Here is a 70,981-nt window from a genome sequence, read left to right on the forward strand (position 1 = left end):
CTGCACCTGACCAAGGAAAGAATTTGGCCCACCTTCCACTTTGGTAAGCATCAGTGGGTAGGCAATCAGGTGCAATCTTGTCTCTGCTTCTCCCTAGGAACTGTTTGGGATGTGCATAAAAGATGCAATATTTGGGGGGATGGGGGAAGGTTTGCAGAAGTCCAGAATGAGTTCCCCAAACTTTCAGTACATGCGCATAAACATTTGACATTTACGTTACCGAACTGTGTTAGACGTTAAATGATGAGATGCAAAGGCATATTAGGCCATTTTAGATGTAGCAGAGGTGTATTGGCATGCATTTATGAAATACTGATGGAAGTGGAATCTAAGCGTAATAAATTCAAGATGCAATGGGGAAAGATATTAAAATCAGTTTCTCAGATTGGAAAAAAAAATGGAAATATATTTATAAAGCGGGATTAATGGATACATTGAATGTGGCATTTAAAGAAAGCTTCTGTAAGATAATCTCACAGTGGGTACTGCGAGCCGGCAAAGGTTGAATGAAATGTACAGACACAAATGTAATGTATGTTTGAGATGTAGGAAAAAGATGAAAGAGGCTGATTTTCTCCACCGTATTTCGTGGAGCTGGAAAGTTGCAAAACCATTTGGAATGAGAATTACTGACAAAATGTTACAGAAGATAAATCTGTTTTTTCTCCAAGAGCAATACTTCTGAATTATATATATATATGATGATTGAAAGTATGCTCACAGCTGCAAAGAGGGTTTTGCCCCAAACTGGAAAAAATCTAAGGCTGCTGAGTCCTGACACAGAACGTCAGCATCCAATATCCCATATTATTTTCAGATAATGAACACAGCAGCTGTACACATGCCATCAGATAGAGAAAATGGGTTGAAATGGTGGGGGAAATGTATGGGTTTTAGGAAAGGACCTACAGAACTGTGTGAGACATCAAATATTATACATTTTATGTGAATTTTCTTTCTCTCTCATCTTGAGTTTGATTTAGATAGCTAAAGGATGTTGTAAAGAATCATTTGAAAATGTGGATGTGTTCAGTCTGCATATTTAACTCAAAGGCTTTTGCAATAATTCGCCATATTTTGGTTGACCCTCATAAAAGATATTGCCAATCTATGGGGTTTGGAGCTTCTTATAGACCTGCATGGCTGCCTTTGTATGATATTATATTATAAAGGTAAGGTATTTTAGCTTTTTTACATCTTAAAAAGCAGAGACAGCACCTTGCCGACAAAGATCCGTATAGTTAAAGCTAAGGTTTTCCCAGTAGTGATGTATGGAAGTGAGAGCTGGACCAGAAAGAAGGCTGATCGCCGAAGAATGGATGCTTTTGAATTATGGTGCTGGAGGAGACTCTTGAGAGTCCCATGGACTGCAAGAAGATCAAACCTATCCATTCTGAAGGAAATCAGCCCTGAGTGCTCACTGGAAGGACAGATCCTGAAGCTGAGACTCCAATACTTTGGCCACCTCATGACAAGAGAAGACTCCCTGGAAAAGACCCAGATGTTGGGAAGGATTGAGGGCACAAGGAGAAGGGGACGACAGAGGACAAGATGGTTGGATAGTGTTCTCGAAGCGACTAACATGAGTTTGACCAAACTGCGGGAGGCAGTGGAAGACAGGAGTGCCTGGCATGCTCTGGTCCAGGGGGTCACGAAAAGTCGGACACGACTAAATGACTAAACAACAAAACATTATATGATATATGATAATAATTTAAAACTACCCTTGATGAAATTTCTTCTTCCACAAAATTACTAAAGGAGTTTTGTCTACCTAGGTGTTTGAGAAGCACAACAACCCAATGGTTCCCAACAGGGTGCCAACTTGAATAAAATATTGGGGAGGGGGCAGGTAAGCCCCACTTGGCATAACAGATCACATGACACAGTGCACCCACACCATTTGAATGGCAGTGTCCATCAACTTGGGGGGGGGAGGTTCCAGCCATCTCAAATATTCTTTTGGGGGGCCGAAGGGACCTTGGCCCCTAGGAGTTAGCTCCTAGGGTTCCCAAATTTCCCCATGTGTGGACCACTTGAAAATCGCTGAGGATCGCAGCAGACCATTTTTTTCTGCCTGCTATAGCAATTGTAGATGCTGTCTGTTTTTTAATTGCATTTTTATTGCCTCCTCCATTTCTTCTATTGGATTTTATTGGATTGCAATGTGAGTTCTATGGTAAGTGTTCTTCACAGATTCACCGCAAATCACCGAAACGAAGCTCACAGACCACTGGTGGTCTGTTGAGGACCACAGTTTGGGAACCATGACCAATGCCAGATTTACATATAAGCTAAACAAGCTATAGCTTAGGGTCCCACTTTCTTGGGCCCCCCAAAAAAATTAGAAGGGAAAAAACCTGGATGTACATTTCCAAAATACAGTGGTACCTCGGGTTACATACGCTTCAGGTTACATACGCTTCAGGTTACAGACTCTGCTAACCCAGAAATAGTACCTCGGATTAAGAACTTTGCTTTAGGATGAGAACAGAAATCGTGCGGTGGCAGCAGGAGGCCCCATTAGCTAAAGTGGTGCTTCAGGTTAAGAACAGTTTCAGGTTAAGAACGGACCTCCGGAACGAATTAAGTACTTAACCCGAGGTACCACTGTATAAGATAAAAAACAAATAAAAAAAACCCTACATACAGCAACAGTGTTTTGGGTTGTGTTGGCTCCTTTGATGTAAGTAATGGGCCCCGCCTGCTAGCCTGCTCCCTAAAATATCACTGGTTTGCTTATTTCTATATACAGTGGGACAGAGGGACACGGGCGGCACTGTGGTCTAAACCACTGAGCCTTTTGGGCTTGCCGATCTAAAGGTTGGCGGTTCGGATCCCCGCGACGGGGTGAGCTCCCGTTTCTCGGTCCCAGCTCCTGCCCACCTAGCAGTTCGAAAGCATGCCAAAAATGCAAGTAGATAAATAGGTACAGCTCCGACGGGAAGGTAAACAGTGTCTCCGTGCGCTGCTCTGGTTTCACCAGAAGCAGCTCAGTCATGCTGGCCACATGACCTGGAAAAACTGTGGACAAACGCCGGCTCCCTTGGCCTGTAAAGCGAGATGAGCACTGCAACCCCAGAGTCGTTCACGACTGGACTTAACTGTCAGGGGTCCTTTACCTTTACCTTTATATACAGTGGTACCTTGGTTCTCAAACTTAATCTATTCCGGAAGTCTGTTCCAAAACCAAAGCTTTCCAATTAATAATTATTTCACTATTAATATACTTCTTCTTAATTGTATTTCACTATTAATGTACTTCTTCTTAATTATATTTCAGTTCAAGAATTACTATGATAAAATACATATTTTGTTATGTGCAAATGCCTTTAGATACCTATTAGATACCATAAATTACCATATGGCATATATTCAACACAAAAAACAGCGACAATTTGTTGTTGACAAAGGACAGCTGGACATAGAAAGGGCCCCATTACCTTCAGCAGCTTAGGGCCTCATCAAACCTAAATCCGGCCCTGACTGTGACATAGGCAATCTGCAAAAGAGGACCAGACAGTTACTTTCGACATCTTTCATTGTCTCAAGTAGGAACCAAGAGGTGGGGAGATTCAAGAAAAGAACCTTGAATTGTTTACAGAATGACAGGTGGAGCAGGAATCACTTTTGCTCTGCTTACTTGACCTCCTTTACGAAGAGGAAATAGAACAGAAAATCCCCAACTCATGCAATCACGGGCACATGTGTTCGATAGGGTTGAACTATTTTATTTAAGGAGGGAGGGAGCAGGAAATGATGTACTTGCTCTTCTTATTGACTAGCGTTTATTTGTAAAGAAAAGAAACACAATTGTTTCTAGCTCACCCAACTTTTTAAAGCTGTACAAATACCATTGAAAGTAACAACGGCTGTGTACGGACCATTCATTTAAAGGACATGACAGCCCCCAAAGGACATTGGAAGCCACAGTTTGTTAGGAGTACTGGGGATTGCAGCTCTAAACTACAGTCTCCAAGATCCTTTGGGAAAGTGGGAAATGTGGTTTGTCAAGGGTTCTGGCAATTGTCACTCTGTGAGGTCTAAACTACAGTTTCCGGGATCTGAGTGGTTCAAGTGCTTTAAATGGTGTGTACCAACGACACGTCCCGAAACTGTTCCGTGTCTGCAAGCCCATTCCTATGCAAAGCTAGGCATGTCAAAATGCATTGAAAACAATGGAGAGAGGAGGTGGCCCTATTTTCCAGCGACAGTACCGTATTTACAGAAGCCATCCTGGTTTCTGATTTGATCCCAGGATGTCCCACTTTCCCTTAGGACGTCCCTGTTTTCATCGGAGAAATATTGGAGGGTATGGAGTTATGTAACCCCTAAAACAAGGAGATAAGTAACTAGACATTAGAAGACATCTGAAGGCAGCACTGTATAGGGAAGTTTTTAAAAAAATGTTTAATGCTTTATTGTGCTTTTATATATGTTGGAAACCGCCCTGAGTAAATGGGGCAACCCAGTGAGTTGTGTGGGGTATAAATAATACAATTATTATTATTATTATTATTATTATTATTATTATTGAATAGGACGTCCCTATTTTCATCAGAGAAATCTTGGAGGGAAGCCGCTCAGAGTGGCTGGGGCAACCCAGTCAGACAGGTGGGGTATTATTATTATTATTATTATTATTATTATTATTATTATTATTTTATTATTATTTTATTATTATTATTAACAATAACAATAATAATAGAATAGGACATCTCTATTTTTGTTGGAGGGTATGTGATACATGGCTGCAAACTTATGGCGTGCTTATTTAGTTAGGACACTATTCAATGCACTCTAATTCTGGAGCTGTTGTTTTAAGAACAATTACCTTTAGATTACAGGTTATTAGACAATCCTATTCAGAGGCGGGTTCTGCAAGTTCAGAATTGCCTGACCCAGCCTGTGGGGTGTTCTATCCTTTCTTAATCATGGAAATCTTTTTTACAGTCCCTGTTCCTATGCCTCAAAAAGGCATAGGCATTTGAGAAGCAAAACCTTTACCTGGTATGGAGATGCTTTCAGAAAATGCTATGCCTGTTCAGTGTCTGTGTAAACTGCTAGTGAGGGCAGAGGAAGTAGACCTGATTAGGGAAAACCCAAGCAGTGGCATACAAACACCTCAGGGCAATTTCCTCACACCTAAAAAGAAAGGCCAACAAAGTATTTCATTGTTTCAATGTCTGCTTTGTCATGAAGGTTGTGTAAGGGATTGATCCTTGCCCTAATTTTAGGCAAATGAGCTCTAATTTGCCATGCCCCAAAGACATGATGCAGTGCGACTGCACCAAGGGCTGTGGCGTGCAAAAGGCAGTGCAACTGTGTTGGCGGCTGGAGTGTGCAATTTCCCCATTGACCCCAGTCACGTCTGTGGATCTGCTTCACCGTCTTTGATTGGGGAGAAGGCAAAGGCAAGTGAGAGGCAAAGAATTAAGTCTTAAGAGAACTAAAACCTAGGCAAAAAGTGTGGCAGTCACATGTACACATGGTTGGGGGGGTTGTTATAAGAATTTGAAGGACTTATATATATAAAATAGATGTTCCTAAATGTACCAAGCAAACACATACAAATATGCAAACCACATGTCTGAAACCCACAGCAAAGTCCTGAAACCATTTTCTCTCTCCCAAAATGACCTCAAATATTTATCTGCAAGGTCAAAGGAAATGGGAAATCTCCCCATTGTCTCTTTCACAAATCCTGTCTTAAGGGCACATTTAAGATATGAATAGGGTGTGAGCCTATGACATGGATTCAGGAACTGAGTAACAAAACAGTGGCCAGGATGCCCAGGTAATCCAATCAAGCAACCTAGCAGACAAGAGAAAAAAACAACACACTCAGATCTCTGTTGTAGACAGCCTTTTCTGTGATGTATGTATTATGTTTCTGGGGGGTGGCCTTGGGCTACACCCCTTCTGTTCTTAGTAGCTCAGAGAAGGTATGGGAACCTTCAAGCTTCAAAGAGGTTCAGAAGTTAACCTCTAAAGAGAAAACATTAACCTCTAAAGAAGTTAACCTCTAAAGAGAAAACATTTGCTCAGTTTAGGAATCAAAATGGTTCCAGGTTGGTCTTTCTGTGCTGATCTATGTACGGGCTTGGTTGGTACGCTTATGAACATTACCATATATCTAAGACCTCAAAATTCCTATCACACCTGACCATTAGGTCCAGTCGCGAACCAGAGGTTAACTTCTGAACCATTCCCACCACCCTTCTGAGTAATACCCCTCCCCACCTTCTCACTATATAGAAGGGTCTGGCAACTTCTGTTTCAGTGTATCTGAAGAAGTGTGCTTGCACACGAAAGCTCATACCAAGAACTAACTTAGTTGGTCTTTAAGGTGCTACTGGAAGGAATTTTTTTGTTTTTCCTCTAAAGATGCTGAGCCTTGGCTTAATGCCATGAAGGCTGAAGTTGATTCAGCCCCAAGGGCCATGATGGCTTTTGTCTCCCTGGCAGTATCCCAACAACAGGTTATGGGCGCAGCAGAAGCGTCCTGGGCCCATAACCTGTTGTTGGGATACTGCCAGGGTGGCAGTATCCCAACAGTTTCTGGGGGTGGTCTTGGACTCCAGGGCGGGGAATTTAAAATGTCTATAAAAGGGCTTGCACACCTTTGTTCTGGGTCCTCCTGAAGGAATGGGTTATGCCCTGGGTTATATCTTATGTCCTGACCACAAAGACCACAGACCCAGTCTGGGAACAGCACCAGAGTGTGTTCTCAGAGATGATGACCTCTTGCTCCGAGATAAGAGTAGGAACAGGAAGATCCTTTTATGGTCAGAAGTACAGGAAGGAATACCCTTTTATGGTCAGAAGTATAGGAAGGAATACCCTTTTATGGTTAAGAATACCAGAGCAGGAACATATGTGATGTCAACCTGCATACATAGGCTGACGTGGTTGGATTCCTAGGGAAGGAGGGAGAGGGTGCCTGGAGGATATATATACTGTATGAAATTTCTCATTTCTTTGGACTTGCTGTGAACTGATCACGCAAGTGCCTTCTGCATTCCGGAGAGCAGAATAAACTCTTTCTTTGAACCAAGCTCGGTGTCATTTGACTTCCTTCCTCCCGTCCGGGAGCAACGCAGACCCAATCGGTGAACTCCAATAAGGCTACACTCCTCCTCTCTCCTGTGTGTGGGGGGAGCACCCTGTTGCAACAGCTTTAATAAAGATCAGGCTTATAGCCGCTTTGCTTTTGTACATCCTGGTCTGGTCTCTGTTCATTTCCCGACCAGTTTGAGCCTTAAAAGGCAGGCTCCCTCCGAAGGTCCAGTCTTCCTTAAGAAGCTGAACCCCTTGAAGGGACCCCATTTTTATTCTTATTTCAGGGTGGTTTGTAGTCAGTGGGAACAGGCAGTGATCAATGCACTTCTTAATTGGCCAGTGAAATTATTTTGCTTTTAGGTGACAGTCGCTGCCTGGTCGTAGATGATGATGATTTCTTCCCCCTAAACTCACTTCGCTACGTCTCCCTCCTCCCAGCCCCCCATAAACATGTGTGCAATATTTAGCAGATTGGATTTCATGCACTTGATGCATCGGACTTTCAGCTTTTAAGCCGCTGCGGGAATTTTCATACTAGCCTAGGAGCGCTTCTACAATACTAACGCAACATGCACATGAAAGCAGCTTAATTCCAGCTGTCTGATTGGTTAACTCCATCACTGGGGCTCTCGGTTGATGGATATAAATGAAGTGGCTTGCACTGCCCCCATTCCCATTGGATAGAAAGAGTAGCTCGGCTTCCAATTGGTTAAATGTAGATACTCTCCTTTTCTGTTGGTTTTCTTTTGGGTCCTATGCTTAAAGATATCCAAGAGCCTATACAGAGTCCTTACATAGGTTCCCTATTGGTAGGAGAAGATAACAGAGGCCAACCAGAGAATATTGAGAAGCAAAGCAGCTAGTGAGCCTGATCTTTATTGATCTGTTGCAACAGGGTGCTCCCCTCACCCACATGAGTGGAAGAGGAACCCAGAAAAATGGTGTGCAGGGCCTTATAAAGACTTTTGAAATTGCCACCCTGTAGATCAAGACCACCCCCAGAAACATCATACATCCATCACAGAAGGGGTGTAACCTAAGACCACCCCTCAGATACATCATACCTATATCACAAAAAAGGCGGTCTAAAACAGAAATTTTGAATGTTGTTTTTCTCCTGCCATTGTTTATCTCCTGTCTGGCAGGTTACTTGATTGGATTGCCTGGGGAGCCTGGCCAGTCTTTTGTAATGATAAATACTTAGTTCCTGGGCCAGATCACAGGCTCACACCCTATTCATATCTTAAAAGTGCCCTTAAGACAGGATTTGCGGGGAAAGAGACAATGGGGAGGATTCCCACTTTGACCTTGCAGAGAAAACATTTGCTCAGTTTAGGAATCAAAATGGTTCCAGGTTGGTCTTTCTGTGCTGATCTATGTACGGGCTTGGTTGGTACGCTTATGAACATTACCATATATCTAAGACCTCAAAATTCCTATCACACCTGACCATTAGGTCCAGTCGCGAACCAGAGCAGCGCACGGAAGCGCCATTTACCTTCCCGCTGGAGCAGTACCTATTTATCTACTTGCACTTTGATGTGCTTTCGAACTGCTAAGTGGGCAGGAGCTGGGACCGAACAACGGGCACTCACCCCATCGTGGGGATTTGAACTGCCGACCGTCTGATTGGCAAGGCCTAGGCTCTGTGGTTTAGACCACAGCGCCACCCGCGTCCCATTACATTAGTGTGTACCAAACCTAAATTTCCTGGAGATGGTGAACCTATGCCTGGATTGTACTTCTTACCCATGTTACGGTAAAATCTGGGTGCGGGGCTACTCTGCCACCCAGCTCGTCGGACTAAGTCCGCGGGTCCCTGTGGAAGAAAAATGAGCTCAGCCGGAGACAGGAGCAAAACTGCAGAAGATCCAAGTTTATTGCGCAACAGGTTCAAGGCGAGATTGAACAACGAGAAAGGGGTGACATGAACTTTTGAAATTTTCCTCCATGTCCCAGAATACAGTGCAAAATACATCCCAGTTACATCATGAATACATTAAGAAGAGGTTGGGTTACACAGATTACATCACAAATACATTAGGAAGAGGTTGGGTTACACCGGATTAACATATGGAGGAGGGAGGGGGGAATATGCAGAGCTGGAGATATGCGCAGATAAGCACATCCTGAGAAGACAATGGTCCATGTATGCATAGTCTGTCACCTGGCATCGGCCCGGAGGAAGGGCTTGGCAGAGCTATTTGACAGGATTAGGGCCTTGACACCTTGCTTGAGGGATTATGGAGGACAGGGGAGGTGTCCTGGAGTCCTAGAGAAATTGAGCAAATTGGCACGTTGATTTTCTATGAATTTTATAGATTTTAGTCCCTTTTGACATTGGCAATTGGAAATAAATGGATATATTGTAGCGAAGAAGAAGGTGAAGAAGAAGACATGCCCCCCCCCTTCCGTATCACCCAATAATAATAACTGCTAGGTGGGCAGGAGCTGGGACCGAACAATGGGAGCTCACCCCGTTGCGGGGATTCGAACCACCAACCTTCCGATCGGCGAGGATTCAAACTGCCAACCTTCTGATCGGCAAGCCCTAGGCTCTGTGGTTTAGACCACAGCGCCACCCGCGTGGCACCCTGGTGTGCCTTGAATGATGGTCAGGGGTGCTGTGGGCAACCCTGGGCTCTGTCCCTCTTTCCTTCTCTCCCTCCTCTGATGCTTTCTCACACCTCTGCCTCTCAAAGGCTTGCACCCCTGTTTGTAGCCAGGACAGCTACTGCAGCTATCTCCTCAGGTGAATGGTGCCTCGGGGGGGGGGGGGGGCTGGCCAGGGGGTTCTCTACAGGCCCTGTAGGGCAGAGTGAGGACGCAGCTCTCTTTGGGGCAGAAGGGAGTGGTGCTCAGAGACCAGGGGTGGCATCTGCGGCTACCCAGAAGACTCCCAAGGAGTGGGGAGAGGAGAGGAGGCTGAGGGAACACTCCACAAGGGAGGGTGTTTGCAAAGGGGTGAGGGGCTGCCGGCTCTGCAGGCAAGGGGTGACCCAACTGGGCCCCTGAGCCCCACAGGGGTGCTGCAGAAAGAAGGTTGTTGGTCAAGGGATCCATGGACCCCAAAAGGTTGAAAACCTCTGGGCTTAGGGGATTGCTGCATTCTAATACTGGAAATTATAAAAACTCTTAGTGTTGCAGCATGTGATGAGTCACACCCTGGCCGGCACTTTCTTGATCTCCTGCCCTCGGGCAGAAGATATAGAAGTAGGATTAGTCGAACAACAGGGCAAAGAACAGCTTCTATCCGTGGGCTGTTAGGCTGCTGAATGAAAAGATAACAAGAGGGCAACTGATTTCGGGTTTGGTGGGTGTGCGTCAGTAAACGAGGGGAATTAAGACTAAGAGAGCTGAGTGGGGGGTGCTCGTGTAATCTCACTGTACAGTGGTACCTCAGGTTAAGTACTTAATTCGTTCTGGAGGTCCGTTCTTAACCTGAAACTGTTCTTAACCTGAAGCACCACTTTAGCTAATGGGACCTCCTGCTGCCGCCACTGCACGATTTCTGTTCTCACCCTGAAGCAAAGTTCTTAACCCGAGGTACCATTTCTGGGTTAGCGGAGTCTGTAAGCTGAAGCGTCTGTAACCTGAAGCGTCTGTAACCCAAGGTACCACTGTATACAAATTGTACAAGTGACAATAAAGTATTTCAATTATTGCTGTTATAATTGCAAAAGCATTTATTGCAGACCTTGGAAAGTAGGGTGCAATAGAAGCCTGGTATCTGAATTCTATTCTGTTGGGTTCAAACTCTTTTAATGATAATAATCCTCTCCAAATAGCATTTTCATAACGTCATTTAGTACGGACATCTTTGAAATCAAACCATGTGGAACGACGGAGAACTGAGCTATATCCTGGCAGAATTAACACTGCTTAAACCTTGCTGTTTCATAAGCACCATTAGGTTCTTCGCCTCAGTAACGGCAAGGTAGGCAAACTATAAGTCAGTGGAAATGTCTAAAACGTTTTTAAAACTCCAAAGAAACGTTCTACCTTTTGGCAGAAACCCCCCAGGGCTCTCAGAACGCGCCAAATCTCGAGTTTGAATTTGATTGGCCGATTCAGCCTGCCATTTACCCACCCAATCGGGGATAAGGGGGTGGAGCCTAACTGTTTCAGGCTGAAGTTTCCCCTCCGGTCGGATTCTACACTACATAAACAGAAAGCCAGCGCCGAGCTACTTCACTTCGGGGAGACGTTGGAAAGAGCCAGTCATGTCTGGTCGTGGCAAAGGAGGCAAGGGGCTCGGCAAAGGAGGCGCCAAGCGCCACCGCAAGGTTCTCCGAGATAACATCCAGGGCATCACCAAGCCCGCCATCCGACGTTTGGCTCGCCGAGGCGGAGTCAAGCGCATCTCGGGGCTCATCTATGAAGAAACGCGTGGCGTCCTCAAGGTCTTCCTGGAGAACGTCATCCGCGATGCGGTCACTTACACGGAGCACGCCAAGAGGAAGACAGTCACGGCCATGGATGTGGTCTACGCCCTGAAGCGGCAAGGACGCACGCTGTACGGCTTCGGAGGCTAAGCTCCCTACAGCACATAATAGTTCTCAAAAGGCCCTTTTAAGGGCCACTCAAATCTTTCTTAGAAAGAGCTGTAGACACTGCTTAAGAACTTAACTCAAAGCTTTAAAATCTTTAACCACTCCCGGGATGGACCTTAATCCAGGAAAGTCTTTCAAGTGCGGCAAAAAATAAACTAGTTACCCACCCTTTGGGAAGGTTCTAAATCTCAATGGTTTCTAGAGAGTGTTGCGTAATGACCGTGTCAGATGCAAGACCAAGGCTAAAGTTATTCACGAAGTGACTGGTGCCAACCTAACGTACCTTACTGGGTTGTTAGGGTGGGAAGGGCAGGCTGTAAACTGCCTTAAACTACTTGAAGGAAAGGTGGGGTATAAGTAAATAAATGAGCTGGGTTGAATGAGGTGCCACAGGGGAAGTAGGCATGCTTTTTGTTCCCCATTTGCTTCTTTCAAGTTGTACGCAGTTTGAACCAATGAAATGGTGAAATTATCAAATCAGCCAATCAGTGTGTGTGGCAAATATTACAAAATGCATGAGGCCTCATTAATCACAGAATCATAGAATTGTAGAGTTGGAAGGGACCCTGACAATCATCTAGTGCATGGGTAGGCAAACTAAGGCCTGGGGGCCAGATCCCGCCCAATTGTCTTCTAAATCCGGCCCGCAGACGGTCCGGGAATCAGCGTGTTTTTACATGAGTAGAATGTGTGCTTTTATTGAAAATGCACCTCTGAGTTATTTCTGGGGCATAGGAATTCGTTCATTAATTTTTTTCAAAATATAGTCCAGCCCCCCACAAGGTCTGAGGGACAGTGCACCGGCCTCCTGCTGAAAAAGTTTGCTGACCCCTGATCTAGTGAATCCCCCGCAACGCAGGAATATGCAGCTGTCCCATTTGGGAATCGAACTTGCTAATAAAGCATTATGAAGAAAGCCTTAAGTTGCCTGTTTAGAGGGCACCTAACGCAGCGCCTTGTATATATACATGTAATATTTCTGCTTTCGGATACTTACTTATTCCCCCCCCCCTTTTTTTTTTACTTCTGACAATAGATTCCTTTGCCCTTCCCAAAAGCAGGATAGGAGCACAGTCATAAGGATCCGTGCTGCGTGATGCATAAAAGCAATCAGGTATGTTAGATAACATTTATTTAGGGAATTTACTTAAAGACATTCCCATGGATTAGTTACCTAGTCATGCTTTATGAGCAGGGAGCAGGAACTAGGTGGATTTCATGTTTGCCCCATTCAATGCACGCCTGTGGCTGAAACGAAGGATTGAGGATGAGGAGGATGTGTTATAATGGACACTTAGATTCATAGTATTGTAGAGCTGGAAGGGACCCTAAAGTCATCTAGTCACACCCTCAACGCAGGAATCTCAGCTATGGGCTACTATTAAAATGAGGCTGCATTTTAAATTGTATCTTAACCTGTATTTTAAATTGCCCCCCCCCCCCCAATTATGTTTTTATTGTAATTTTACTGGTGTTAGCCGCCCTGAGGCCGGCTCTGGTCGGGGAGGGCAGGGTATAAATAAAATTTTATTATTATTATTATTATTAAAGCATCCAAGACACATGTGAATATGACCTGATTGCTGATAGTCTATGAAAGGTTCACCAAATAAAGAAAAAAGTTTGCTCGCAGTTGTTTTTCTCTCGGTCGGTCGCAGTAATTTTTTTTTTTTACCCGCGAGTAGCAAATGCCTCGGCATCATCCTCTTACATATGTAAAAGAGAGGATTGTAAAATACACGTTTCCTATTGGAAGCCTGCTTTGGCTGCTCTTTCTATTGATCAAAAACGAGAACCTTGCTTTTCATTGGTTGGTTTAAACCCGATGGTCTCTCCAGCCAATCACGGGCCGCGATTTACAAGTCAATGGAACGCATAAAAAGCTGAAAGTTCCCTTTCCGAATTCTAGCTCGCTGCGAGTAGTACGTCGGATTCGATCTCAGAGAAGAACTCAGCTATGTCTGGACGCGGGAAGCAGGGAGGCAAAGCTCGGGCTAAGGCCAAGTCTCGCTCTTCGCGGGCCGGCCTGCAGTTCCCGGTCGGCCGCGTACACCGCCTGCTTCGGAAAGGCAACTACGCCGAGAGAGTCGGTGCCGGGGCTCCGGTTTACATGGCTGCCGTGCTCGAATACCTGACCGCCGAGATCCTGGAGTTGGCGGGCAACGCGGCCAGAGACAACAAGAAGACTCGCATCATCCCTCGTCACCTGCAGCTCGCCATTCGAAATGACGAGGAGCTGAACAAACTCCTGGGCAAAGTGACCATCGCGCAGGGCGGAGTCTTGCCAAACATCCAGGCTGTGTTGTTGCCCAAGAAGACCGAAAGCCACAAGGCGAAAAACAAGTAAAGGCTCCAAACTTTTCGAGCAGCCTGAAAACCAAACGGCTCTTTTAAGAGCCACCCACGGTGTCAAAAGAGGAGCTGCGATTCTGGTTTGCTAAAATCGAGCAAGTAGAAATAAGATATTTAGTGCGTTTTTATACACAAAAGCAGGAGGCTAGTGAATCTTGATTTGGTTAGACTAAAGCTGTTCAGTTATCTAAGAGGGTCAAGCCAGTATAAAAAGACTGAGAGTAATAGTCTTTAAAGTAGACTAGCAATTCCAAATTGTCGAAAAAGGGCTTCCGGGTTACTTCGGACGCCATTTTCTTGTTTTGTTTCATGAGTTGTATTGCTAGAGCCTCACACGCTAGATCAGAGCTTTCCAAACTCGCGACACGTTAGTGTGCCGGCTGCAGTATGTAGGTGTGTCGCGCAAACTTAAAAACAGTTCGCTAGTAAAACTGAATTGCTGTGTCACCAACATAAAAAGTTTGGAAAGCTCTGCTCTAGATTAAGGTTGAAGCCAAAAGACTTGCGCTTTCTCACTTGGGTCTTCAGTAAGAAATGTATCTGCCCTAGTTCATGAATTCACCCTGCCATTGTAGTCCATCGCTTTTAGCCTCGTATTGCTGACTGCTGAAGCAAAGACTAGTTGTCACAGGCCTGCAGTTTCTAAGCAACATCGGATGCCCCATATTCAACACTTTCCAAAAACTACCAAGGTACACGTCAGCTGGGGGTCCATGATCTATTCTTAATTTAAGGAAACTGCAGACGTGGGGGGGGGGAGTTCGCAGTAGCCCGGTTTTATTCCCCACTGGATACTTTCCCACCCGTTCCGGGGGGGAAAAAGAAAGTATTGCGACCCCTTTCATCACACCAGTTGCTGTAGCAAAGGGCTTCATCGCCTCCCTCTGTTTTCCTGTAATCCACTTAGCAAAGTCGATTGCCGGTTTCTTGAATTCCTATCTCCAAAACAAAAATCCGATCACTTCCGGGGTAGTTTGTAATCAGAATGGTTAAGCAATGTTTCCAAATGGTGGTGAAATTTATGTTCCCGCCACTCGCCCTGTCTGTGGCAATGGGAGCAGATTGCAACAAAACACTAGCTTCTTTAATTTGTCCCTTCAAACGCCTGCCAAACCAATAACTCGACTGAATGTGATTGGAAACGCCTGGCGCTCCATTGACTCGAATTCAGATCCTCGCAAAGCAAGATTTTAATATATCAAATCGGAAGCTGGCGGTGTGTGCGTGACTCTACCCTTTCTGATCTCTTATGCCGGGGGGTTGACGTAACAGGGGAGAATGAAGGAAATACCCAATCGCGAACAAGCCCGGGAATTTCAAATGTTTCCAACGGCTACATGGCTATTTTCAGCCAATCAGAACAAAGCGAGCGAGCTATATAAATGGTCCGCACGCAGGCGGCTTGCTCATTTTGATTCCCGGCGAAGGCGAAGGTAGAGAGATTGGTATTTGCTGCAAGGAGGAATGGCTCGCACCAAGCAGACCGCTCGCAAGTCCACTGGCGGGAAGGCTCCGCGCAAGCAGCTGGCCACCAAGGCAGCTCGGAAGAGCGCTCCGGCCACAGGCGGCGTGAAGAAGCCCCACCGCTACCGCCCGGGCACCGTCGCTCTGCGCGAGATCCGCCGCTACCAGAAGTCCACGGAGCTGCTGATCCGCAAGCTGCCTTTCCAGCGCCTCGTGCGGGAGATCGCCCAAGACTTCAAGACCGACCTTCGCTTCCAGAGTTCGGCAGTGATGGCTCTGCAGGAGGCCAGCGAGGCTTACCTGGTGGGCCTCTTCGAGGACACCAACCTGTGCGCCATCCACGCCAAGAGGGTCACCATCATGCCCAAAGACATCCAGCTGGCGCGCCGCATCCGTGGCGAGAGGGCTTAAAAGGGAGCCGCAGCCAGCCGCTCTCGCTTTCCGCCACCCACCCACCCAAAGGCTCTTTTTAGAGCCGCCACTCTTTCAAGAAAAAAGCTGAAGTCACATTTCTGCCACGATTGTGTGAATCGCTTCGTACTTTCGCAGTATATATGTCGCCTTAGCCGTCCCTATAGCCATGTAAAATTAATCTTACTGGGGTACCTGAGACATACCCGAAGAATTGATAAACTAAAACTGCTTAATTTTTCTTTCCCCCGCTTTTTTAAAAATTTAGATCTCGGAGGTTTACAGCATAAAAATACAAGATAAAACAGAATAAAAACATGCCAGTTACCTCGATTAATGTGAACTTATGTACCAACTAGTGAGATGCATTCCTAGTAGCCAAAAGGCACCTCAGCTAAAGCAAAATTTTAGGCTCCAGGTGTAAGTTACAAACATTTGTTCCTCTCTCGAATCTGTTAGTTTCTTGGTAAACCCACTAAGGTTAAGTGAAGCAGTTTTTCATAGGAATAGTGATTCTGCGGTGCAAACGTGAAAGTCCATGTAGTGTATAACCTCTCCCCCCCACACACACACACCGCCCCAAATCAGCTATTTGCATGGCTGCGTCTGTGGGACTCTGGTGGGATGTATGCAGTGTTCAAAACCACCCCTGAAGCCAGCTTCTAGGTTTATTCAGAAGGAATATTCATTGCCCCCCCTCCCCGCGCTCCCAAGATTTGTAGTTTCCAGTTTAAAGGCACACTAGTTTAAAAAGGCAGCTTCCGCCTTCTAAGTTTGTGGCAAGATTGGGCTTTAGGTACATCATGAAATTGCAGATATGCACATTTGCTTCGAAAGAAGCGATAAAGCTCTTTTGAGAGAGAAAGTGGTTGGCCCTTAAAAGGGCCTTTTGAAAGCGATTGTTTTCAGTACGGAGCTTAACCTCCGAAGCCGTACAGCGTCCGTCCTTGCCGCTTCAGGGCGTAGACAACGTCCATGGCCGTGACAGTCTTCCTCTTGGCGTGCTCCGTGTAAGTGACCGCATCGCGGATGACGTTCTCCAGGAAGACCTTGAGGACGCCACGCGTTTCTTCATAGATGAGCCCCGAGATGCGCTTGACTCCGCCTCGGCGAGCCAAACGTCGGATGGCGGGCTTGGTGATGCCCTGGATGTTGTCTCGGAGAACCTTTCGGTGGCGCTTAGCGCCTCCTTTGCCGAGCCCCTTGCCTCCTTTCCCACGACCAGACATGACTGACTCTTTCCAACGGCTCCCCGAAGTGAAGTGGTTCGGCGTTACGTTTCTGTTTATGTAGTGTAGAATCCGACCGGAGGGAAAACTTCAGCCTGAAACAGTTAGGCTCCACCCCCTTATCCCCGATAAGGGTAAATGGCAGGCTGAATCGGCCAATCAAATTCAAACTCGAGATTTGGCGCGTTCCGAGAGCGCTGAGGGTTTCTACCCAAAGGTTTACTGATCAGAACGTTTCTTTTAAGATTCTCGTAACATTTGTGAGAGTATATTTCCACTATTTACAGAATATATTTTTGCAAAATCGTGTGGTCATTTCTAATCACAAATCGCAAGCCCACTGTTGTTTTACTTCTTTCCTTCTCTTTAAAGAAATCTCTGTGCTTTTCCAATTATTGACGAGAAAAGCTTAAAGAGGACTTATATCGACTGAAACAGTTAGGTTGAAGCGACTTTAATTCTGCCTTTGATTGTGACTCAGTTGGTATCTCCTCCTCTGTAGTTTGGCTTTAAGGATGCCCATCTTAAACCACCATAAGTTATTTGGAGAGGATTATTGTTATTATTACAGCTGAAACAATAGGTTTAAAATCCCACTCTTAAAAGTTTTAACTCTGCACATACTACATGCCAGAGATTAGATTTTTTAAAGTGATTGTTTTCTACATATGCAGAATGCATCCGCTCCATTGCACCCCCACTTAAATAAGTTTGTAAGAGCATGCTAGTAACATTTAGCTTGGAAAGAGGAGCTTTTCAGTTTTGATTTGTTTTTCTCATTGCGGCTGCTTCTCCTTGCCCTGTTCAGAGCAAAGGGTGGAGGAGGAATTGATCAAACTTGGGAAGAGGACAGTCCTTTATTTTACTTCAAGAGGAGAGGAAATTCTGGCAGGAGCAATTTGACATGTAGGGAGCATCTACTGAAAGCCCCCCTTCTGTGCCACTAATAATACTACCAGACTTCTGTCATCTTATGCATTTCATGCCTTGCTGAGATTACACAGGGTATTAAGTAACCCAGGACAGTGTTTGGAAATTTGACCTAACATGCAGAGGTTTTTTTCATGCAGAGGTGTTTTTTTATGCCGCCTCCCATCAGATGTCAAGGAGATAAAGGACTACACAACTTTTAGAAGACATCTGAAGGCAGCCCTGTATCGGGAAGTTTTCAGTGTTTGAAGTTATATTATGTTTTTATGTGTGTTGGAAGCCACCCAGAGTGGCTGGGGCAAACAGTCAGATGGGCGGAGTACAAATAAATCATCATCATCATCATCATCAGAACAATGACCTGGCTCAACATGGCAATTGTTAAAAGGTAAAGGGACCCCTGACCATTAGGTCCAGTCATGACCGACTCTGGGGTTGCGGCGCTCATCTCGCTTCATTGGCCGAGGGAGCCGGCGTAAACTTCCGGGTCATGTGGCCAGCATGACTAAGCCACTTCTGGCGAGCCAGAGCAGCACACGGAAATGCGTTTACCTTCCCGCCAGAGCGGTACCTATTTATCTACTTGCACTTTGAGGTGCTTTCGAACTGCTAGGTTGGCAGGAGCAGGGACTGAGCAACAGGAGCTCACCCCATCGCGGGAATTCGAACCGCCGACCTTCTGATCGGCAAGTCCTAGGCTCTGTGGTTTAACCCACAGCGCCACCTGCGTCCCATGGCAATTGTTACGTTACTGTAAAACAAGCTCACATTTGGGGCCTCTTAAGCAAACATGTTTTATTTTTAATCTACATTCTCCATAATACAAGTTGCAATAAGGCTGGCTTTACTTAAGACCTAACAGTGGGATCTTTCTCCCAGTCTTCCTCGTTATCGTCGTCATCGCCGTAATCTTCCGTCTCACCACCGCGCTTCCCCAGATCATCAAATTGCTGAAATGAGTAGTAGATGGCCCCACGCTTGGGCAAAGGGGAGCGGAAAATCATATCCGGCACAGAGTCCCAGTTGGGCGTCGTGGGGGTGGGACTTTCTTGCTTCAGGATCCAGAAGAAAGAATAGACGGCTAGAGCCACCACGACAAAGGACGTGAGGAATCCCCCGACGACCCCCGTCACCAGTGGAGTGACCCACTGAAAGATACTCCTGTTGTATGGCGGCAGGGGCCTCCTCTCTATAATCAGCTCCAATTTGTCCCAATCCCCCTCTTCCAGCTGGGCCTGAGATCCCTCTCTCCGCAGCCGGCCTCCTACCCCCTCGCTCCCACCCATCTCGTTCTCTTCCAGGAGCAGCGAAGAGGTCAAGCGCTGGACCGTCTTGTGATATCCCTCCACGTTCTTCTTGATCTCCAGACTCTTGTCTTGGTTGAGGTTCTTGCCCAGCTCCAGGGAGACGTCGGGACGCCCGACGGCCTGGAGAGCCCTCGACAGGCGGTCCCAATACATGGCATCTCCTTCCGTCTCCAGCCAGCCGTTGAGGGTGGCTTTGCAGGCCTCGGTGGTGGCGATTTCCCGTCGCCTGCGAATGGGGTTCCTCTCCACTGAGAGGCGTTGGAGCTCTTCGTTCACGTTCTCTTCGGGCCCAATGAGCTTGGCATAGAAGGCCTGGCATTCCTCGGGGGACAGGAGCTCCGAGATGCGTCCCATCATGTGGCTGCCAATGTCGTCGGCCACCGTGTCGTCGGGCAAGGCAGGACGCACCAGGAGGAAAAGGGCTGTTCCGATGAGAATCAGCATTGAGGAAGTCCTGGAGCCAGAGAGAAGAGAGCATAGCTGTCAACCTACCCATATTTGGCGGGAAACTCCCTTATTCCAGCGCCGTTTCCCGCTGCTATCCCAGATAGTTGCTATCCTGTAAATTTCCCGGATTTCAAAGGAAGCAGCTCCTCTCCCTCCCGGCTCCCTGCCGGCCAGGGAAGCTCCTCAACTGCGTTGCTCGGCTGCCCAATAAGGAGTCTGAGAACGACTGGGGAGTGGAGCTTGCATGCCTTGTGCCAATCAAATCGGCCGCGTTGCCTGGGGACTCGCCTTTGCTCGGCGCTTCCCAGTGGAGAGGTGACGGTGGTTTTCCTTGCTGCATCCCCTTTGCCGGGTTCATGTGCTGTGGGAACCACCGCTTGAGGCTTCGTTTGGCTGCTGGCTTGGCTTTCTGCCTTTGGGCCTTTGGCTCGGAGGGGCTGTGTGTGTGTTCTCACCCTGAAGCAAAGTTCTTAACCAGAAGTACTATTTCTGGGTTAGCGGAGTCTGTAACCTGAAGTGTCTGTAACCCGAGGTACCACTGTATCAACTTGCACTTCGTGCTTTCGAACTGCTAGGAGCAGGGACCGTGCAACGGGAGCTCATCCCGTTGCGGGGATTCGAACTGCCAACCTTCTGATCGGCAAGCCCTAGGCTCTGTGGTTTAGACCACAGCGCCACCCGCATCCCAAGGACATCCTATTCTGCTGTTATCATCATCATCATCACCACCTCCTATGCTTTTCTAAACCGCAGGCATACAGATGTTTTTGTTCCTTCAAATGAGGATCAGCTACAATTCTTAGGAAGCAGAGGTCTGTAGATCTTCTAGTTTCTCTGTGTTTCTGCAGTGCTGTAGCACACACAAAACACCCACTGTTTCTCTACTACAAAGGTGTCCTATTTGGGAAGGGGAAATTGGCAGCCGAGTGCCTTTACAACTGTGTTTGTAGAGTGTGTGAATTTTGCAGAATGGCAGGAACTTGGGTGTCCATGGAATAAACAGGACTACAATAATTACTGGCCATCGTGACTGCCTGAAATCTTTCTGGGATATGATGTATTTAAGATGAATTATTATTATTATTATTATTATTAATAGTAATAATAATGCAGTGGTACCTCTGGTTACGAACTTAATTCGTTCCAGAGGTCCGTTCTTAACCTGAAACTCTTCTTAACCTGAGGTACCACTTTAGTTAATGGGGCCTCCCACTGCTGCTGCACGATTTCTGTTCTCATCCTGAAGCAAAGTTCTTAACCCGAGGTACTATTTCTGGGTTAGCGGAGTCTGTAACCTGAAGCGTATGTAACCTGAAGCATCTGTAACCCGAGGTACCACTGTAATAATAATAATATAATGATAATGATGATGATGATGATGATTATTTATACCCCAACCATCTGATTGGGTTGCCCCGGTCACTCTGGGCAGCTTCCAACATATATAAAAACATAATAAAACATTAAGCATTAATTTTCTGCTGCTCCAGAGAAGTGGACATGGAGCAATGGATCCAAACTACAAGAAAGAAGATTCCACCTAAACATTAGGAAGAACTTCCTGACAGTAAGAGCTGTTCGACAGTGGAATTTGCTGCCAAGGAGTGTGGTGGAGTCTCCTTCTTTGGAGGTCTTTAAGCAGAGGCTTGACAACCATATGTCAGGAGTGCTCTGATGGTGTTTCCTGCTTGGCAGGGGGTTGGACTCGATGGCCCTTGTGGTCTCTTCCAACTCTATGATTCTATGATTCTATGGAAAAAAAAACTTCCCTATATAGGACTGTCTTCAGATGTCTTCTCAAGGTTGTCTAGTTACTGAACTCCACACCCTCCAACATTTCTCTGATGAAAAGAGGGATCATGTCCTGAGGAAAAGTGGGACATTCCTGGATCAAATCAGAAACCAGGACAGCTTCTGTAAACCTGGGATTGTCCCAGGAAAATAGGGACACTGGGAGGGTCTGGAATCCACTTATGCTACCTTGAGATCCTTGGAGGAAAAGGTGGGAGAGGTAGAAATGCAGTGAAATGAATAAATAAAACATCATGAGATCTTGTCTTCTTTCTCTACATATAAGATTCGGCTCTGAGGGAAGGCTGGCTGTGAAGCGATTTTAAGTTGGGGACAAAGAGAGAGGGTTACCTGGCTTAACTCCCAGAACAGGGGACGTCTCTCTCGGAATATCACAGAGCAATTGCTGTGGAATTTTAAATCTCCTTGAGTATCTGATGTCATAAACGGAGGCAGAAGTCCACTTCCATTCTGCCTACTGGGAGAGGAGCTTGTGGCTGAGCTCAGCTACAACTCCCACCACCATTGGCCGTGCTAACTGGTGCTGATGGAAATTGTAGTTCAGCAGTTGTTGGAGATTCCTCGGCCCTGAAGGAAACTGCCTCAGATCTTGGGGTAGTTGTTGCCGGTCAGTGCTGACAACACTGAGGTAATTGAACCACTTGATATAAGGCAGTGCCAGATGTTTTGGGACTACAACTCCCATGATCCCTAGCTAGCAGAACCAGTGGTCAGGGATGATGGGAATTGTAGTCTCAAAACAGCTGGAGGGCCGAGGCTGAGGAAGCCTAGCTTAGATGGACTGTTTTCAACCTAGCTGGACCATAAAGAAGGCTGCTCGCCGAAGAATTGATGCTTTTGAATTATGGTGCTGGAGGAGACTCTTGAGAGTCCCATGGACTGCAAGAAGATCAAACCTATCCATTCTGAAGGAAATCAGCCCTGAGTGCTCACTGGAAGGACAGATCGTGAAGTTGAGGCTCCAATACTTTGGCCACCTCATGAGAAGAGAAGACGCCCTGGAAAAGACCCTGATGTTGGGAAAGATGGAGGGCATAAAGAGAAGGGGAGGAAGAGGACGAGGTGGTTGGACAGTGTTCTCGAAGCTACCAGCATGAGTTTGACCAAACTGAGGGAGGCAGTGGAAGACAGAAGTGCCTGGCGTGCTCAAGTCCATGGGGTCACGAAGAGTCAGACACGACTAAACAACTAAACAACACACACACACACACACACACATATAATTTAATCATTTTTTCAATACAAACAACAACCGCAAAAGACACAATGGACTGTTTTCCACCTTGTGATTTTTTTGTCAACCAGCAGGTGGCAGTACTCTGCCGAAGATTTATCCTACCCAGAGAAAAGTTGATAATTTTATTATTTATTGGTTATTTATAAATAATCCTCTCTCCAGTTCAAGACTCTCGAGGAGGGTTGGCTGTTGGTCATGATGCTGTAGCTTCGGGTAAGGTGACCAGGATTGCTGATGACACTAAGTTATTCAGGATCCTATCAAATAAAAATGGATTGGGCGGACCTTCGAAAGGATTGCTCCAAGTTGACTGGATGGGCGTTAGAAAGGCAAAAACTGTTCAATGTAAACAAGTGTAAAGTGGTGATCATCAGGGCAAAAAACATATATATATATATATATATATATATACACACACATAAATATACATAAACACACACACACACACACACACACACACACACAGACATATATATGTGGTTTTTTGAAATAAAGTTTTACAATCACATATCCAACATTTAATGTACAGTGGTACCTCGGGTTAAGTACTTAATTCGTTCCAGAGTTCCGTTCTTAACCTGAAACTGTTCTTAACCTGAAGCACCACTTTAGCTAATGGGGCCTCCTGCTGCCGCCGCGCCACCGGAGCACAATTTCTGTTCTTATCCTGAAGCAAAGTTCTTAACCTGAAGCACTATTTCTGGGTTAGCGGAGTGTGTAACCTGAAGCGTATGTAACCTGAGGTACCACTGTATATCCATACATACACATTCACACACACACACACACACACACACACACACATATGGTTTTTTGAAATAAAGTTTTACAACCACATATCCAACATTTAATGTATTTTTAATCTTTGTTGGAAGCCGCCCAGAGTGGCTGGGGAAACCCAGCCAGATGGGTGGGGTACAAATAATAAATTACAATTACAACATACAACATAAAAACAAGATTCCACAGGATCTCCTGGACTTCCCTCATCCCCTTTGTGGGTCCTATTGTTAGTCCTTTCCTCCTGCATCTTTTATAATAATCCAAATCTTTTACATCTCCATTATATCCAAAATTCGCCATTAAACTACAAGTGGCAAAAAAACCCATATTTTTTTGCAGAGCAAAAAAACCTTAATTTCACATGCAGGTTCATGGCATCTGACAATGAGACCTTTGGGTTGTAGTGGGGAGCTCAATGAAGGTGTTCCCCATGCGCAGCAGCTGTGAAAAAGGTGAATTCCTTGTGAGGGATCATTAGGAAAAGTATCAAACATCACTGAAGTGTGGGCTTGAACCACCAACCTCCTGGTTAACAGCCAGGCACTGTGATCCATTGTACCACTGATCCATTCCTGGCATAGTCTAGAAGAAACTTGAAAATGGTCTTGAACAATCAAGATTTGTTTTGATGTATTTCTGCAAGGTGGTTTATTATTCTTAGGTTATGTATGTGAGACAATCATAACAAAGATTCACAAAGGAAACAGTTGAAAAGAAATCAATTAAAAAGCCGATATCAGGGTGAAGGAAGTCAAAACTTTATGTTATTTATATTTATGTGGTGTAAGTGTTTTAAGTTTCGTTGGTTGTAACTTTTATTGTCATTATCTAATTTTTAATTTATTTTTATTGCTGTATATTTTGGGGGGGGGTGTTTCTGTTTTGTTGTTGGTGTTCTGATGTATCAATAAAATCTATAAAAAAGGGAACAAAGAAAACGGTCTTGAACTAGTTCCTAGGCAACAGAAAATTTCCCCAGCAACAGGTGTCTTTATTGGGACATGTGGTCAACTAAGACTGGGTCACTGTAAATAAACACGTGAATGAGTCAACATTAGGTCTCTGGCCGGATGGCTAAAAGAGAAAAAGATTATGCTGCTTTATTTGGTTTCTTTTATTTATTTATTTTTTCCAAATTTGTTTTATTAGTTTTCCAAATTTATGACACGTAAATCCACAAACATGAAAAGAAAACATTAAAAAACAAACATTTATCCTAACTGTAATAATTCCACTTTTGTTAACATTGTTGGGTGACTTCCTCGCGTCCCCCTGGCTGAGTTTCCATATAAATCATTGTAGCAGTTTCCCAAAACTATTTCCACATAGAATTTACTTGGTTGATTAACATCTTTTCTTTTCATTTTAACAACATAGTATTCTGCAACATCCCATATTTAAATCCTAGGCCTATCTGATACTCGCAAGTAATTCTTTTTATTTTATCTTAATGGTTTCTTTTATTTCTTAAAGACCAGTGTAAAGTTTTGTAAATAATAATGACTCTGAGAAACAGAACCAAATGGTGTTTATTCCTGTAATGGGAATTTCACTAAGAGATAGCTGGAACGCTGCTGCTGCTGCTGTTATAAAGCAGGAAAAGATGCAGGAAAACATTTGTATAAAAGAACTCTGCTGCAGAAAGAAATGAAAACCCCAAAGAAGATGCTCACTCACCAAGATGCACATGAGCTGCTAAAATAATAATAATAATAATAATAATAATTTATTTATTTATTTATACACCGCCCATCGAGGTGAAACTGCAGGTAAAATACTGTGTACATACCTGGTCACCATACCAGGGGCAGAATCACATACCCTCCAACATTTCTCTGATGAAAATAGGGACATCCTATTCCATTTTTATTTTTTTATTTTGCATTATTATTTTTTAAATATTTTATTAAAGTTTCCTTGGTTTACAAAGGTATGCACAATGTCTCTTTTTTCAAGTTACATTTTCCATAGGTCTGTTTCATTTGTTGAGACATTAGGGTTACATTGGGGAGAAAAAAGGGGGGAAGAGGTGGAGGGGGGAAAGACGAGGGGGGGTCAGGAGACGATATTTCTATTTCGCTTAATGTATGTGTGGGTTTTTGTGTCAGGTTCTCTTTGCTATTCGCTTGTGTTCCTTTGGCGGTGAGAGAAATTGTGTTTGGCCTAGGGTGTGGTTGCTTGTTTTTGATTGGCCGTGTTGAACTTTGTTTTCGTGTGTGAGTGGTGTGTGTGTGTGTGTGTGTGTGTGTGTGTGTGTGTGTGTTTGAATCAAGTTAGCCATATTAATTCATATGCTGTTGGTGGATTCTTGTATTCCATTTTTATTTTTATATTACAGTGGAACCTCTACTTACGGACGTACAGTGGTACCTCAGGTTAAGTACTTAATTCGTTCCGGAGATCCGTTCTTAACCTGAAACTGTTCTTAACCTGAAGCACCACTTTAGCTAATGGGGCCTCCTGCTGCCGCCACACCGCCAGAGCCAGATTTCTGTTCTCATCCTGAAGCAAAGTTCTTAACCTGAAGCACTATTTCTGGGTTAGCGGAGTCTGTAACCTGAAGCGTATGTAACCTGAAGCGTATGTAACCTGAGGTACCACTGTAATCAGTTCCGGAGGTCCGTCCATAAGTCGATCCGGGTCACTGGTAGAAGTGCTGTTGTGTGCAGGTGCATTTGGCGGCAGCGCACTTCTGCACATGTGCACATGTGCTTCTGCGCATGCGCAAATCACGTCGGGGTCACCAGATGTTGGGTTGAAATCACGACAGACGAGTGGTAGGTGTCATATGAGAGGCTTCTGCCGGGGCGAGCCCCGGGAACTCTCTTTTATTGAATATTACAAACATTGCCACAGGTGTGCTTGTGGCTGATTGGTTGATACAAACACAAAGCATCTTGTTGCTGATTGGTTAACATAGGTACAAGGCGGGAATTACATATAACCATTTATCACTGATAGATGAAAGGCTGAGAAACGGAGCTGGAACTAGACAGGCATGAAACCTCCTAATTAAATTATAACTAAAGATTAATATTGAAAGAACATAACATGAAAGAATACAACAATCATGTTCCGTAGATGTGGTCAGCAATGCATTAAGAACAGGTCAGGATACACTGTTTCATGAACTCAATGGGAACTGTTCAGACTCATGTGCAGAGGCAAAAACTTCCCAGCATGCAAGAGAAAAGAAGCAATAGTTCTCATAGTAAGACTTCACAGTTATGTGCAGTAAGAGAACTGCAGAAAGAGAACTTCCCTTCAAAACTCGGTATTTACTTCCTGGTTTGCCGCGGTCACAACTTGGATCGGGCCCAAATAAAGGCGGTGGCAAGTAGAGGTTCTGCTGTATTATTATTATTATTATTAATTAATTAATTAATACCCCACCCAACTGACTGGGTATGCCCCAGCCACTCTGGGCAGCTCCCAACATATATAAAAACATAATAAAACATTTTAGAAAAACTTCCCTATGCAGGACTGCCTCCAGAGATCTTCTGAAGGTTGTATAGTTCCTTATCTCCTTGGCTCGGGAGTCACATACCTGCCAACATTTATCCAATGAAAAGAGGGACGTCCTAAGGAAAAGCGGGACATTCCGGGGTCAAATCAGAACCCGGGACAGCTTCTGTAAATCCAGGACTGTCGCTGGAGAACGGGGAGACTTGGAGGGTCTGTGTCTATAGGGTGACGGTCTCAGCACGAAGGGAGAAGAGAATCCAAATTCAAGTGTTGAAAATAGACGGTGCAAGGGGAGGTGTAGTATTTGGCCTCCCAAAATATTGTATTTCTGCATGGGCAGGCACAGTATTCTCCTATGACCACTTTCAGCCACTATTTCGCTGTTGTGATCTTTTTTTAAAAAATGTATTTTTATTAAATATTTTCTTGATTTACAAAAGTATGTGCAATGTCTCTGTCTCTCGTATTTTTTCCCCCATGTAATTTTTTTTTAAAACAAATCTGCTTCATTTGCTGATACATTAGGAAGAAAAGGGGGAAAGAGATGGGGGGAAAGATGAGTGGGGGTGGGGTCGGGTGGGGATGTTTCTATTTTACTTAATATATGTGGGGTTTTGTGTCAGCATTGCTTGTGCAGGTTCTCTGCTGTTCACTTGTGTTCCTTTGGTGGTGAGAGAGGTTGGGGTTGACCTAGGGTGTGGCTGTTCATTTGTGGTTGGCTGTGGTGGTCTTTGTTTTCCTGTGTGAGTGGGGTGGGTGGGTGTTTTGGATCAGGTTAGCCATACTGATTTGTATGCTGTTGGTGGATTTTTGTCATTGTCTTGTTGGGCTGTGTGTGTGATAAAGGGGTGAAGGCGCTGAAAGCTGCTGTCGGTTGCCATTCTGAGTTCCTTGGGTCCCGGAGCTGAAGCCTGGATACACAGTGCGATGAAGCAGGCTGTGGTGCGGCGGTGCTGTGTGTGGCGGTCAGCTCAGCGGGATCCCATACTCATCGCCAGTGAAATATACTCGGAGTCGAGAGTGGATTTCATGCTCTTTATTCAGCTCATAGCGGTGAAGAGGAATGAGTGTTCCCCCAAAATATCTGCTTTATATACATAATTTACACAATGGGCCCCACGTGATTGGCTAATTCCGGGATTCTCCTGTAGGCCAATCAGGTTGCGGAGTCACTTCCACCTGGAGCTGGATTGGGTGGCTCCTGCGGACCAATCAGACTGCTGCATTGTTCTAGGACCAATCAGACTGCTGCATTTTGGATCCTATTCAACTCAGTACATAACAGGCGTCTTCTTCTATTTGTCCCCGTGTCAGTTTCAGTTTATTGGTTGATTTTTCTAGTAGGGCTATTTTCCATACTATTTGGTACCATTGGCCCATGCTTACTCCTGACAGGTCTCTCCAGTGTCTGGTTATGGTGTTTCTGGCAGCTGAAAGTAGGTGGGTTATGAGTTCTTTGTGGTGTAAATGGGCATTATTGCCTTGGAAGATGTTTCCTGTTGTGATCTTTTAAGAAGTTCATGTTTCTCGCATCTTTCTAATTGCACCCTTGGATTTGTGTGTGTGTGTGTGTGTGTGTGTCTGATATATGGAGAACTTCTACTAGCTGTAGGAAAGCGCTTTCCTGTAAATCTGCCAGAGCGTCTCTTAGAAAAGCACAGTGGTTTCATTGTTCCCTGCAAAGAATCTCCCCCACCACCCCACACACACTTAAAAAAAGAAAGAAAAAGAAAGTTACTGCCTTGCTGGGGAATGAAAACAAATAATCCAGGGTTTGTGACTGAGCAAAGAGGCCCACGAAGGGTCCCCTCCTTGAATTTCATTCATAGATTCCAAAGGGCAGAGAAGCGCTTTTGAAACACTTCTCTCTTCAAGCTGGGCTGAAGTTCGAAAAATGCTATTTAATGGAGTCGCAATTAAGGCGATCCCTCTGGGCCTTCCTTTTCCCTGGGAGAAATAGTTCATTGGATGCGATACTTGCAGACGAAATGCCGTGGCCCAGAATTTTGCGCATCGCAGGGGGTTCGATCACACATTCTTCCGCCAGCGAGTTTGTAGCTTGGATGGTGTGGCAGAGAGACAAGAGGCCTCTGTTGAGGCAAAATTGTGGCCTTTGCACATCTGGCATTCATTGGCCGTTGCGTCAGGGGCCAGAAACAGATCTCTCCCCCTAGCTAGCAAAAGGTTTTTTATTTATCGAAAGCTCACAACTGGTCCATTCTCCTGGTTCCCTCGATTCATGTGCGCCGGCTGATATCGAGTCATTTGGAAACCTGTCCTTTAGAGCACTGAAAGGAGGAGTGTTGAAAGAACTGTGTATCTGGATGGCACGAGAATCACAGAATTGTAGAGTTGAAAGGGACCCTGACGATCATCTAGTCCAACCCTCTGCAAAGCAGGAACAGCTGCCCCATATGGGAATCAAACCTGCAACTTTTGCGTTTATCAGCATTATACTCTAACCAACCCAGCAATGGGAAAAGGTATTGGGAAATGACAGCAAGGACACATAATAACTGTTCACCGCCTTACAATGAGTGAGGCAGCAGAGTGCTGGACTTTACCTCTCCGGTAAAGTGGGGTGTCATTTTTTAGTGTTCTTTCACATAAACTGTGGTGTGTAATGGTTAGAGCACTGGACTAGGAGCTGGGAGGTCAGTGTTTGAGGCCCCACTCAGCCATGATGTTCACTGCGTGAACTTGGGCCAGTCGTTCCCTCGCGGCCTAAGCTACCTCACAGGGCTGCTGTGAGGATAAAGTGTATGTAAATTATTAAGAAACAATAATAATCCACTGCCTGCATGTAATAAATTAGCACAGGTAGAGTAATAATAATATTTATTAGGCATTGTTTCACAGGAAAAAAAGTAAACAAGGGTAAAAACAAGAATTAAACAACCTAAAATACAGGTTGGTATGTAAATGTAAGAAATAATGATAATCTACTGGCGGTATGTAATATATTAGCACAGGTAGATTAAGAAAAAAAAAAAATTATTAGGCATTTCCCCCCAGAAAAAAGAAGCAAGGGTAAAAAAGAAACAAGAATAAAACAATCAAGAGATATCACAAACACGCACCCCCCAAATCCAACTCAACCCCTCTTCACTAAAACTAAACAGGAAGATCCAAAAGCCTGGGAGAAAAAAGAATTAGTTTGCCTGCTGCCTAAAAACAGAGCGTGATGGTGTCAGAAGTGCCTCCCTGAAGAGAGCCTTCCATAAATGGGAGCCACCACTGAGAAGGCCTGTTCTCAAGTCACCACTCTCGGCGCTTCCCTCAGAAGGGCGCACGGAGAAAGGATGGTCTGGACTGGTTTGTGTGGGGAGAGGCTGTCCTTGAGGTATTGGGTTCCTGAGCCCCATAAGGCCAGCACTTTAAATGGGGCCTGGACGCCAACTGGTTGCCAGCACCGTCACACCAAGGTTGGTGGAGCACGATGAGGCCACCACACAGACAGTTGTTTGGTCAGGAGATGCGTAGGGAAGCTCAGTGCTCGTGCCATGAGGTTCCCAAGGAGAACAAAGGATCCAATTCAGGTGTCACATGAAATAACTGAAGTAGAGGTGAGAAGAGAGCAGCTCTGGAAGGACCTGGAGCGGAGACATTTTGCAGAATCCGTTTTTCTGAAGAAGGAAGTCCAGCCATTTTTCTTTGCCTTGCTTTCCCTCGGCCCCAGAGAGAAAGGCCACTTTGCAGAGAAATTTCTCTGAATAGTCTCTTGTTTTATTTTTAAGCGCTGTTCCCCAACTCACCCACACACCATGGTACCAGGGCCGGATTTAGGTTTGATGAGGCCCTAGGCTACGGGTGGCGCTGTGGGTTAAACTACAGAGCCTAGGACGTGCCGATCAGAAGTTCGGTGGTTCGAATCCCAGCGACGGGGTGAGCTCCTGTTGCTCAGTCCCTGCTCCTGCCAACCTAGCAGTTTGAAAGCATGTCAGAGTGCAAGTAGATAAATAGGTACCGCTCCGGCGGGAAGGTAAACGGCGTTTCTGTGCGCTGCTCTGGTTCGCCAGAAGCGGCTTAGTCATGCTGGCCACATGACCTGGAAACTGTACGCCGGCTCCCTCGGCCAGTAAAGCGAGATGAGCGCCGCAACCCCAGAGTCGGCCACAACTGGACCTAATGGTCAGGGGTCCCTTTACCTTTTAAGCTACTGAAGGTAATGGGGCCCTTTACGTGTCCAGCTGTCCTTTGTCAACAACCAATTGTCGCTGTTTTTTGTGTTGAATATATGCTATATGGCAATTTATGGACCTAATAGGTATCCTAAGCTATAATGGGATGAAAATAAATTATGTATTCCATGAAATCAACCAGTAGGCATGAGACTCATACCCTTAGTCTATGCTGCCTGGTCATCAGTCTACAAGCACTTTTTAATATTAGATAACAGGTACAACAGCTTGGCCGACATTCAACTGTGCTGCACTGCAGTCTGTAGCTCCATGCTACGTGTTGCCATGCAACCAGTCCATGCAGAATGTAGGCACTCTATATATAAAGGTAAAGGTAAAGGGACCCCTGACTATTAGGTCCAGTCGTGACCGACTCTGGGGTTGTGGCACTCATCTCGCTTTATTGGCCGAGGGAGCCGGTGTACAGCTTCCGGCTCATGTGGCCAGCATGACTAAACATGACTGGCGAACCAGAGCAGCGCACGGAAATACCGTTTACCTTCCCACCAGAGCGGTACCTATTTATCTACTTGCACTTTGAGGTGCTTTCGAACTGCTAGGTTGGCAGGAGCAGGGACCGAGCAACGGTAGCTCACCCCGTCGCAGGGATTCGAACCGTCGACCTTCTGATCGGCAAGTCCTAGGCTCTGTGGTTTAACCCACAGCGCCACCCACATCCCCTTTACCCTATATATAGAAAAGAGCAAAACAGTGATATTTTAGGGAGCAGGTTAGCAGGCGGGGCCCATTACTTACATCATAGGAGCCTACACAACATAAAACACTGTTGCTGTATGTAGATTTTATTTTATTTGTTTTTTATCTTATATTTTAGAAATGTACATCCAGGTATGTTTTTTTCTTTAAATTTTTGTGGGGCTCCCAAGAGAGTGGGGCCCTAAGCTATACCTTGTTTAGTTTATACGTAAATCCGGCACTGCATGGTACGAGGTCTGAGGCTTTGTCCAGAGGACGCAATCAGTTGACAATGCTGCGAACATTTGCAGTGGCAGCAAAACCAAAACTCCTTAGTAGGGACTAGATAGAGAAACTGGGCCTATTTCCACTAGGAGCCACACCCTTTGGAACAACTGTTGTTGTACCAACAGTTGGATGCTGGGTGAAATTGTGTTCTCTTCCTCCAAATTTCAGCGCTCATCAACAAGGTGACAGGATTTGAGAGGCTTGTTTTCACATACAGCGGACGCTCGGGTTGCAAATGTGATCCGTACGGGATGCACGTTCGCAACCCGCAGTGTTCGCAACCCACAGTGGCGCATCTGCGCATGCACGGGTTGCGATTTGGCGCTTCTGCGCATGCGCAAAGTGCTATTTTAGTGCTTCTGCGCATGCGCGACCCCCGGAACCCAGATGTAACCCGTTCTGGTACTTCCAGGTTTTGGCAGGTCCGCAACCCGAAAAAACACAACCTGAAGTGTCTGTAACCCGAGGTATGACTGTACTTTTTGTCTAGGAACTACAGAGGTTGGTATAAGCAAATACCTTTATTGTTTTGATTGGTAGTTGTGCCTCCAGGGGGCAGCAGCATCCCACCATATCGATTCCTGGATCCTGCCCACCCCCCCAAGTTGCAAGCCAGGAGACCCAACTGTAGATCACCGGCTGCACATGAAACCTTCCAGAACCCAAATCCAGATTTTGTATATCTCTTTCTTAACGAAGCTTGGCTTGCTTGTTTGGTTTTGATTCACACAACCACCTAAATGTGGGGAGGGATGTTCAAAGAGGTAAGACAAAAGTATACAACTCTAGCTGTTTGAAAGTCATTGTATACCTTTTGGTAGCTGCGTGTTTATGTTGTCAAATCGCTTCGGGGATTTTGCTAGGAAGCGGTTCGGAAATGAAATGAAGAATACTTAGAATCATAGAATCATAGAGTTGGAAGAGACCACAAGGGCCATCGAGTCCAACCCCCTGCCAAGCAGGAAACACCATCAGAGCACTCCTGACATATGGTTGTCAAGCCTCTGCTTAAAGACCTCCAAAGAAGGAGACTCCACCACACTCCTTGGCAGCAAATTCCACTGTCAAACAGCTCTTACTGTCAGGAAGTTCTTCCTAATGTTTAGGTGGAATCTTCTTTCTTGTAGTTTGGATCCATTGCTCCCTGTCCGCTTCTCTGGAGCAGCAGAAAACAACCTTTCTCCCTCCTCTATGTGACATCCTTTTATATATTTGAACATGGCTATCATATCACCCCTTAACCTCCTCTTCTCCAGGCTAAACATGCCCAGCTCCCTTAGCCGTTCCTCATAAGGCATCGTTTCCAGGCCTTTGACCATTTTGGTTGCCCTCCTCTGGACACGTTCCAGTTTGTCAGTGTCCTTCTTGAACTGTGGTGCCCAGAATTGGACACAGTACTCCAGGTGAGGTCTGACCAGAGCAGAATACAGTGGCACTATTACTTCCCTTGATCTAGATACTATACTCCTATTGATGCAGCCCAGAATTGCATTGGCTTTTTTAGCTGCCGCGTCACACTGTTGGCTCATGTCAAGTTTGTGGTCAACCAAGACTCCTTGATCCTTTTCACATGTACTGCTCTCAAGCCAGGTGTCACCCATCTTGTATTTGTGCCTCTCATTTTTTTTGCCCAAGTGCAATACTTTACATTTCTCCCTGTTAAAATTCATCTTGTTTGTTTTTGCCCAGTTCTCTAATCTGTCAAGGTCGTTTTGAAGTGTGATCCTGTCCTCTGGGGTCTTAGCCACCCCTCCCAGTTTGGTGTCATCAGCAAATTTGATCAGGATGCCCTTGAGTCCATCATCCAAGTCGTTGATAAAGATGTTGAATAAGACCGGGCCCAAGACAGAACCCTGTGGCACCCCACTAGTCACTCTTCTCCAGGATGAAGAGGAACCATTGATGAGCACCCTTTGCGCTTCTCACAAGTCAGGGTGGTGATGAGCTTATGATAAAGAAAGAATTGACGTTGAATTCTTCAGCCACTATGATCCCACCTCCCTCCTAGGTTTGCAGTCTATATGAGCGGGGCCAGATTTAGGTTTGATGAGGCCCTAAGCTACTGAAGGTAATGGGGCCCTTTATATGTCCACCTGTCCTTTGTCAGCAACAAATTGTCACTGTCTTTTGTGCTGAATATATGCTGTATGGTAATTTATGGAACTAATAGGTATCTAAAGCCATTTGCACATAACAAAATATGTATTTTATCAAAGTAATTGTTGAACTGAAATACAATTAAGAAGTATATTAATAGTGAAATTGGGGGGGGGGGGCGCAGAGTGGGGCCATAAGCTATAGTTTGTTTAGCTTATACGTAAATCCGGCACTGTATATGAGGGATGTAAAGGACCCCTGGACAATTAAGTCCAGTTAAAGACGAATATGGGGTTGCGGCGCTCATCTCGCTTTTAGGCCGAGGGAGTCAGCGTTTGTCCACCGACAGCTTTCCGGGTCATGTGGCCAGCAGGACTAAACCACTTCTGGCGCAACGGGACACCGTGACAGAAACCAGAGCAGCGCACAGAAACGCCGTTTACCTTCCTGCCGCAGGAGTACCTATTTATCTACTTGCACTGGCATGCTTTCGAACTGCTAGGTTGGCAGAAGCTGGGACAGAGCAACAGGAGATCACTCCGTCATGGGGATTCGAACCGCCGACCTTCTGATCGGCAAGCCCTAGGCTCAGTGGTTTAGACCACAGCGCCACCCATGTCCCTCATGAGGGATGTACATACCAGCAGATCAATCATTTGCTCCTCCTCCCATATGCCTCAGGCAGACATCCCTTTATAATAACTTTTAAAAAGACCACTTTATGCATTTAAAATGTTCCTCATTTGCTCGTTTGCTTGTCTTTAAATGCAAAACTGCTCTGGAGAGGGAAGTGTGTTTATGACCCATAGGTGTCCTAAAGGTAAAGGTAAAGGGACCCCTGACCATTAGGTCCAGTTGTGGCCGACTCTGGGGTTGCGGCGCTCATCTCGCTTTATTGGCCGAGGGAGCCGGCGTACGGCTTCCGGGTCATGTGGCCAGCATGATTAAGCCGCTTCTGGCGAACCAGAGCAGCGCACGGAAACACCGTTGACCTTCCCGCCGGAGCAGTACCTATTTATCTACTTGCACTTTTGATGTGCTTTTGAACTGCTAGGTTGGCAGGAGCTGGGACCGAGCAACGGGAGCTCACCCCATTGTGGGGATTCGAACTGCCGACCTTCTGATCAGCAAGTTCTAGGCTCAGCGCCACCCTCACAGAAGAAGAAGAAGAAGAAGAGTTTGGATTTGATATCCCGCCTTTCACTCCCTTTAAGGAGTCTCAAAGCGGCTAACATTCTCCTTTCCCTTCCTCCCCCACAACAAACACTCTGTGAGGTGAGTGGGGCTGAGAGACTTCAAAGAAGTGTGACTGGCCCAAGGTCACCCAGCATGTGGAGGAGCGGAGACGCGAACCCGGTTCTCCAGATTACGTGACTACCGCTCTTAACCACTACACCACACTGGCACAGGCGTTGACTTCCGCAACCGGTTGTGTAAATTAGGTCCTCTCCTCTCACAAAAGCATTATTATTATTATTATTATTATTATTATTATTATTATTATTATCATTATTATTATCATCATTATCATTAAGCTTGGGAAAGAGCCATTGTAAATACAGAAAATTAGATATGAATGACAAGATAACTGGGGTGAATTTCACTGCGTATGAACCAACTGCACTTGTGCCTTTTTTGTAAGTACAGAACACACTGAATTCCCACTGAATTCAGAAGATATCATTTTTGAATAAATATGCCAAGGGTTATCATGCACATAACTATATCAACCTTCCTTTCAATTCTCCTGAGATGCTCTGCTTTTAAGTTAGTCCTTTGGATTTACATGCAATGAGTCCATCTCCCGCTGGTCCTGGTTCATCAACTTTTGCGATCTCCTGAATATTTGAGTTTATATTGCTTTTATAAGGACACAAGAGTACATTGTTATCTATAAGCTTATTTTTTACAAGTGTAACTGCAACAGCTGACAGAGACAGTATGTTGAAGAAAACCCTAAACTCCATATCACATGTGCAAAACCCTTTTTCCTATTGCTGCTACTCTATCAAACTGCTTCCTGAAGATGTTTTCAGTGTGCATTTATTCATGCAATAGAGCGCAACATTCCCTGCGGATGTTTCTCAGCACCATTACTGAAATCAGAAAAATCCAAGACGAACTGATAAGCTGAGTTTAGAAAACAAAAACGATGCAACACGATTCCATTCCATGTAATCTCTTTAATACTGTGAAATACTTTTCTTTTTAAAATACAGTATTTTCTGAGGTAGACCATTACAGTTCAAACGCATTTTTTTCAGACATTAATAAGACATGAATTAAATACTTTCATGTACAATATGTTGCAAAATGAGGTAGAAATGGTTACAGAGGATGTACAAAGTCAAAAACGATTTAAAAATAAAAAAAAAAGTCTTCAAAATTCCAGTACCACTTTTTGGAGGAGCAGAACAAAATAAAACAAAAAGAGGCAATCTTCCTGAGGTATATAGCTAGGAATACCTATGAGATACATTCGAAGGCACCCGAATGATATTAAGAGACTGTGCCCTCTTTCCAAAGGAAATCTCCCTTTGGAGAAACCAATCGTCTAAATTTTACCAGCATCGTAGGGTTTGAATGATGATGGATTTTCCACTATTACTGTTGGAGTGGACGCAACGGGGAAAAAAACCATCTGTGATTTAGAAACAATGAGTGGTGCTTTTTAGATTCCTTTCCCCACTGATGTGCCTGCGGAGGAACTTTTACGCATTATAGAAGGTTCTGGGGAGGGGAGCATTCTAGAATGCAAAATCCATTGTCCCAGAGTTCTGCCCAGAACTGTTGGGAAATCTAGGACACAGGCAAGATTCTCTCCTGCGTCTAGTTGCACATTGCTCAGAAAGATTGGTGGTGGTGGGAGAGCTTTCTGCATTGCTGATCTTCATCATATATAAGCAGGGCTTTTTGGAGCTCCAGCGCCTCTCAAATGGGCACCATTGCCATTCTAAGAGATCAAGGGAGAAGTTCGTGGCGAGCTCCTGGACCACTTTTTCTAGAAAATAAAAGAGCACTGCTTATAAGGAGCCTCAGACTTTATCTGAATCATTTGAGAAACTGCTACTTGGCAGGGAGAGACAAAAGTGGTCCTCTGCATTTGAGGTTAGAGTGGGTATATGAGATTGCAAAATGTGGCTTCACTCATCAAATTACCACGCTGCGAGTCTGTGTGTTTTTTGGTGGGTTTTGCTCTCCAGCAAACGCGTTTGAAGGGGCTGTTTCTGGCAACATGCTTAAAGCACATCACGGAGCAACAGCCTCATAGCTTATTTTTGGTAGTGTGGGATTTTTCAGCGCATGACATGTAGGTAAGGAGCAGATATAGGCTTTGGTATAAGAGAGAGATAGAGAGAGACAGAGAGAGACAGAGAGAGAGACCAGCAGGCATTGAAACTCTTGTTTTCAAAAGCTAACTTGCTTTCACAGGTGTAACAGCAAACTGCGTTCCAAAAATGAGTGTGAGGCACACTTCAACATTTGTCAGTAAGCACAAAAATGATGCTCAGTCAGACACACTTTGCTCCCTTTCCACAGCTTTTCAAAGAGACTGTGACTTCATTTTAGAACTCTCGAGACACTGCCTAAACACACACACACACACACAAAATCATATAACTAAGCAGCCAAAAGCAATTAGTTGCGATGAGCAAAAAGACTGTTGCTTTTGGCGGCAGCGTGGGTGTGCTCCAACATATAGCGATTGATAAAGTTGGAGCAGAATTTGGACAACCAGAATTTTCTGAAGTTATTAGTGATTGTTGTGACCTGTGTAAATGTATACAAGTCCACAACAAGCACAGATCTGGTGTAAATATGGGAGCAGCTTAACCTTTCCCCTCTCACTCATCCTGGTGTTTCCAAAATGCTACTAGTAATGGCTAGTCCCCCTTACTCTGCTAAGCCACAGACTCTTTCCTCCATCTACACGACACTCCTACCTGCTCCAGCCCTACCTGTGGATGGCAAAATCCTCCTATCAATTGTGACAGAAAAATACGAGCTTCCATGCTCTGAGACAGTATACCAGCATTCTGGGCACAAAGAATCAGAGATGTCTGTTGCTTTCTTTCCCTGATTGTTTGTAAGCCTCCTGAAAGGAATCCAGATTACAGCTGTTGGAAGCGGAAACAGGAAGAATTTGAGTCCCAAACAACAAATCTCCCACAGCTGCTGCAGCAGCACATCAGTTCTGCAGAAGTAAACCAGTGAGTTTGACAGACAACTCACCCAAGAAAAGAAACCCAAGCACAAGTTGAGGTATGGGCCCCTGTAATGATTTCCTCTTGAATTAGATTCCCCCAAATTCATTTTTTCTTTCCAAAACTCAATTCTCCCGAAATTGTTTCCTCTTGTCTCCCCCCCCCAAAAAACCAGATTTTCTCAGCCGCGGGTCACCAGATGTTGACAGACTACAACTCTCATCATTTGTAGTGAGAAGGGCCAGCAGTCAGGGATGATGGGAGTTGTAGTCCAATAATATCTGGAGACCCAAGGTTGAGAAAGGCTGAAAGACTAATAATCCCATTTTCCTCATTCACTTTTAATGCATTTCTAATCTTTTGTTGGAAGCCGCCCAGAGTGGCTAAGGAAACTCAGCCAGATGGGCGGGGTAGAAATAAATTATTATTATTATTATTATTATTATTATTATTATTATTATTAGTCAGTAATAGAACAGCCCCATTTCCCCTATGTAAACCCAATCCTACATTCACCCTACCAACCCACTCCTGGGTTCCTTCTCACCTCCACCTTAAAGAAGCAGAAGAACAAAAGCGCTATAATTTGATATTTTTTTTAAAGGGGCCAGATGGCCAATCGGCATCTTTCCACCCATCAGTGTGAATGAGCCAAACTCACCTCCATAAGCACTTGCATCTCACCTGTTGAGACAGGCAAGGGTTAAAAAAAACAATCCTGTGAACTCCATTTGCTCACCTACATACCCCAGAACTATCTCACGGGCAATTTAAAAAACGGCAGTGCCCTTAATTTGGTGTGGTGTGCAATGTTCATTACAAAGGAAGTCGCATCTTCTTCGCCCTACATTGTGCCATCCTAGGCATGTCTTATAAAGAGAAGTGCCGAGAATGGAAAACACAGCCCAGCATACATAAACCTTTGGTTCTGAGAGGCAGTCCTCTGGCCAGGCTAGATACCCTTGTCTTTCACACTGTCCATTTTCAGCTAATGCTACCACAATTACCTCTAGAGAAATTCTGGGAAAGTTCTTATCCAAGCGCAAACTATGCTCTGTGCAAAAGAATGTAAAATTCGGTGCTCAAAACCAACACAAACTTTTGCTTATTTTACCAAAAAGTTACAAAATTTGCACGATCGGGGTTTTTTTTGTCTGTTTGTTTGTTTTGAAGAAGATGCTTTGCTCCCTCCCTCATTTCTGGCAGTTTCTGAGTTTTTTTAATTAGCCAGAAGCGGTTTGCTAAGTTCCAAGCAACCGCCCATGTTTTCTGCAGATTTGCTTGAGGAACAGAAATTTGGTTCTCGTAGGAGTTATTATTTTCAGGAATCTGTGCCATAAATTAAATTTGGGACTCAGCTACATTAGGCAAAAAACCCCACAATGCCTTGAATGTGCTATAAACATGCGACACCAGATGGCGCCAGACAGCAAAAAAAATTCTATGTGATTTTTACATAGCGGTTTTTTTCTTTCGTTATAACGATTTAATTTCTGACTTATTTATAGTGCCCCCCCCCCCCGTGGTAAGAACCACACTTGGTATTAGAAAACAGAGAAGGTAAATGGCATTGGGTACATCCAGCCAATTGATGGAAGCTACTGAATTTCATAGCATGGAAGCTGTCAATTGTTTCTTCCAGAACACAACTGAAGTACATTATACTGACACCCAGCTCCACAGTGACACTGCAATTCTATCCATCTCCTGACCTGCGTGTGTTCACTCTTGTTCTGAACTCACTCATTATCTTTAAAGCTTACGAGTCAATGGAAAAGGCTGACAGCAGGGTGTCGACAGCTTCCAATCAAGCCTCAGAAAAGTGCTAGTTTAATCTCTGTCTCCAGAATATTACTGTTTATTGCAAATATGGCTAAGAGGAAAAGGGGGGTGGGGAGGAAGAGAAATTGGCTTGTGTGCTTTTAGGTTTTGCCCCACGGGGCAAATAGAAGCTCAGAGGACACCAGGAATACTGTGTCCAATTCTGGGCACCACAATTTAAGAAGGATGTTGACAAGCTGGAACGTGTGCAGAGGAGGGCAACCAAGATGATCAAGGGTCTGGAAACTAAGCCTTATGAGGAATGGTTGAAGTAGTTGGGTATGTTTAGCCTGGAAAAGAGGAGACTGAGCGGAGATATGAGAGCCATCTTCAAATATCTGAAGGGCTGTCTCATGGATGAGTGAATAAGTTTGTTGTCTCCTGCTCTGGAGGGTAGAATTCGAACCAAAGTTACAAGAAAGGGGATTCCGACTAAAACTTTTTGACAGTAAGAGCTGTTTGACAGTGGAACAGTGTCCGACTCTCCTTCCTTGGAGGCTTTTAAGCAGAGGTTGGCTGGCCATCTGTCATGGATGCTTTAGCTAAGATTCCTGCATTGCAGGGTGTTGGACTAGATGGGCTTTGGGGTCCCCTCCAACTCTACAATTCTGCAATTCCAAGGGGAAATGGTAGTACGGTTAGAGCAGTGGGCACTCCGCTGGTCTTGGGGCCCTGGTAAACACCAAACCTTGCTACCCTCTGGAGGTCTCAATCAAGGAGTTGAAGCAAATGAAAAGGAAAGGAAATGTAAGCCCTTATATAACAGGGACCATCTCTTCCCATGGAAATAACACTGGTGAGAATGGATACAGTGGTACCTCAGGTTAAGCACTTAATTCGTTCTGGAGGTCCATTCTTAACCTGAAACTGCTCTTAACCTGAGGTACCACTTTAGCTAATGGGGCCTCCTGCTGCCACCGCACCACTGCCCACGATTTCTGTTCTCATCCTGAAGCAAAGTTCTTAACCAGAGGTACTATTTCTGGGTTAGCGGAGTCTGTAACCTGAAGCATCTGTAACCTGAAGCGTTTGTAACCCGAGGTACCACTGCATCTTGGTTCTTGAACTTAATCCGTTCTGGGAGTCTGTTCAACTCCCAAAACCATTTGAAAACCAAGGTGTGGCTTCCAATTGGCTGCTTCCTTGCACTCAAGCAGAAACCGCGTCGGACGTTTGGCTTCCGGAAAACATTCGCAAACCGGAACACTTACTTCCAGGTTTGCGGCATTCAGGAGCCAATTTGTTTGACAACTAAGCCGTTTGAGAACCAAGGTACCACCACTATATATGCAAGCAGGAAAACCACCACAACCACAGCACCCATAACTGTGTCACCGGAAGAGTAACAGCCCTAGTTAATTAAAACGAAAATAAAGTGCTATCAGATGCAATTGCCTTGCTGAGAGAGTGTAGGGGGACCAAAGGCTTCCCACCACTCACTTAAGTTGCAGTTTTGACACTGAGGGGGGCATATATTTGTTTCTTGGCTTTTAGAATAGATGCTCAACAGTGCAGCTGTTGCATCAAAACCGGTCAAACCCCGCTGCCAATATGAAATCCGGGCAGAGAGAATGCTGTGGTCTTGATTGTCACACCACAAAGAGCTACCCACGTTCTCTCCAGTGACTTCTAAGGGAGTGAGAGACCAGCCGGCATGTTAATGTTGGTTCAGTATTGGTGGGTGGCTTCACACATTTGCATTTTTAGGTGTGTAAGCCACAAGGACCAAACTGCAGGTGATGGGTAGTTCAGCGTTTTCATGGAAAACAGCTGTGAGGAGGCTGAAACGAGGAGCAGAAGACAAGGACAAGGTACTTAGGTACTTCACCCTTTCCATTCTTGCTATTTGCCCAGAAAACCCTGGGCTGCTTTACCACTAATGGGGAGAAAGATAAAGGTTAGCAAACTGGGTGTTCTTAGCGGTCCACAGGCAAGAGAGGATTCCCAGCTGATGAAGCAACTTGGCCTCAGTGACAAAGCATCGAGGTAACAAGAGAGTCAAACAGCTGGGTAACTAGAAAGCTGAGTACCAACCTATTTAATAAAGCTGAAACCGCAAAAGGGGGAAGCATTAGGGGCACTATGTGCTAGGAGCTGAATCCTGCAAAAATGTAAGAGCTTAGGCGTTAACTCTAAGAGCTGATACCTAGTTTGCAGAAACCTAGTTTTCAGCTCAGAAACCTAGTTTTCAATAAAGAAGGCTGATCGCCGAAGAACTGATGCTTTTGAACTCTGGTGCTGGAGGAGACTCTTGAGAGTCACATGGACTGCAAGAAGATCAAACCTATCCATTCTGAAGGAAGTCAGCCCTGAGTGCTCACTGGAAGGACAGATTGTGAAGCTGAGGTTCCAATACTTTGGCCACCTCATGAGAAGAGAAGACTCCCTGAAAAAGACCCTGATGTTGGGAAAGATTGAGGGCACAAGGAGAAGGGGACGACAGAGGACGAGATGGTTGGATAGTGTTCTTGAAGCTACCAGCATGAGTTTGACCAAACTGCGGGAGGCAGTGGAAGACAGGAGTGCCTGGCGTGCTCTGGTCCATGGGGTCACGAAGAGTCGGACACGACTAAACGACTAAACAACAAGTTTTCAACTCTATCCAAGCATGGGAGCTACCTCTACCTTAGCGGGAAAATCTTGAGGGGGTCACACTAAACCAGAAACCTAGGTTGAATCCCAATTTTGAATGTGGGGTGAAAAAGAGAGAGAGAAAGATGCAGAAAGAAAACTGCAAATACATAGTTCCATGTAATACATATCCAAAAGGTAGACTCAGCTTTTACAACAAGTTCTGGTTTTATAGGTTAAAAGGGTTGGGGGCTTTCGAATAAAAAAAAGAATAGCATACATGCTAAAGAACAAGGGAAGGCCACGGCTGTAAGTTTCAGCCTTCAGTTCAGTTTAAAACCTGTTAAAAACTAGTTCATTTTTTGAAAAAATAGAGTGTAAGTAACTTAAAATTACAGAGTGGGTTTCACTTTTAAAAGCCTTATTATTAGGGTTACCATACATCCCGATTTCCCCAATATTCCTGGGATTTCAACAGTGGAAGTGGTATCAGGGAAAATTTCTGAAAAGCAGCAATTTGTCCGGATTTTCACTTCTTCAAATATGGCAACCTTTCTCAGTATGAGCAGTCCTGTTTTAGGTTAAGTGCAGTATATAAACTGAAGCCAAACAGTAGGCCTCAGTCCAAGTCCACGTTTCAGCTTTCAGTTCAGTATAAAACCAGATAAAAGCTAGTTTCTGTTTTAAATGAAAACTTCAACGGGGAGTTCATTGCTACCCTCTGTCTACTCCCTGCTTAATTATCTACTCCCCAGACAAAATAAATGCAAGAAGGCAATGAGGAATGCAAAAAGAAGTACAGTGGTGCCTCGCAAGACGAAATTAATTCGTTCCGCGAGTTTTGTCGTCTTGCGGTTTTTTTCGTCTTGCGAAGCACGGTGTCGGGAAAGTTTTGGAAAAGCTTCAAAAATCACCAAAGTCTTTAAAAACCTCAAAAAAGGCTACCACACCGCGTTCTATGAGTTGCTCCTCGAAGTCAAGTCGCAACTGTATTAATGGTGTTAAGAAAAAGGAAACAAACTTGCAAGACGTTTCCGTCTTGCGAAGCAAGCCCATAGGGAAAATCGTCTTGCGAAGCAGCTCAAAAAACAAAAAACCCTTTCGTCTAGCAAGTTTTTTGTCTTGCGAGGCATTCGTCTTGCGAGGTACCACTGTATTTCATGAAGCACATTGCTAAAAGCCCAAAGACCACCACCAACAAATTATTCAAATACATTAGAGGCAGGAGACCATCTTTGGATAACAAGGGAATCAAAGGTGTGATAAAGGAGGAAAAAGAAGCTGAATTAATTATTTGCACCTGCCTTTACAGCAGAAGATGTCAGGTAAATAGATCCCTGTGCCTGAAGTTTCTCAAGTAGAGAGTCTGGAAAAAAATATTATTATTATTACTATTACTTAGGCAAATGGTGGTGACAAGCTACAGTTCTAGCCCTAACAGATGATAAATTGTGTTGTCTGGATAGCATCCGCCCAAGAGTTCTTAAAGAACTCAAATGTGAAATTGCTGAACTCCAAAAACAAGTACCTGTCCCTAAGATCAGCCAATGTACTTGAGGACTGGAAATTGGCCCATGTAACACCAATTTTTAAAAAAGGATCCAGAGGGGATTCGGGAAATTACAGGTTGGTTAGTTTAACGTCTGCTCCAGGAAAACTGGTGCAAAGGATTATTAAAGATAGAATTACCAAATATATAGAAGAACAAGTCTTGCTGAAACAGAATGAGCATTGCTGCGAAGGATAATTCCCGTCTCACCAATTTTTCAGAGTTCTTTGAGAGTGCCAAGAATTTGACACTGCATACTTCGACTTTCAAAAATCTTTATACAAGGTACCCACACCAAAGACTTCTGAGAAAGCTTAGCAGTCATGGAATAAGAGAAGGAACTGCTTAAGGTCCAGAAAGCAGAGAGTAGGAATAAATGAAGAGTTCTTCAGATGGAAGAAGGTGGAAAGTGGAGTTCTCCAAGGGTTGGGCCTGTGCTTTTTAACGTGTTCATCAATGATCTAGAGCACGTTTTATTAGGAAAGGGATTGAAATTAAAACTGTCAATATCATAACACCATCCTACAAATCTATGAAGCCAAACATGGAATACTCTGCACAATTCATCTCAAGATACCTTAAAAGGGAGGAATTGTAGAGCTGATAAAAGTTTCAGAAAGTGGGCAACCAAAACGATCGGGGGCTGCTGCAGCTCCCCCTCAAGGGAAGGTTACAACCCTTGGGGGGGGGGGTTAGTTTCAAGAAAAAGCAAGATATAATATTATCCAAGATATGGGGAAAGGGGATAGGATGTTGTTCTCCTCTCGGGATTCTAGAACCAGAGGCCATCTAAAGAAGCTGATTGTTAGAAGATTCAGGATAGAGAAAAAGAAGGACTACATGGTCACTAACTTAGATGGCTTTTGAAGATTAGAAAAATGCATGGATCTATCAATGGCTAAGTTCTACCTCCATTGTCAGAGGCCTCTGAATATTAGTTGCTAGGAATCACGGTTGAGGAGAGAACTTTTGTGCTCAGATCCTGCTCACGGGCTTCCTGTAGGCATCTGGTTGGCCAATGGGAGAACAGGATGCTGGACTAGATGGGCCTTTGGTCTGATCCAGTAGGCTCTCTTTATGTTCCCTGTGTAATGTGTGAAATGCCCTGTAATGCCATTTTTATCCATGAAACAGCCAGCAGTGGCCACAGGCTTATTCTGTGTTCAGTTCCCTCAAATACTTTTCAAAGGCAGGTAGCTCAGTTGTGGGTTATTAGTGAGATAATGCACAAGGGAAACACAGACCCTCCAAGTGTCCCTATTTTCCAGGGACAGTCCTGGATTTACAGAAGCCGTCCCAGGTTCTGACTTGACCCTGTAATGTCCCACTTTCCCTTAGGACATCGCTATTTCCATCAGAGAAATGTTGGAGGGTATGGAGTTATGCAAACTCCAAGCCAAGGGGATAAGTAACTACTGAAGGCTGTATAGGGAAGTTTTTTTAATGTTTAATTATGTTGGAAGCTGCCCAGAGTGGCTGGGGTAACGCAGTCAGATGGGTGGGGTATTATTATTATTATTATTATTATTATTATTATTATTAAAGCTATGGTTTTCCCAGTAGTGATGTATGGAAGTGAGAGCTGGACCATAAAGAAGGCTGCTCGCCGAAGAATTGATGCTTTTGAATTATGGTGCTGGAGGAGACTCTTGAGAGTCCCATGGACTGCAAGAAGATCAAACCTCTCCATTCTGAAGGAAATCAGCCCTGAGTGCGCACTGGAAGGACAGATCGTGAAGCTGAGGCTCCAATACTTTGGCCACCTCATGAGAAGAGAAGACTCTCTGGAAAAGACCCTGATGATGGGAAAGATGGAGGGCACAAGGAGAAGGGGACGACAGAGGACAAGATGGTTGGACAGTGTTCTCGAAGCTACCAGCATGAGTTTGACCAAACTGCGGGAGGCAGTGGAAGACAGAAGTGCCTGGCGTGCTCTGGTCCATGGGGTCACGAAGAGTCAGACACGACTAAACAACAACAACGTTGTTGTTGTTGTTGTTGTTGTTGTTGTTGTTGTTCACTATCATGGAATAGGATGTCCCTATTTTCATTGGAGAAATATTGGAGGGTATGGAAACAGCTCTTGAACTTATAAAGAAAGTTCTCTTACTGAATTGGTTGTTTAGTGAAAAATGTGTGAAGAGGACAATTGGCTGGTAACTTTTACATTAACAAACATATAGCACTTTTAATGTGCAAAGTGCTTAACAATGCTAGATGCTCACAAAGCATTTTATTTTATTTTAATTTCATATGAAACAGGTAAGTAGAGTAGGCCACCCGTGATATTCATGGCTAAGTTTGGTGTTGAACACAAGTCTCCTGGTTCCATTCTCTCTTTATGGTGTTAAGTGCTTTGGCTTATCTGAGACTTAAAGGAGAGCTCTTCACCCTCAAATCAGAAGCAGTTGTCAGTTTACAACTTTTCAGGTAAAACTGCCACTCCACTCTGCAGCTTCATCCCATCATTATTAAATATCACAGGTGCTTTCACTGACCACAGTCACACTGCCAGTGCTATTTTTCTAGAAAAAGAGGAGCTGGACCTCACCATGAACTTCTCCTTGTTCTCTTAGAATGGCAATGATATCCATCTGCGCTCTGGCTGAAAAAAAGAAGCAGCCCTGCGCGTTTTTTTGGAAGATTTTCAGGAAGCCATTTACCACTATGTAGTAATGTAAATCAGCTTACAGAATGCAGGAGTGAAAGAGAGACAACTGGCTTGGAAGATGCAATGAAGAAAGGCCTGCTTAGCAGAATCTAGAACAAGACATACAGGTTCTCAAGTCAACAGCACTGAAGTATTTCCCCATGGATTTCGGCTAGCTGAGCTTTGTTATCTTCTGCGTTTATGGATAACCCCTGTGACAGAGTGACAGTGAACAACTATCAGGAAGCAAAATATCCCTGCAAACTAATTCCAAGGAGTCAATCTTTGGGTTTGGATGAGAAATTTGACCAGGTCCATCTCACAGGCCAAAGACCAAAGACCATGGTTCTTCCAAGATGGTCTGTAAAGCCTTCCAGAATATCAGAAGGAGAGGAACTATTTAAGTGTTATACTAGCCTCAGTTGAATTAGGGTATCAACCTGTGCCGTCAAAATGTGTGTGTAGGTAGCCTCCCTGTTATGTCTGGGTCAATGTTCCACTGCTGGTTTTGCTCAGTAGGAGAATGAAGAGATAGGTCTTTTAGGAATCTGAAAAAGCCTCACTGGGAAGTCTAAAATTGTTCAGAGAGGCAAATATGCCAAATAAATGTACAGTATTTCCTTGTCCCAGTCTGCAGGAAAAGGCAGACATTTACCTTCTCTCTCTCTTTCTCTCTCTTTTCTTTCTTTCTTTCTTCCCTCCCTCCCTCAAGCTTACTTCTTTCACCAGCTTCTCCTAAAAACAACTTGCAAAGTTTCCTTACACACTTGTAATATATTCAAGTGAGAAATTCTTAAAAGGGAAACCGCATACAATTATTATTATTTTTGTTTTTCAGTAGTTGAAAGTCTTGCCAGTTCAATCTTTGGCCTTTAAAAGGAAGTGAGTATACTCTGGTATACTTCCTTTTCTGGTATATTTTTTGGTATATTTCAGAGTTTTTGGACTCTGAAATAAATCCAAACCATGCATAGGACTGTATCTTTAGGGTCAAAGCCTAAACCTGTGAACTATGGACACTTAAAATGGGGTCAACAGTTTCTAAGAGAAGCAGGTAAATAGGAGGGAGGAGAAAGGCTGGAGAACAGAAACACAAAAGAATGCAAGGCTACAGAAGACCAAGAGTGACTCAATAAAGACATGTTTTCAGAAAGCAAATGGGACGTTAGTTAAAGAATTGGTTAGTACTGAATTTGGGGTGCTAGGTTAGGCCTAAAGCCCTCTCAATATCCATATGAAGTAATTTATGAATGGTTGCACCTTTATGAAGTAATTTATGAATGGATGCACCTTGAGTTTAACACACACACACACACAAACACAGTGAATGTTAAAGCCTAGGCTGCCAGTTCACATGTTGCAATTGGTGAAGCTCACTTTGAACACACCAAGATGGCAACGTATTATAGGCTATGACAAATTAAATGAGGACAATGCGTCCATAGGTGAACAAAAGTGTATTCTGCAGTGTATTACGGCAGTCAAGGCAGAGTGGTGCCTTCACAGGGCAAACTCAGCTCCATGAGACAAATGTCTCTAGGGTCATCCATTAAATCAGTGTTTCCCAGACTTGGGACTACAACTCCCATCATCCCTAACTGGCAAGACCAGTAGTCAGGGACGAAGGGAATTGTTGTCCAAAAACAGCTAGAGACCCAAGTCTGGGAAACCCTACATTAAATGCTGAAATGTACGTTTGCTTTCTCTCTTCACACACAGAGAGACTTTAAAAATGTAATTGTAATAATGCAATTGCACCTGTTTTATTTGCTTCCCCATAAATTATACTTTGGGAAATTTGAGAACTAGTGGTTTGGGGGCTTCTTTTCTTGCTGTGACAAAGCTTGAGAGGTCCTATCAGAGGCCACAATCAAAGGGAAATGGATTGGCAACCTGGAATTTGGAAATGAATAGAAACATTCCTTCAAAAAGTGGTACTAGCCATGGCTTCAAAACTACAGCACTAATACTTATCCTTTGAAGACATTTACTTCACCAGAACGCTATGGTAAAAATGTTTTCTTTAAAAAATAAAAATAAAGTTATGACATAATATATTGTGAAACGCCCCTGAAATACATTCAACTTTCATCTTTGTAACGACTTCAAGTTTATTCTTGTTCTTTTTTTCCTCTCCTTACCTTTTGCTTTTAAAACGGGAATCAAGTGTGTGTTAAAACACATTTGAAATCCCTCCAGGTCATATTTTATTTTCCTTGAGTTTAAAAAAACAACAAAAAAACATTCTTTTTTCTTCTCCTTGTTTTGAGGTAAATTATTTTTCCTGAGTAGTTAAAAAAGAAAAAGAGAACCCACTACATACATTACAAAAATAAAAAGGATGCTAGTTTACTAAACAATCTACATTTTAAAAAAAATAAATCCCAAAAGCCTTCCCTTAAAACCCATTGATGCCATTTGCTTTAACAACGATGCTCTTGATGGCTTTAAAGAACATCAAGGGCTAAATTATGCCCCTGGAAATGAGTCTGTATCAGAGTATAAAGCAGTGAATGACAGCATCGTGCCATTCCCATGGAAGTTAAGAACTCTACAGAAATAACCAGGAGGTACAGTGTTAAAAAGAGTTGGGAAGGGGACAATACCTGGCCGAATACTTTACAATGCTGGTACAGAAAGGGATGACTGGGGGAACAGATTAATAATAAATAGGTTATCCTGAGTTCATTCAGCAACTACTTTTCATAAACATAGAGACCCAACAACCACCACACAGTCAAAATTCCAGACATTTTTAAAAGGGGGGGGGGGGAAATGTACGCAAATCAATCTAGGGGAAGTCCTTGCATCCAAAATTAGGTGTGACTTTCTAACAGACGACTCCTCACCCATCGCCCGCTTTTCATAGGCAGGCAGGCAGGCTGCGGCCTCCCAAGGAGAGCGCTCAGAGCGGCAAAGCTTTTAACAGCAAAAGCAAGAGAAGGAAATCAAATCTCCCAACACCTTCCATTCAGAGAGACCCGAGACCATCAAAAAAGAAAAAGCCGGTCACTCTCCACTAGTGCTGAGACCCATACATTTTATCCCATTCCACGTACAAGTCCAGCTCCTTCTGAGAGACGGCAGGGTGGATTTTGCAGAAAACGCTTTCGAAATCCTTGTAGGAGGTGGGCTGAAGCTGCCCCGGCAGGCTCTGCAGCTTGCTGGACGCAACCTGCTGGCAGAGGTGGAGGAGCTCGCTGCCGGAATAGCTCTCAGTGAGTTGGACAATGGAGGCCATCTCCCTCTCGTTGAGGCAGTAGTTTTGCTGGGCTAAAGCATGGTGCAGGATCTGCCGCCTGGCAACGCTGTCTGGCGGGGAGATGTAGAAGCGCTTGGCAAACCTCCTCTGGGTGGCTTCGTCCAGGTTGCCAGGCCTGGTGGTGGTTGCTATGACCACAACGTTCTGCTCGCCTGAGGTAGCAAGGTTATCCAGGTAGGAAAGGAGCTGGGACTTCAGGACAGCGGCGTCTTCCAGGAGGGATTCCACGTCGGTGAGGAGAACGACCGCCGGCTGCCGGCAGTTGGACACGAAGAACGTGGCCTGCAGGATCTTCTCGGCTTCTGCCTTCCACTTGGAGACCAAGGCTGTCCCGCTGAGCTTCATCAGGGTGGACCCCAGCTGGGTGCAAACGCATCTGCTCAACAGGGTCTTCCCAACACCGCGAGGTCCAAAGAGCAAGATGGTTTTGGGTGGCCGGCTTGCCCCAGTGTAAGCACCTGGCCTCAAGATGGGCCACACCAGCTCTTCCTCGATGGCAGCTTTGACAGAGACTTGCCCTGCGATGTCTGTCCACTGAACTGGAGGACCGCAATCAATGATCTTGTTGTTCACCAGCTCCAGAACAAACGGGTCCATGGCTTTCAGCTGCTCTTCCACAGTCTGGCTGCTGTTGTCGCTGCTGAAGGGTGGTGGCTTGGGTTGCATCCTGAGGGCAAAGGACTCTCCTCCATGTTCCCCGTTGGCAGCCGGAGGGGTGAACTTCTCAAAGGTCTCGCTAGGCCTCAGCGGGGCTTCACCCACGCTGTAAGCCGTAGACACCAGGCCTTTCATGGGCTGGCTGTTGTATTTCCCCACAGGCTCCTCTGAAGCCACGGTGGTGGCCGCCACGCCTGCGGGCCTCTTCCCCCCTTTGAAAGGCACCTCAGAGCTGCGGCTGAACCCATTTCCTCTACATTCACCGCTGTCGGACATCTGATACGGAGACTTTGGTTGCTCATAGCTGTATTTGCGATACCGGCCTTCGCCATCATCCTCACCGCCGGCGAGATCAAAGGCCTTCCTTTTCAGAGAGCTCCCCGACTCACCACTGAGGGGTGGCACAGCTAGGGGGCTCTGGTAGCTGTACCCAGGGACGACAGGGGGGCGAGAGGAAGGAGGGATGGGTGTGGGGGCAGCAATGCTCGAGGGCAAATACGAGGCTGACGGGTGGGGAGGGTGAATGGTGCCATAGCCAGGCTGGGGTGGGTAGCTGCCTGAGGCGTAATTGTACATGGGTCCTGAGGAGCTGTAGCTGGGGACGAGCGCCGTGGAAGGGTGGCTGGGTTGAAGGAGGCCTGAGCTATGCAAGGTGGACGGGTGTGGAGGCGGAAGCGCCGAGGCAGGTTGGCTGCAGTAGCCCGATGGCAAGTAGGCCCCACTGTAGCCTGAAGGGTACTCCTGAGACGGACCAAGACTGCCAGAAGTCGGGGGTCCCCCGCATGTGTTACTGGGGTAAATGGAGTCCGACAAATTGCTGGAGACCACCGGGGAGGTCCCAAGGCTGTTCCCAGGGGTGACAGCAGGAGGGATGATCCCCTTGGAGGTGGGCAATCCATCGTGCATCGGGGTCAAAGGGTAAGCCCCCTCTGAGCTGTGCGCCATCGGCCAAGGCTCCATCTCTCCCTTCTGGCCGTTGAGGGGCCCAAAGGCGCCATCCCCGTAGGTGTTGAGCCCCGGCGGCCTGTCATATGGGGAGTCCAGTACTCCGGAGTACTTCTCAGCATACCTCTTCAGCAGGTTGGAGGCGGTCAGGGCAGAGATGTCATCGTTGGCCCAGGCGTAGTTGAAGCGCTGCCGGCTGCTGTGGTAGAGGTCCGACTTGTGGGCAGGCGATGAGGTTGTGGAGGAGACATCAAGGTGCTGCTCTGGCCACTGGTTCAGGGGCTGAGCATGCTCGGGTGTCCAGTGCATGTTTGACAAAAGAGCTAGGGAAAAAGCAGCAAAGAAAACCAGGATTAGGTTTTGTCTTTGGGGTGATAGATACCGTATTTTTTGCTCTATAAGATGCACCAGACCATAAGATGCACCTAGTTTTGGGGAGGAGGAAAACAAGAAAAAAAAAATCTGAATCCCAGAAGCCAGAACAGCAAGAGGGATTGCTGCGCAGTGCTCCCTCTCTCGGGATGAAGGCTCCCCCTGCCCTGAAGAGGTTTCGCGCAGCGAAGCCAGAAGCTAGAACAGCGAGAGGAGAGGGAGCGCTGTGCAGCGATTCCTCTCGCTGTTCTGTCTTCGCCATGCAAAGCCTGCATGCGCTCCATAAGACGCACACACATTTCCCCCTACTTTTTAGGAGGGAAAAAGTGTGTCTTATAAAGCGAAAAATACAGTAATGAGTTAAAGAAAATGTTTAAAAACACTTTTGTTTAAAAACCAGAAGCTTTTTGTATTAGGTATAGACAAGATAAAAAAAAAATCTTATATGCAACAACTGCAGCAAGAATTTTGTTAGCCCCAAAATGGAAACAACAGGAGTTACCAATGAGTGGCAGGTGAAAGTGATGGACTTTGCAGAACTGGCAAAACTGACGGGAAGAATCCGGAAGCAGTGAGACCAAGCATTCCAAAAAGACTGGAATAAATCTATATTACATTTGAAAGACAACTGTAAGCAATTAACATCACTAGCAGGGTTACCGTATTTTTCCATGTGTAAGACTAGGTTTTTTTCCGTTAAAAATAATGTCAAAAATGTGGGGGCGTCTTATACAAGGAGGCCATCTTCCCCCCCATTTTCTTAAATCGGAGTCCCAAAAATTAGAGGGCATCTTAGACATGGGGGCATCTTATAGACGGAAAAATACGGTAGTTGAAGATGTGTAAGATGAAATTGCTACCTATTCAGGTTGAGTAATTTAATATTTTAGGTAACAAGGATAGGAAATAAAGTGAAAGGTAAAGATGCAAAATTTAATTTTATTAGGCGGGAGGGAAGGAAGTTGATAGGCTCAGTTGAGCCCAAAGAGTTATAAGAAGAAGATATATTACTGTGTAATGTGATTATATGTAAAACCAATAAAAATTAATATATATAAAAAGATTTTGTCTTTTGGGAATAATAGGAACAGAACTACCTAAATTGTATAGGAATTTATTTATGTATGCTACTACAACAGCAAGAATGCTACTTGCCCCCAAAATGGAAAGAAGCAGAAGTCCCAGCAAAGGAAGAATGGATACAAAAACTTACGGAATATGCAGAAATGGCAAAACTTACCGGAAGAATAAGAAATTCTTTTTATAAAAGAATGGAAATGGTTTACTGAACATTTACAGATAAAAACATTGGCAGGGTTATGGTAATAACCTGCAGTTTCATAAGAGTATATATTTAAACTAGATAATTAAATGAGCAAATTAAGTTAATTTGGATATGCAGAAAATTAATTTAAGGAGCCGCAGAAAGAGAGGGAAGGAAGTTAAACTTTGAAATGTTAAATTGATTGTAAAACTAAGGAAATGTATAAACTTGAAAGGTATAAATAAATGATGCGACACTGGCGGGGAATTGTGGGGAATCAAAATGGCAGCTGCCAGATCTCTACTAGGAGGCGGACATCATTTTAATTTCCCAGGGTGCTCCGGAACAATGTCCCACAGGGGGAATTGTGGGGAATTAAAATGGTGGCCCGAGACCCAGTTGCCTAACACAGAAGTGTTGGGAGGGGGAAAGGCTGAAAGGAAGGGGTAAAGCTTTAGGATTGCTCCTAACAGTGTGGCCACACCAGATCTCCTCCCCGCAGCTACTGGCTACAGGGGAAAATCAGCAGTAACAAGCAAGCTGTCTTTCAAGGGAAGCTCCTGATGCCCTCATTACCGGCCTTCTCATTGCAGCCCTCCTGATCAAACTCCCCAGGGAACTGCCTGTCTTGGCAACAGGACCAATTTCTTCAGGATTGTTTCTGCTATTCTTAAAATCTATCACTATCAAAGAGGGTGGTTATTATTATTATTTTGATTTTTTTTACTATTTGCACACATGCAGGCACCATTGTTTTCCCTCGGAGCCACACTTTCAGAATAAAAATTTGCTTGTGCAACACTGCTTTTTTTTTTTAATTGATAAGAAATACATTTTGTGGCGGGAGGAGGAGAGAGATACAACTCCTAACAGTGCTTGATTTGTAACACGTAACCCAGCTACATTATAATATACCGTATTTTTCGCTCTATAAGACGCACCAGACCACAAGACGCACCTAGTTTTTGGAGGAGGAAAACAAGAAAAAAAATATTCTGAATCTCAGAAGCCAGAACAGCAAGAGGGATCACTGCGCGGTGAAAGCAGCAATCCCTCTTGTTGTTCTGGCTTCTGGGATAGCCGCGCAGCCTGCATTTGCTCCATAAGACGCACACACATTTCCCCTTACTTTTTAGGAGGGAAAAAGTGAGTCTTATAGAGCAAAAAATACGGTAATTGTGGGATATCCAGGAAATATAAAGCCATGCAGCTACATAAGAACACAAAGTCTTCCCAAAATATAAAATTAATTGTCCTTGAATCTTCCCGCTATAATTGTCATCCTTTGGGAACCACTGGTGTACAGCATTATGCTAGGGTATTTTTCCGCTTCCTGAAAGATATACAGTGGTACCTCAGGTTACATACGCTTCAGGTTACAGACTCCACTAACCCAGAAATAGTACCTCAGGTTAAGAACTTTGCTTCAGGATGAGAACTGAAATCGTGCTCCGGCGGCGCAGCAGCAGCAGGAGGCCCCATTAGCTAAAGTGGTGCTTCAGGTTAAGAACAGTTTCAGCTTAAGTACGGATCTCCGGAACACATTAAGTACTTAACCCGAGGTACCACTGTAATATAATTGTGGGATATCCAGGAAATATAAAGCAATGCAGCTACATAAGAACACGAAGTCTTCCCAAATATAATATTGATTGTCCTTGAATCTTCCCGCCATAATTGTCATCCTTTGAGAACCACTGGTGTACGGCGTTATGCTAGGGTATTTTTCCGCTTCCTGAAAGATATATGCCTAGCATAAATTAAAAACTTGAAATTTATTATTATTATTACAGTGGTACCTCGGGTTAAGAACTTAACTCATTCCGGAGGTCTGTTCTTAACCTGAAACTGTTCTTAACCTGAAGCACCACTTTAGCTAATGGGGCCTCCCGCTGCCATTGCACCACCGTTGCACGATTTCTGTTCTCATCCTGAAGCAAAGTTCTTAACCTGAGGTAATATTTCTGGGTTAGCGGAGTCTGTAACCTGAAGCGCATGTAACCTGAAGCGTACGTAACCCGAGGTACCACTGTATTATTATTATTAACCTGGGTTACTCGATCGGGCAACCACGTTCTTACACAAAGTGTGGGCCCGCTTTAGACACAGAAGGCAGCCATGCTGGCTTGAAACGCTTGCAGGGGGACTCAAAGCCCCCTTCCTCCTCCTCCTCCTCCCTCCTGGTCTCAGCTGCTTTATAGCAAGCAGGCGGAGGAATGCACACAATGAAGCAATCAAGGGCAGAGCTGGAGGAATGCATCACCAGTTTCCCCCGACCTAAGTAACTTTAATTGTGCTGGGGTGTTTCTGCCCCTGCCCCGTGGCTTCCTCTGGTCCTCCTGATCTAATGAGTAGAGACATTTCAGGAGCCTTGCTGTGGGGCCGAGCAAATTCCAAAACCTCGAGGCTCCAGAGAAAGGGAGCGCGAGAGAAGCGGAGGAGGAGGGGAGGAAAAACAGAACGAAGAAGCAGCAGCACGTATCGCATTATAGAGATTGGCAGGATACTTGCAAAAAAAAGAGAGCGCTTGCAATCCTAGTTTTTCATTTCCTCTGTGTGTGTGTTTTGAATGTGTAATGGATTGAAAACAGATATTATAGGCAAAATGAGAAATAAAAAATGGACAGTTATTCATTTGTTAACCAATGCTTGCTTTGTACACGCTTTGTGATTAGCTCTGGTCTTCCCCTTGCCTTTCCCGATTTAAATTCCTTAAACACGCACTTAAAATTTACTTTCTCCATGTTATTTGACTTGGAATTTTATTTTATATAATTATCCTATTTGCACACCGAAGTTCAACCAAAGCCTGCCAACGGACTGATCTCTTGACAAGGTTCTTTTACATAAACTCTGTTTATATCCCACTCTCTGGGAAATTTTCTAGTTTTTTCATTTCCAGGTCCCTTCCTTAGCATTGTTGGCATGTGTGTGTTGTGTTTCTGTGTGTGCATTTGCTCACCAGATCCACTACACCAGCCCACCCCCCTTCTCCAGGGTCCCCCCCCTCCTCTGCTCATTCACAAAAGGCCCTGGGAGGGGGGGGGCAGAATGCTGAAGTGTGGGTTGTGGTTTAGCATTGCCATTCAGCCTCTAAGCCACTTTGTGGCTGCAGTACAATTAGATTACCTAATGCTTTAATTGACTTATATGGCATTTGTACTTTCACTCTGGATATCAAAACTTACACAGGAGGATTTAAATGGCAGCTTTAACCGGGCTTTCTCCGGCGGCCTGCCTTCATTTACTCCCCATTATATATTAAAAAGTGCCACAATTAGGCAAAAGGTCCGCAGAGAGGGTGCTCTCATCGCTACCCCCACCCCACTCCTGGCCAAGTAAATAAATAAATTAAAATGGGTGGGTGGGTAAACAAATAAAAGGGACTCGGGGGGGGGGGGGCGAGCTTTGGAAAAAATGAAGACAATGGGAGCCTTCTAATAAAACACTCACTTTGGACAGGCAATTCCAAGCATAGTACAGTGGTACCTCAGGTTAAGAACTTAATTCATTCCGGAGGTCCATTCTTAACCTGAAACTGTTCTTAACCTGAAGCACCCCTTTAGCTAATGGGGCCTCCTGCCGCTGCCGCGCAATTTCTGTTCTCATCCTGAAGCAAAGTTCTTAACCCAAGGTACTATTTCTGGGTTAGCAGAGTCTGTAACCTGAAGCGTCTGTAACCTGAAGCATCTGTAACCTGAAGCGCATGTAACCCGAGGTACCACTGTATACAAATGCTTGGTAGCTGCAATGCATGAACGAGGTCTCTTTTTCCTTTGCACCACGCGATACAAAGTTGTGGTCGGTTCTTTAAAAAAGCGTTGCTATTTACACCAAGAAAAGGAAGCCTAGTTAAAAACAGTGCTCCATAACCTCTCCCTCTTGACTGGTCCCTACTGAAAGCAAGCCAAGTCTCAACCAAGGCTATAAAATCCCAGGTTCCTGGATGCCCTGGGCTGATGATGATGGCTTCTGGGTGGCTTCCAACACTTATAAAAACATAATAAATCATATAACTGAAGAGTTGGAAGGGATCATCTAGTCCAGGAATGTCCAAAGTCTGTTTTGGGAGCCTAATTCGGCCTGCCGGTCGATTTAAACCTGCCCCCATGGCAGTATACGTCCTGGGATAAAAAAGCTCAGCAATTTCAATCCTAAAAAAGCTCAATAACTTTGGTCGGCCCTTACACATGTTCACTTCATCAAATCTGGCCCTCTTTGGAAAACGTTTGGGTACCCCTGATCTAGTCCAACTCCCTGCAATGCAGGAATCTCACCATGCAGTCCCCCATCCAACTTGAAACCATACTGGTCCCTGCTTAGCTTTGCAAATGTGCTAGTAGTTTTATTGCGGCACCACTAGGAGGGTCAAACATTTAAAAGATCCCTAAACAGGGCTGCCGTCAGATGTCTTCTAAAAGTCAGATAGTTGTTTATTTCCTTGACATCTGATGGGAGGGCGTTCCACAGGGTGGGTGCCACTACCGAGAAGGCCCTCTGGTTCCCTGTAACCTCACTTCTCGCAATGAGGGAACCACCAGAAGGCCCTCGGAGCTGGACATCAGTGTCCAGGCTGAGCGATGGGGGTGGGGACGCTCCTTCAGGTATACTGGGCTGAGGCTATTTAGGGCAGGCATAGGCAACCTTCGGCCCTCCAGATGTTTTGGACTACAATTCCCATCATCCCTGACCACTGGTCCTGTTATCTAGGGATCATGGGAGTTGTAGGCCAAAACATCTGGAGGGCCAAAGGTTGCCTATGCCTGATGTAGGCTTTAAAGCTGAGCACCAACATTCTGAATTGTGCTCGGAAACACATCCGTTTAGGAAATGGATTCCAATGACATGGGATCTGAAATGCGGTAGCTTATGGGGAAAATTTATTTAGGAGACAATGCAAGCAGATGGAAACATTAGCAGGATTTTAATTTCACTTGTAACAAGTACTATGGATAATATGGACTGATATAAAATATAGGTAAAGGTAAAGGGACCCCTGACCATTAGGTCCAGTCGTGGATGACTCTGGGGTTGCGGCGCTCATCTCGCTTTATTGGCCGAGGGAGCCGGCGTACAGCTTCCGGGTCATGTGGCCAGCATGACTAAGCCGCTTCTGGTGAACCAGAGCAGCGCACGGAAACGCCGTTTACCTTCCCGCCAGAGTGGTACCTATTTATCTACTTGCACTTTGACGTGCTTTCGAACTGCTAGGTTGGCAGGAGCAGGGACCGAGCAACGGGAGCTCACTCCGTCGCAGGGATTCGAACCGCCGACCTTCTGATCGGCAAGTCCTAGGCTCTGTGGTTTAACCCACAGCGCCACCCGCGTCCCTGATATAAAATATAGATTATGGAATAATATGCAGTTATAAAAGTTGAGAACAAGACCCACGAAGGGGATGCAGTGAGATTCAGAGAATCTCTATATACGGAGATGTACAGTGGTACCTCAGGTTAAGAACTAAATTTGTTCTGGAGGTCCATTCTTAACCCGAAACTGTTCTTAACCTGAAGCACCACTTTAGCTAATGGGGCCTCCTGCTGCTGCCGCACCGCCACTGCACAATTTCTGTTCTCATCCTGAAGCAAAGTTTTTAACCCGAGGTACTATTTCTAAGTTAGCAAAGTCTGTAACCTGAAGCGTCTGTAACCTGAAGCATCTGTAACCCGAGGTACCACTGTATTTGGTTTGTTTACATTTTGTATTTGTAAAATCAAATAAAAAATGATTTCCAAAATAAAAATGACATGCGGTAGCTCTTTCGCCTAAAATATCTGATGCTGGCTTTTACAAATTTGAAGATGTGCACTTTAACCATCCGGCTTAAAGCTCCAAAGACTTTCAACGCTGAGCTTTCTTCCTGGCTGCAGCCGCAGCCTAGCACTGAGAGGACCTTGTCGGACTCTCGCTTCGTAGCAGATCTCTCTCAGGCCACAGCATGTGAACTTAATTATGGCGATGGTGTTTCCTAGGCCGCCATTGGGCTCTCAAGCTACTGACGATTCCTCAGAGAGGTTACCTTAGCACTTTACTAAATGATGTAGGGGGAGGGTCTTGGAGGAAAACAGTCCCCTAGGAAGGGATCCCCGGAGGAAAATAAAATACATCTGAAAGCAGCAGAGGGGGGAAAATCTTGATGCCCTTTGTTCTTTGTGGCTAGTGGTGCTCTAATATTTACAGCACGGTTTGTTAAAACGATTCGGGTATTTCCCCCCCTTCTCCTTATGAAGCTTCTGTTGGTATTTCCAAATAAACACTTCATTTTAAAAAATTAGAAAATACAGTGGTACCTCGCAAGACGAAAAACGCGCAAGACGAAAGAGTTTTTCGTTTTTTGAGTTGCTTCGCAAGACGAATTTCCCTATGGGCTTGCTTCGCAAGACGAAAAACGAAAACGTCTTGCAAGTTTGTTTCCTTTTTCTTAAAACCGTTAATATCCTATGGGAAACCGTGCTTCGCAAGACGAAAAATTCGCAAGACGAAAAAACTTGCAGAACGAATTAATTTCGTCTTGCAAGGCACCACTGTAGCCTTGGACACACTCTCTTTCCTATGAACTGGAGAAGCTATGTTTAAAATCACGTCCTGCCACTTTTATAGCACCTTCACTATCATGGGTTTTTCCCCACAAAGGACATTGGGAACTGTAATTCGCTGGAAACCTTCTTTGCGGAAGGTTCTTTAAAATTTAATCCCACTCGCAGAACTGCAATTACCCCAGGAGTAATTCTAGGAGAACAATCCATTTAAATTTAGACTATATGTATGTAATAAGAGACAGGAGAGTTTATTACCACTCTAGCCTCCTATGGGGGGGGGGCTACCTTATCCTGCAATTTTCACTAATCGGGGCTACAATTCAGAATGGAGCGGGACCCTTAAATCTCTCTCACACAAACACACAATGCAAAGGGACCTTTTCTGAGTCAAAATGTGAGCAGAACACGGAAGAACTGCTAAATAATATCAGATAGAAACATGCCTTATATTTGAAGCAGATGACTTTCTCCAAAGATTCCTGAATATTGTAGCACTCTCACAGTGCTACAATTCCCAGCACCCTTTATTGAATACAGTTTCCAGCAGTGGGGTGGAGTAGAGGAACTAAGCTGGTCTCCTAAACATTCCCGCTTGAACCTCCTTTCCAAAGTCTGGGAAGCTTCTGCCTGGTTTAGGGAGGGAGGCACCAGGTTCACATTTATAATAAATTTATTTATTTATTTATTTATTTATTTATTTATATTATTATTTTATTTATTTATACCCCGCCCATCTGGCTGGGTTTCCCCAGCCACTCTGAGCGGCTTCCAACAGAATATTAAAATGCAATAACCTATTAAACATTAAAAGCTTCCCTAAACAGGGCTGCCGTCAGATGTCTTCTAAAAGTCTGGTAGTTGTTTTTCTCTTTGCAATCTGGTAGGAGGGCGTTCTACAGAGCGGGTGCTACTACCAAGAAGGCCCTCTGCCTGGTTCCCTGTAACTTGGCTTCTCGCAGCGAGGGAACCGCCAGAAGGCCCTTGGAGCTGGACCTCAGTGTCCGGGCAAAAAGATGGGGGTGGAGATGCTCCTTCAGGTATACTGAACCAAGGCAACTGGATACGTTCCCCCCCCCCCCATCACCCTCACAAGCTGCCACCTATAGCCCTAACTGTTCCCCTATGAAAAATTTCACTGCATGCCACTGGTTCCCAGGATTCTTTGGGGAAAATCTGAATGCACTTTAAACGTTTGGAATTTACAATCTGCGGTAACAGACCTCAGGGTTGTGAGTTTGAGCCCTGCGCTGGGTGAAAGATTCCTGCATTGCAGGGAATTGGTCTACTAGACGATCCTCGTGGTCCCAACTCTGATTCCACAGGGGAAAAATGCTAGACTCCAAGGTGCAATCTACATACATATTAAAAAACGCTATGAAAATGCTTTATTTTAAAACGTTCTGAAAGCACTTTGAATTTTGCATAGCTCACTTTCGCCATCTGGTGTCACATTTGTACAACTGCACTTCACAACACATTTGAAACGTTTTATTTGAAGCTGCATAGCTGAGTCCCATGGGACGCGGGTGGCGCTGTGGGTTAAACCACAGAGCCTAGGACTTGCCGATCAGAAGGTCGGCGGTTCGAATCTCTGCAACGGGGTGAGCTCCCGTTGTTCGTTCCCAGCTCCTGCCAACCTAGCAGTTCGAAAGCACGTCAAAGTGCAAGTAGATTTCTGTGTGCTGCTCTGGTTTGCCAGAAGCAGCTTAGTCATGCTGGCCACATGACCTGGAAGCTGTACGCCGGCTCCCTCGGCCTATAGAGCGAGATGAGCGCCGCAACCCCAGAGTCGGCCACAACTGGACCTAATGGTCAGGGGTCCCTATAACTTTACCTTTTAGCTGAGTCCCAACATGAAATAAGATGTGGAGTGATCTGCCCATACCATTTCAACCTAACCCAGGGGTGAAGAACCTGTGGTCCTCCAGATGTTGTTGAGCTGCAATTCCCACCACCCCCAGCCGTTGGTCATGCTGGCTGGGGCTGATGTGAGTTCAAATCCAGAAGGCCACAGGTTCTCCATCCCTGACCAAAGGGCTCATGTACATGCACTCAGGCAGCCAAAGACTCTCTCAGTGTGGCAAAAAGAGCAGGAATGCACCCTGCACGTCCCGTGTAACATAAGATCCGAGCATTGGAATTTCTCTTACAAAATTCCTGCTACATGCGCTATCCTCTACAATCAGGGAGAAGGGGCTGTTTCTCTGCTGGGCAGAGAGAATCCATAGCCAGGTAAGCATGCGAAATAGCTTGTTTGGCGGAAATCCAAAGTCCATTGTACCAGCCGAGAGACAGAGACATATATATAGGTACACACACACAACAGACTAGAATTTAAGACACAGAGGGAGAATATAAAGCAGGAATTCAGAAACTCATGTTTAGGGGTGGACAAATCAAGTCTTATTTCCATCTTAGTGTCCGTTTTGCATGTGTTCATCTCCTAAATCTGTGACATCCTGTTGTGGCATTACTTCCAGGATCAAATTACCCTTTATTTGCCCACCCAACCACTTCAATCTATGAAACTGGCAGTGCTACAGGTGCCGCATAATGCCTATTCCACGCTTGTAAGGAGTCTTTGGAACCCTCTGCCTCATGACACCAGGCAGATGCCTTCGCTCCACTCTTTTCGGCACATGCTTAAACCATTTTTAAGCTTATCCAGATAAAGTATGTACAATGCTGACCTGTATTTTAAACTCTCTCTCCCTCTTAACTATCTTTTGAATGTTTTCAAACACCTGTTTTCAGCCATCTTTTACTGATACGTTTGATGTTTGATGTTTTATTTTATTTTTTTGTAAACTACTTAAAGAGGTTTTATCGCAGCCAAATGGCATGTAAATAATGCAAAATAAATATAGATTTGTGTTTCTCATATGTATTAAAAAAACCTGTGTTTAGATGCAAATGGGTAGCAAAATGCGTACTATCTGTCATTTTTTTTCTTAACAAAAGTTGCTATGTTTTTGATCTGAGAACTGCACTGAAAAATTTGGAGAAGGGTGAGCTCTGAAGGATCGGGGAGGTATGAATTAAAGCCATCGACTTAAAAATGTGGAGGGAACAAAATTCTCTACCCCACCCCACCCATGTTTAACAATGAGGGCGATTAACCATTGGAACAGCACCCCAAGGGAGGGAGTAAAAATTCCCCATCATTTGCAGCTTTCAAACGAAGGACGAGTTGCTCTTCTAAAAGTTATGTTTTAACTAAGGGCAATTTCTTTGTATCCGATCTTTTATTTACTGATGGCAGCCGGGAGGTGGGCTTTGCTTGGAAGGTCAAGCTAAATGCCCTTTGGACATTTGAATATGAGAAATAAATATATGTATTTATATCTCTCTGTTGGGAGCGCCTCCCAATTTCTGGCAGAGCTGGTTGGAAATTATATCTGAAAGATGGTATAAGAAGACAGAATGTGTGATTGAGGCTGCCCTTTGTTGGAAACCAGAAGCAAAATGCAGCCAAAAAAAAAAGGCGAACTAGTTGCAGGCCCTTAAAATAAATGTAAAAAATAAATAAGAAAAGGAGGGATGGAGAGAAAGAAAGCAGGAGTGGAGGGGGAAGGGGCCCAGAGGGAGAGAAGAGAAGTTGTCAAGCATTTGAAATGGAACGTGAATAAACGCTACTCCCGTAGAAGGCAGATGTTTCAATGCTCTCCCTTGGCAGTGTGAGAAAATTACTGTCCAGTGGCCAAATGGCACGTCAGTTTCCCACCCTCTTGGCTTCCCCATTATCTAAAAGCGCAAGACAAAAGGAAGGAGGGGGGGCCGGTCAGGAGAGAATCCCATTGTCCTCTCGCACTCTAATTATGGAAATCTGGTTAATCTATTCAGGAGCAACTATGGACTGGGTTTTTGTTTGGGGAGGGGCGGAGGGGAGGCAAGAGAGAGCTCTTTAGGCTAAGGCTCCCCACAGCAAAAGGGTTTCCAACTGTTCGATGTTTTGAATGGGTGTCTTCTCCCCCAGCCCACACCCCTGCTGCTCCCCAAACCTGGGCCGCTGCTTCCACAGCAGAAGGAAAAACTCCTTTCCAGTTTCTCTCTCTCTCTCCTCCCCCCCTTTTTTTATTATTTAAACGAAACAAAACCTAGCCATCGTTTCAAAGGCCCCTAACCAGCTCCAGGGGAAAAAACAGCCAGCCGTTGCCATCCCATGCAAGCACAAATCTGCAAAACAATTCAAAATCCAGAAATTCCCAGGCACAGCCACGTTTTCTACCTACATGCCCCAAGAGGAGCACATCAGCTTGCACTTTGCACCGATGTGCAAAAATGTAATATCGCGGCTGCGTGAGGTTCCCCTGAAGCACACAAGAGCACATCTGGAGGCGTATTTACAAAATCAGGAAAGGCCACAAAAAAGCCAGGCCTGCCCAAGAGGCTAAGGAAATATTTCTATACATGTACCTCAGGTTACAAACACCTCAGGTTACAAACACCTCGGGTTACAGACTCCGCTAACCCGGAAGTACTACCTCAGGTTAAGAACTTTACCTCAGGATGAGAACAGAAATTGTGCTCCGGCGGCAGCAGGAGGCCCCATTAGCTAAAGTGGTACCTCAGGTTAAGAATGGTTTCAGGTTAAGAACGGACCTCCGGAACAAACCGAGTTCGTAACCAGAGGTAACACTGTATGGTAGTACCTCAGGTTAAGTACTTAATTCATTCTGGAGGTCCGTTCTTAACCTGAAACCGTTCTTAACCTGAAGCACCACTTTAGCTAATGGGGCCTCCTGCTGCTGCCGCGCCGCCAGAGCACAATTTCTGTTCTCATCCTGAAGCAAAGTTCTTAACCTGATGAACTATTTCTGGGTATTGTAACCTGAAGCGTAATCTGGGTCTGTAATCTGAAGCATATGTAACCTGAAGCGTATGTAACCCGAGGTACCACCGTATGTCTTTTCCTAGATTCAAAAACACTCTCTGCAGACCCTATTTTACAGAACAGTCCCAGATTTGACAGAAGCTGTCCCGGTTTCTGATCTGATTCCAGAACGTCTTGCTTTTCCTTAGGATGTCCCTATTTTCATCTGAGAAATGTTGGAGGGTATGTCTCTGCTGTTCAGTTCCTTAGCAAAGAGCATCTAGCTCAGGGGTCAGCAAACTTTTTCAGCAGGGGACCGGTCCACTGTCCCTCAGACCTTGTGGGGGCCCGGACTATATTTTGGGGGGAGAAATGAACGAATTCCTATGCCTTACAAATAACCCAGAGATGCGTTTTAAATAAAAGCACACATTCTACTCATGTAAAAACACCAGGCAGGCCCCACAAATAACTCAGAGATGCATTTTAAATAAAGGGGCACATTTTACTCATGTAAAAACACGCTGATTCCTGGACCATCCGTGGGCCAGATTTAGAAGGCGATTGGGCCGGATCAGGCCCCCGGGCCTTAGCTTGCCTACCCATGATCTAGCTTGTGTCTGGGAGTGAGTGAATGATGGGAAGCCCCTCCTCTCCCGAACAATTGCTGCTGCTAAGGAAATGGGGATACATCCAGAAAGAAACAAAATGCTCGAGCCATCATCCAGCCATTTTCTAGTCCCATTTATTTCAATTTATTTCAATAAGAGAATTAAGCACATGTGTTTCGGTCTCTCCGTTGAAATTAATGGGAATCGAAGTGCTTGTCTTGGGCAGGGTTGAAGCCTTGATTGTGATTTATTTATTTTTTAAGGGAAACATGTTTCCCCCATCTTTGTTAAATTATATATGCAACACTGTAATGCGATATTAAACAATACCAGTTCTAGAAGTCTCGTTTCTAGAACCTTTTTATATCAAGCTTTCCCACTGCTCCTTAAAGACATTTGCACCTTGGCCTCTTTGCTTAAGGCCAAACACAAAGAAATAGGGTAGCGGCTTCTGGCTAAGAGAACCTTGAAAAGCTTCAACTTCCTAGTGCAGGGGTAGGCAAACTAAGGCCCGGGGGCCGGATGCGGCCCAATCGCCTTCTCAATCCGGCCCGCAGACAGTCCAGGAATCAGCGTGTTTTTACATGAGTAAAATGTGTGCTTTTCTTTATAATGCATCTCTGGGTTATTTGTGGGGCCTGCCTGGTGTTTTTACATGAGCAGAATGTGTGCTTTTATTTAAAATGCATCTCTGGGTTATTTGTGGGGCATAGGAATCCGTTCATTTCCCCCCTCAAAAAAAATAATATAGTCCGGCCCCCCACAAGGTCTGAGGGACAGTGGATCAGCCCATGGCTGAAAAAGTTGGCTGACCCCTGTCCTAGTGTATTGGTGGCTGCTATACCAAGATGCAGCTGACGTATTCAATAGGCTGCAAAGATGCAGATATCTCGCTTGGTATAGCAGGAGGCTCTTAATCTCGAGGTCGTGGGTTCAAGCCCCACGTTGGGAAGAAGATTCCTGCATTACAAGGGTTTGGACTAGCTGGCCATTGGGAGTCCCCACTCTATCAATCTATGGTCCGACCACACCTGGAAATACTGCGTCCATTTCTGGGCACCACAATTTAGGAAGGTGTGCAGAGGAGGGCAACCAAGATGATCAAGCGTCTGGAAACCAAGCCTGATGAGGAGTGGTTGAAGGAGCTCACTGAGCCTGGAGAAGAGGAGACTGAGACGAGATATGATAGCCATCTTCAAAGATCTGAAGGGCTATCACATGGAGGATGAAGCAAGCTTGTTTTCTCCTGCTCTGGAGGGTAGGACTCGAACCAATGGCTTCACGTTATAGGTAAGGTGATTCCAACTAAACATCAGGAAGGACTTTCTGACGGTAAGAGCTGTTTGACAGTGGAACGGTCTCCCTCAGGAGGTTGTGGACTCTCCTTCCTTGGAGGCTTTTAAGCAGAGGTTGGATGGCCATCTGCCATGGATACTTAAACTGAGGTTCCTGCATCGCAGCGGGTTGGACTAGATGACTCTTAGGGTCCCTTCCAACTCTACAATTCTATGAAATGCCACAAACACGTTACTTGTGCTCAGTATTTTCTCCTGTGCCTAAAGGTCTTGACAGATGTCCCTTTTATTGTTCATTCCTGAGCATTTGTGCTCATGATGGTATTGGGGTGATTAGAAGCGATCACACTTTGGATACTGTTTGCACCTGCAAACGTTTCACAGCAGACATCCTGCTTAGCTTCCAGTCAGTTCAACTCCTGTCCCATGCCTGCTAAAATCCTGTAACTTTTCATCCCACAAGTATTTTGAATTAGAGGTTGTTTTTTTTATCCCACATTTATTGCACTACAATGCAGGAAGACCTCTGGAAGACCATGATGCTGTAACATCAGGGAAGCATTGCTGAACAATGACTAAAGCGGAATGACGTGTGGACAGCCCTGTATACACCCACCACAAATGTACTATGATTGCATCTGTGGCATGTTGTAAAATATACCTCCAGGGGGAAACCACCAGTTGGATGGACATGAATTCTCAGTGCCTGATTTGCATCACATGGTTATATTCGCTGGCTGGGTGTAAATCACTGTTGGCACTTATATACACAAGCTTTGTGCAGATGCCTGATTATCGTCTTCCAAAGCAACGATTGTATTCCGAACTTAAAAATGGAAAGAGTAATGCTGGTGGTCAACAAAAGAGGTTTAAAGACTCTCTCAAGGCAAATTTTAAAAAAAATTGGTATAAACACCAGCAATTGGGAAACACTTGCCTGCAAGCACTCCAATTGGAGAAGAGCCTTTACCAAAGGTGTCATGGGCTTTGAAGACACTCGAACTCAGGACGCAAGGGAGAAACGTGCTAAGAGGAAGGCACACTTGGCAAATCCACACCGTGATCAACTCCTACCCGGAAACCTATGTCCCCACTGTGGAAGGACATGTGGGTGCAGAATTGGCCTCCACAGTCACTTACAGACTCGTTAAAACCGTGTTTATGGAAGACAATCTTACTCGGCTACGAGTGATCGCCAAAGAAGCAGAAGAAGACACAAGCTTTTTTGCAGCCTACAATTTTCCCTCACGAAACTCCCAGTGCAGCCATAGACATCTCTGTATCTCTTTGCATGCTCTTCCTCTGAAGCATCCCTGACAAGATGCAGAGGAGGCCTGGATTATTTTAATTCCGCCTAGCAATTTGTAGATTGCTAACCACAAAGGACAGGTGATTGACACACTTGCATGAAGGTACCAGATCGCACACAGAAAGGAAAGTTGGTTATTAAGCAAAATGTTGCCAATCTATTCCAGCAAGCTCATCATATTCTCCCTTGGCTCCGCGTTATTTGGCTGCGCGTGGCATTGCATAAGCCATCAAAATTATTTACAGCCATCAGTTTGCTTGCATTTCAAATAAATACACACACACCAAAAAAAGAAAAAGAAATCTATCTGCTTGAGCCACTAATAAGAGAATAGAAAAGAGCTCCAAGTAAAGATTCACCCACAGAGAGACCTCACGCCAGGTTGCACATTTCTGGGCCTCCTGGGAGAGGGGCAGAAAGGTCATTTTCTCTTTAGCTTTGCGCTAGATCAGCACGTACAGATTCTCCTACAGATTAGAGCAAATAACACCCTCCAACATTTCTCTGATGAAAATAGGGATGTCCTATATAATAATAATAATAATAATAATACCCCATCCCATCTCACTGGGTTGCCCCAGCCACTCTGTTTTTATATATGTTGGCGGCTTCCAACATATATAAAAAACACAATAAAACATTAAACATTAAAAAAAACTTCCCTATACAGGGCTGCCTTCCAATGTCTTCTAAAGGTTGTCTAGTTACTTATCTCCTTGCCTCAGGGGCCGGATAACTTCATACCCTCCAACACATGGGTAGGCAAACTAAGGCCCAGGAGTCGGATCCGGCCCAATCGCCTTCTCAATCCGGCCTGCGGACGGTCCAGGAATCAGCGTGTTTTAACATGAGTAGAATGTGTCCTTTTATTTCAAATGCATCTCTGGGTTATTTGTGGGGGATAGGAATTCATTCATTCCCCCCCCCCAAAAAATATATAGTCTAGCCCCCGACAAGGTCTGAGGGACAGTGGACCGGCCCCTGGCTGAAAAAGTTTGCTGACCCCTGCTCCAACATTTTTGCAATGAAAATAGGGACGTACTAAGGAAATGCGGGACATTCCAGGATCAAATCAGAATCCAGGACGGGTTTTGTAAATCCAGGACTGTCCCTGGGAAATAGGGACATTTGGAGGGTTTGGTAAAAATGACTTTTCATACATTGTACCTCAGAGCACATGCAATCTGCCCTCCGCATGCCACAAACTTTATGTCTAAATTTCGAGACCATCTAACTCAGGGCTGGGGAACCCTTGGCCCTCTATATCAGTGGCTCCCCAACTATTTTCTCCCCACAGGTCACCTGAAAATTGCTGAGCACCTTGGCACTAAACGGTGTGTCCGCCTGCTGTAGCAATTGTGCTGAATGCCGGATGACGGAGTGCAAATCCTAATACAATTAAATGCAACGAACAAGAAATAAAAGAAACAATAAAAAAGCAATTAGAAATCAATATGAATATTTCCTGGAATTGATGTGCCCTCTCCCGTCTTCAACCACAGATTCCACAATGCCTCTAAACACAGAGTCACAATTTTAGCTAACTTTTCTACCCTATATTTCCTCTGAGGCTCTTCCTTCCAATTTATCCTTACAACAATCCTACGAGGTAGGGTAACGGGGGCATAGTAAACTGGCCCAAGGTCACCCCAAGAGCTTATACCTTAGTCTTCAAGGTCCCAGTCTAACACTCTAAGCCAAGCTTCCTCAACCTTCAGGCTACAATTCCCATCATCCCTGACCACTAGTCCTGCTAGCTAGGGATCATGGGTGTTGTAGGCCAAAAACATCTGGAGGGCCGAGGTTGAGGAAGCCTGCTCTAAGCACTACACCAAGCTGGCTCTCTAAATTGTAACCATAGCATTTTGACTGCAGCTTGAACTCCCTATCCAAGTTCCATAGCCTCAAGCTGCCTTCTAGAATTTGGACATAAACAAACCCAGAAGCGTAACATTCTAAAGACTCAATGGGGGCCACCAGAATCAAAACAGCCAGACAGTGCTCAGGTGAGGAGTGAACTAAGTACTGGTAAAAAGGTAAAGGTAAAGGAACCCCTGAATGTTAGGTCCAGTCACGGACGATTCTGGGGTTGCGGCGCTCATCTCGCTTTACTGGCGAGCTTCCGGGTCATGTGGCCAGAATGACTAAGCCGCTTCTGCTGAACCAGAGCAGCGCACGGAAACGCCGTTTACCTTCCCGCTGGAGTGGTACCTGTTTATCTACTTGCACTTCATGCTTTCAAACTGCTAGGTTGGCAGGAGCAGGGACCGAACAACGAGCGCTCACCCCGTCGCGGGGATTCGAACCGCCGACCTTCTGATCGGCAAGCCCTAGGTTCTGTGGTTTAACCCACAGCGCCACCCATGTCCCATTAAAGTACTGGTATCACACGCTAAAACGTCACACATGCGACAAATGGCTGAGCCTCCAAAATGTGCCAACAAGTTCCTATACCAGCAGTGACTACAGATTGTGTAGCCTATGTTCCGCGGACTTTTCTGCAATAAAGGGAAATCCAGATTAAACACAGAAGTAGCAGAGGCTGACATTTTGATGGCAACATTGTGCGGGTGATGCAAAGACCTTGCGTGCAAGAGCTACACCCGTTCCATAATAAACTTCTGTATTGAAGTACCCTAAAAAACAAACCAGGGATGTTCAGATCGTCACATCTTAAATCAGAGTCCAGGAACTACATAAGGAAGCAGATTGGGGAAATCCCTCTTGAGACATCAGTGTCATAACTGTAGATAGGATGTCAGGCAAAGTATTATCTCTGTGGGATCTTTCCCACTGACATG

General features: G+C 45.0%; 6 protein-coding genes across 7 annotated transcripts in view; 3 read left to right on the top strand and 3 right to left on the bottom strand.

Annotated features, from left to right (window-relative positions):
- Window positions 1-11,267: 11,267 nt before the first annotated feature.
- On the top strand, window positions 11,268-11,786 carry LOC308471818 (histone H4). The gene has a single exon (XM_080996103.1). It carries the CDS (start codon window positions 11,286-11,288, stop codon window positions 11,595-11,597), a length of 312 nt encoding a protein of 103 aa, XP_080852229.1. The 5' UTR covers window positions 11,268-11,285; the 3' UTR covers window positions 11,598-11,786.
- Window positions 11,787-13,302: 1,516 nt separating this feature from the next.
- On the top strand, window positions 13,303-14,104 carry LOC308468713 (histone H2A type 2-C). Its single transcript, XM_080991098.1, has one exon. The coding sequence runs from the start codon at window positions 13,573-13,575 to the stop codon at window positions 13,960-13,962; it is 390 nt and encodes a 129-aa protein (XP_080847224.1). The 5' UTR covers window positions 13,303-13,572; the 3' UTR covers window positions 13,963-14,104.
- Window positions 14,105-14,360: 256 nt separating this feature from the next.
- Window positions 14,361-16,086, top strand: LOC308472295 (histone H3.2). The gene has a single exon (XM_080996985.1). The coding sequence runs from the start codon at window positions 15,432-15,434 to the stop codon at window positions 15,840-15,842; it is 411 nt and encodes a 136-aa protein (XP_080853111.1). The 5' UTR covers window positions 14,361-15,431; the 3' UTR covers window positions 15,843-16,086.
- A 416-nt stretch (window positions 16,087-16,502) lies between these two features.
- On the bottom strand, window positions 16,503-17,079 carry LOC308472447 (histone H4). The gene has a single exon (XM_080997322.1). The coding sequence runs from the start codon at window positions 17,069-17,071 to the stop codon at window positions 16,760-16,762; it is 312 nt and encodes a 103-aa protein (XP_080853448.1). The 5' UTR covers window positions 17,072-17,079; the 3' UTR covers window positions 16,503-16,759.
- Window positions 17,080-18,781: 1,702 nt separating this feature from the next.
- On the bottom strand, window positions 18,782-21,974 carry LOC308471068 (transmembrane and death domain protein 1-like). The gene is made up of 2 exons (XM_080994997.1): window positions 21,898-21,974; window positions 18,782-19,762 (listed from the first exon to the last, which is right to left on the bottom strand). Exon 2 carries the CDS (start codon window positions 19,750-19,752, stop codon window positions 18,850-18,852), a length of 903 nt encoding a protein of 300 aa, XP_080851123.1. The 5' UTR covers window positions 19,753-19,762; window positions 21,898-21,974; the 3' UTR covers window positions 18,782-18,849.
- A 28,027-nt stretch (window positions 21,975-50,001) lies between these two features.
- Window positions 50,002-70,981, bottom strand: part of FIGNL2 (fidgetin like 2) — a 63,887-nt gene continuing 42,907 nt past the window's right edge. For both annotated transcript variants that reach the window (XM_080994539.1, XM_080994540.1), the window contains exon 2: window positions 50,002-52,300. In XM_080994539.1, coding sequence (XP_080850665.1) covers window positions 50,133-52,286 — 2,154 coding nt within the window. In that variant the 5' untranslated portion in view covers window positions 52,287-52,300 and the 3' untranslated portion in view covers window positions 50,002-50,132. The remainder of the gene's footprint in view (window positions 52,301-70,981) is intronic.

Source organism: Podarcis pityusensis (assembly GCF_964106645.2).
Source record: "Podarcis pityusensis genome assembly, chromosome: 2".
Lineage (NCBI taxonomy): Eukaryota > Metazoa > Chordata > Lepidosauria > Squamata > Lacertidae > Podarcis > Podarcis pityusensis.

Excerpts from the sequence above, each read along its gene's own strand:
- LOC308471818 (XM_080996103.1), top strand. The coding sequence starts at position 11,286 with ATGTCTGGTCGTGGCAAAGGAGGCAAGGGGCTCGGCAAAGGAGGCGCC.
- LOC308472447 (XM_080997322.1), bottom strand. The coding sequence starts at position 17,071 with ATGTCTGGTCGTGGGAAAGGAGGCAAGGGGCTCGGCAAAGGAGGCGCT.
- LOC308471068 (XM_080994997.1), bottom strand. The coding sequence starts at position 19,752 with ATGCTGATTCTCATCGGAACAGCCCTTTTCCTCCTGGTGCGTCCTGCC.
- LOC308468713 (XM_080991098.1), top strand. The coding sequence starts at position 13,573 with ATGTCTGGACGCGGGAAGCAGGGAGGCAAAGCTCGGGCTAAGGCCAAG.
- LOC308472295 (XM_080996985.1), top strand. The coding sequence starts at position 15,432 with ATGGCTCGCACCAAGCAGACCGCTCGCAAGTCCACTGGCGGGAAGGCT.